At 34.9% G+C, this 66,328-nt stretch overlaps 5 protein-coding genes and 1 pseudogene across 11 annotated transcripts in view; 3 read left to right on the plus strand and 3 right to left on the minus strand.

Annotated features, from left to right (window-relative positions):
* Positions 1-5,543: 5,543 nt before the first annotated feature.
* On the minus strand, positions 5,544-10,525 carry LOC116019839 (zinc finger CCCH domain-containing protein 3). 2 transcript variants are annotated; one of them, XM_031260197.1, is made up of 5 exons: positions 10,383-10,525; positions 10,229-10,293; positions 8,857-8,938; positions 6,075-6,146; positions 5,544-5,967 (listed from the first exon to the last, which is right to left on the minus strand). In XM_031260197.1, exons 1-5 carry the CDS (start codon positions 10,510-10,512, stop codon positions 5,858-5,860), a joined length of 459 nt encoding a protein of 152 aa, XP_031116057.1. In that variant the 5' UTR covers positions 10,513-10,525; the 3' UTR covers positions 5,544-5,857. The 2 variants fall into 2 exon arrangements, with proteins under 2 accessions (XP_031116057.1, XP_031116050.1); XM_031260190.1 differs by having other exon boundaries at positions 10,229-10,296.
* Positions 10,526-27,355: 16,830 nt separating this feature from the next.
* On the plus strand, positions 27,356-32,268 carry LOC116025441 (protein kri1-like). Of its 3 annotated transcripts, none has more exons than XM_031266678.1 (3): positions 27,356-27,557; positions 29,515-31,555; positions 31,895-32,268. In XM_031266678.1, exon 2 carries the CDS (start codon positions 29,625-29,627, stop codon positions 31,524-31,526), a length of 1,902 nt encoding a protein of 633 aa, XP_031122538.1. In that variant the 5' UTR covers positions 27,356-27,557; positions 29,515-29,624; the 3' UTR covers positions 31,527-31,555; positions 31,895-32,268. The 3 variants fall into 3 exon arrangements, with proteins under 3 accessions (XP_031122538.1, XP_031122531.1, XP_031122545.1); XM_031266671.1 differs by lacking the exon at positions 27,356-27,557 and adding an exon at positions 28,173-28,471; XM_031266685.1 differs by lacking the exon at positions 27,356-27,557 and adding an exon at positions 28,173-28,442.
* Positions 32,269-37,021: 4,753 nt separating this feature from the next.
* Positions 37,022-38,712, plus strand: LOC116002200 (annotated as a pseudogene).
* Positions 38,713-39,587: 875 nt separating this feature from the next.
* On the minus strand, positions 39,588-42,776 carry LOC116001926 (endonuclease MutS2-like). 4 transcript variants are annotated; one of them, XM_031241902.1, is made up of 7 exons: positions 42,715-42,776; positions 42,439-42,563; positions 41,882-41,941; positions 41,467-41,603; positions 41,229-41,377; positions 40,030-40,133; positions 39,588-39,766 (listed from the first exon to the last, which is right to left on the minus strand). In XM_031241902.1, exons 2-7 carry the CDS (start codon positions 42,487-42,489, stop codon positions 39,695-39,697), a joined length of 573 nt encoding a protein of 190 aa, XP_031097762.1. In that variant the 5' UTR covers positions 42,490-42,563; positions 42,715-42,776; the 3' UTR covers positions 39,588-39,694. The 4 variants fall into 4 exon arrangements, 3 of the variants coding, with proteins under 3 accessions (XP_031097762.1, XP_031097754.1, XP_031097769.1); XR_004094327.1 differs by lacking the exons at positions 42,439-42,563; positions 42,715-42,776 and adding an exon at positions 42,023-42,129 and having other exon boundaries at positions 41,467-41,595; XM_031241894.1 differs by lacking the exon at positions 39,588-39,766 and having other exon boundaries at positions 39,873-40,133.
* An 11,346-nt stretch (positions 42,777-54,122) lies between these two features.
* LOC116029364 (cell division control protein 2 homolog A-like) lies at positions 54,123-60,429 on the plus strand. Its single transcript, XM_031271344.1, has 9 exons — positions 54,123-54,297; positions 55,142-55,173; positions 55,267-55,451; positions 58,086-58,206; positions 58,499-58,672; positions 58,873-59,036; positions 59,471-59,558; positions 59,670-59,723; positions 60,029-60,429. The coding sequence occupies exons 2-9, from the start codon at positions 55,165-55,167 to the stop codon at positions 60,116-60,118; spliced, it is 885 nt and encodes a 294-aa protein (XP_031127204.1). The 5' UTR covers positions 54,123-54,297; positions 55,142-55,164; the 3' UTR covers positions 60,119-60,429.
* Positions 60,430-65,344: 4,915 nt separating this feature from the next.
* Positions 65,345-66,328, minus strand: part of LOC116023459 — a 13,528-nt gene continuing 12,544 nt past the window's right edge. The window contains exons 7-8 of the mRNA XM_031264461.1: positions 66,142-66,242; positions 65,345-65,922 (exon numbers count right to left, since the gene is read on the minus strand). Of these exons, the coding sequence (XP_031120321.1) occupies positions 65,626-65,922; positions 66,142-66,242 (398 nt within the window). The 3' untranslated portion in view covers positions 65,345-65,625. The remainder of the gene's footprint in view (positions 65,923-66,141; positions 66,243-66,328) is intronic.

Below are 66,328 nucleotides of genomic sequence, written 5' to 3' on the forward strand. Positions count from 1 at the left end.
CAATGACTTAAGAGTTAGATTTGTTACATTACTTTTCAAGATATGCCACCTCTTTGTGGAATTAGCAAATATTGTGTAAACACATTGCACCACTCTAAAGAAATCTCTTGCTTTGCCACAACTATTTGCAATGTCACACAAAGTCAAGTTAAGACTATGACTACCATAAGGAGTATAAAATGCTCTACGATTTACATCAAAGAGTCTTTTTTGTACACCTTGATGTCTCCCTCTCATATTTGACCCATTGGCATAACTTTGTCCCCTTACATTATCTATATCAAGATCAAGTGATATCAACACATTTTGTAATACTTCAAAAAGACCTTGGTCAGTAATGTCATTCACAACCAAGAATTCCAAGAAGAACTCTTCTATTTTAATTAAATATATATGTTGATATATCTACACATATTAAAATCAAAGACATTTGTTCTTGGTGACTTACATCAGGAGTACAATCTAATATCACTGAAAAATATTTGCTTCTTTGATTTTTTTTTTTTTGATGATCTTTGTTTTAACTGTAGTAACAAGCATAAGTATCAATTCGTTTTGAATCCTATGACCAAGATAATGATGATGAATATCATGATTTCTAGCACGTAAAACATGTTCTTGAATGATAGGACCAAACTCTGCCAACATTTCAATTAGACCCAAAAAATTCCCATTGTTATTCTCATACAACTTCTCACTTGTTACACCAAATGTTAAGTTATATTTAGAAAGATACTTCACAGCTGCAATAATCCTAAATAGTACTTTCCTCCAATATTCTCTTTCTTTCAAAAGTTGTTTTTGAGCCACTTTATCAATTGTCTCATGTTTTTGTAATCTAAGACACAACTCCATCCAAGTTGCCATATTAGTCATATGATCTACACTCGTTTCATGCTCTTTAAGTCTAACACCAAGATGTGTCGAGTCCCTAAAACCTTCATTGACCAAAACACATTTTCTTATACCTTTTTTTTAAAAAAAAAAAAAATATTGCAACAATAACAAAACACATTGTCAAGTTCTTTTGAATATACAAGCCAATCTCGATCACACTTCTCTCCATTTGGCAAATGTCTTGTGTAAAATGCTGACAAAATTCTTCTAGAGAATTTATCTTTAGGACCTTTATTTATTGATAAATCTCTTTTAGGACCATCTTTCACAAGAATATCTATTAATTTAGAATCAAGAGTTTCCCAATTTCTTGGATCATATATGTCAAATAAAAGCGAATCATTTGGTTTATCATTGTGAGCAAAATCATCTAAACAACTATCAACATTCTTATTATTTTCATTGTCACAATGATACCTATCCTCGTTGCGCACACTATCATTTAAATTTTTTCCAATCTCACAATCATCTTGATCTTCTAAATGAAGATTAGCATCTAACAATTTTTTCGGGGCATCATCTTTTTGGACATCTATTTGAGTTTCTTTTATAATGAATTTTTCAAGAGCTCCCTTTTGAGATTAAGTTAGTTGGTCAATTCTTCTTTTCTTCTTACGCTTCTCAAACCCAGATGAGAAGTATTGTTCATAGAAATAAACTACTAATTAGTTAACAATCACGAGATTAGATCAGAGTATTCTAACGATTTATTTCATAACTTTCAAAAGGTGAACAAACTATATTTGTGATAGTTTAAATCCACATATTTTTTCAATGTGTAGAACAAAGATTTATTCAAAGCGTTCTCAACTCTCTTTCTCTAATTTCATAAGTACACTTTGAAAATTAATTTTTTATTCACACATTATTTGTTTTTAACATATAAATATATAAAATTCATCTTCTAATATAGGAGAATTCAAATCTAATTTGATCCAACCTAAATCAGTAATTAACATCACTTAAAAAATAAGAATTTATTTAGAAACTCTATGAATAAATAATTAATCAAGAAACAAATTCTTGAATATATTGTTCTAAAATCAAAATTATTAAGTCATGTAAATAAAACAATAAATAAGAATTGTGAAATATTTAATAATTTTAATTACCTGTTAAGAGAATTGAAGAACTTGAGTAATTAAGAAGAAATGAAGAATTATTAGTGCGTCTATGGTCTATCGTCTACTGCGTCAATTACGTATTTGCTTTCATGCTACTGCTTTCGTCGTCTGCTGAGTGATGTTTGCATCAATTAAAAAAGTGCCTAATACCTAATTAGGCTACTTGTAACTTGTGAGATTTGTGTAAATATAAGCTTAGCAATTTTGGTAAGGAAAGGATTTAAACCTACAGTATAAATCGCCAATTAGCGACCATAGGGTTGCCGATTGCGTAATGCATAATGCCTCCAGACTCTAATCCTTTACCTTGTGGTTGGTGTTGGAGCTAGGGGTGTGCATTCGGTTAACCGAACCGAAATTTTAAAACCTTTAACCGTTAACCGAACCGAAGTTTGTGTTACCGAATTAACCGAACCGAAATTTTTTTCGATTAATCAGTCGGTTAACCGATTAACCGAACTTTTTAAACCTAAAATATAAAATTCTAAAAATAACACCTAAAATAATAAATCCAATTAAAATAAAATACAAATCATCCCTAACTTCAAATATTCAAACATCCATAACTTCAAATCTTCAATCCAATTAGTATTTAGTATTTATATTTAATTATATATATATATATATATATATATATATATATATATATATATATATATATTCGGTTAATTCGGTTAACCGACCTTTCGAACCGAATTAACCATTAACCAAAATTTCAAAATTCCTTTAACCATTAACCAAACCGAATTTTTCGATTCGGTTAATGGTTAACCGAAATTTTTCGGTTCGGTCGGTTAACTGAAAAATTTCGGTAAATTGCACACCCCTAATTGGAGCTCGTGTGAATACATTCAGCATTCCCCGTATAGTAAAGAATACCTATTTCTTGAAGGTAATATCAAAAACACTTTTTTTGTCTGTGCAACGGCCCTGGGCAAACATGCCCAGGGTCGGCCTGCCAACTAGAAGAGAAGTATTGTTCATAGAAATAAACTACTAATTAGTTAACAAGCACGAGATGAGATCAGAGTATTCTAACGATTTATTTCATAACTTTCAAAAGGTGAACAAACTATATTTGTGATAGTTTAAATCCACATATTTTTTTTAATGTGTAGAACAAAGGTTTCTTCAAAGCGTTCTCAACTCTCTTTCTCTAATTTCATAAGTACACTTTGAAAATTAATTTTTTATTCACACATTATTCATTTTTAACATATAAATATATAAAATTCATCTTCTAATGGGAGAAGTCAAATCTAATTTGATCCGACCTAAATCAGTAATTAACATCACTTAAAATAACCACTCACATGCGTATTTTATATCATTTTTTAACTATGTTAGTACATTTTTCTCAAAAAGAAAAAAAAAAGAAAAAAAAAAGAAAAAAAGAACACTATGTTAGTACATTTTAAAGTCCAACACTTACTCCTACGCTTTAAAACATAATTTGAAAATTCGAATATATGGCGGGGAAACACAACCTCAAATGGGAACATGATTCTTGAGCTACACGAGGTTAGTCAAAAGTTCAAATGTAATAAAATGTGGAATAACAATTCAAACCCCCATCACAGTGGAAGCAGGAGATATTTATGCAAGCTAATCAAATTTAGGGCAATCAGCATAAATGTAATAATCTCACTTTTAAAAATAATGCATATGTCATATTCTAATTCATGACTATTTTTTATATATTCATACAATTCAAAATTATTTTCAAAAGTAATTCCCACTTTCACATTACCTTAACAAAATTATTTTTTTTCATAAAAAAATATTTTATTTTCATAATATTCTCTTTGATCACTATATAAATTACTTTCAAATATTAAAAATTTAAATAAAAACAAAATTTAAATTACTTAAATATTTTTAAAATAAAAATTTGTATCATGTTAAATATTTGAAGAAAAAAAATTATTGCATAAAAGTTGAAATAAAATGCTTTTTTATTATGTAACAATGATGGAGGGTTTTAGTTTAAAAAAATAAAAATAAAAAAAAATAAAAACAAGTCAATTTTATAATTATTACAAACCCTCCCTCATTGTTACATCCATTTTCTCTTTATTTTTCAACAATTATCGACCGTTGATCTACCCAAATAGATGGATCATAATAGTTTTCACTTTTTACATGGAGTTTAATTTGTTCTCACATGAACTTAATATGTCAAAGCCAAAGCTAGGATAAACTATGTTCTTACTGTGAGCATAAATATAATATGTATATGTGCAGTCCAACTATTAGCTTAGACTTTTAGTTGAGATGTAGTACATGCTTTAATTTGGTATCAAAGTCATGTAAAAGATCACCCATAAAAAAGAGACTTCTACGTGTTGCTCCGCATACGTTGAGGGGGCATGTGAGCATAAATATAATATGTATATGTGCAGTTCAATTATTAGCTTAGGCTTTTAGTTGAGATGAAGCACATGCTTTAATTCTTACAATACAAATTCATATGGGGATAGTTCCTAGAAAAGGAAAAGATTTGACTCTACATATATAATCAAACGGTCGTTGTTAGCAAATTTTCTTATTGGGATGATGTTCAAGCATGGTTCATAGCATTTTTTTTTAAAATAAAATGACAATTTTTCTGCCTTATTTTTCCTATTTTAATGAAGATTTCAAGTATCCAACTCCATTTTGGATTTATCAATGGTGGGGAAATTGGTTTATATAAATAAGTAGTTCCAAAAACTGTCTTAGATGCATATGAATAATTTAGACAATCAAGAATTATGTTAGGAGGTACTTCTTCCTCACCACACTAACTTGTGTTTTGTTACAATTTTCAACTCCCGTGTATTTTCATGATAGAGTATCGTTTTGAACAATTTAGACTTAGACTTCATAATATCGGCATTAATAATTAGGAGACACAAAATTAAATAGTTGTCTAAAACAAATTTAGATAATTGTAATGACAAATCCGTCAGTAAATTCCTATCACAATGAACAAGGCCATCAAAGCAGCTTCCCAAATTGCTCTAGAAATTCAAGAGAAAACAGAAGAATTTCTAGTGAAAAAACAACAATTAATGGCTCAAATGGCATCAACTAAATCTGAAGAGGAGAACAAATAAAAAGATAAACCTTCTTCAAGCAATGCATCTGTCAATATGCCCAATGAAGATAACAATATAATGATGATTTCTACACTCAAGTAGAAAACAAATATAATGTACCAATTCACATGCAAACTTTTGAAGACAATTCTATAATTGAAGACATGCAAGCAAATGCATGCATGAGTTCACATGCAAATTAAGACATGCATCAGACCATTTCAAACTAAAAATAAGTATGCCTAAAATTCATGCAACTTGAGACAGTTATGAATATAAAAGAGATGACGATCAAAAGAACAAAGAGATCAGTGGCACAAGGATGGCGGTGGTAGGAACGCAATACCATAGCATCCATCATGTAATAGAATATTAGCATCAACACCATGGAGCAATGCACTGGGGCCCGCAGTCTGAATAAGATCACATGGATTCAACAAAATGACTCTAACAAGGAACACAAGAATCACCCATTTCCAAGTTAAAACAAAGGTCTGGTGGTAGGTAGCAAATAACAAGAGAGAAATAGTGATGCTGTAATATTATCTTGTTAAATACAAGATTTCATGCATTTATATATAGAGATGAAGCCAAGACTTAATCTACCCTATCTTGCTAAATGTGAACAAGGAATATGGTTTGAACTCACATTTTACACATGCTCCACATGTTCAAAAACTCAACCCATGAAATTATAGTTCACAAAACACCGAAATTTGCAGCACAGTATGGGTGTGAATTACTCTACAACAGCGACTATCCCCACTCAAGAAATGGAAGTGGTGGATATCCACCCTCAGGAGGTGGCATTAAAGAGGGCGGTAGAGTACCCAGAGATGCTCCTGTCTTGTCTCTAAATATATCACCTGCAATGATCAGAAAATCAACGAATCAGATGAAGAGACTTGGGAGAAATGTCAAAGGGAAAAGCATAAAACTATATATTTTAGTCTTGAAGAAAAGAATGGCTAGCCTGGGAAAGAGGTTGCTCCAAAGGCTTGACCATGCAGATTATGCTTCAGTATATCATCATTGAAAGCATTCCCTGATGTAGAATGAAGGAGCACCAAAGAGTTTTTAGTATATGATTAGCTCCAGAGCTAGATAATGTTGGCGCCACAAAAATTAAGTGAGATGGGAAATCTTCCTAAACTAGCTAATTTGGGTCCTCTAAAGTTCAGGTATAAGTGAATGGAACTGGTTGTTTCTACTTTCTAGCATTAATTAATATTCCAAATACAGCATAACTACTACAGGAAGATGATTTATAAACATATGTGCACAACTAGAATTTCGTTTCACTGTTTCTGCATCAAGGGTTTCTAAACTGTTCACAGTATTAGTACAAGCAAGTATAAATTTTTATCCCATGGGCTACACGTCGTAAAAATATTTCCACATGTTTGGACCATATTTTTTTTTAAAAAAAAAGGGCATGGCCCAGACATGAGGGGGCTTGTTGGATGTTGAGAACAAATGTAAAAGGATGGAGTGTAAAGGTGCACTCTCACTAACAGGTTAAAGTTTTAATTGAGATAAGTGTCTATTTCAATATGATATTTGTTAAATGTCTCAAGTGTATATTCTTGGGGTACTTTGAGCTTCAAAACAGGTATAGGTGTGACTTCCCTAAATCCCCATGCTTCTATATATGCAAACGTGAGGCTCTTTGATTACACACCACTCTTATTTCACTATGATTCCTAAGACATCAATATACTTCCTTTCCCACCCTTTCTTGAACCATCCTCACCTCGTGAAAGCTAGTCCACCCTTTTCTCCAACAGTCAATAAACCACAGTTCTGTTTTTTTATCAGCACCACATAGGCATGAGCATCTACTTGGTTGTTTATGTAGATGATTCTATTACCATAGGTGATTATGCAAAGGAAACAAATCAGAGGAAACAGCACTTGTTTAAGCACTTTTAAACTAAATATACGGGCAAGTTGAAGTAGGAATAAGGGTTGCATAGTTGGGACATGGCATTTGTATCTCTCAACAAAAGTGTGCTTGGAATATACTTGAGGAGAAGGGGGATGAAGGGAAGTTGGCCAATTGAAACACCCATGGATCACAATGTCAAGCTTCAAAGGAAACATAGCCTAGGATCTGCTTCTACTAAAATAGGGGGGAGCTGGTGCCTGTGCCCAATACTGGCAGACACAAATTTTTGGCTATATTGATGCAGAGTGGGCCAGATGTCCTTGGGGTTGACAGTAAACTTCAGGATATTGTGTATTAATTGGTGGTAATCTAATATTTTGGAGCAATAAGAAGTAGGATGCGGTAGAATGTTGAAATGTACAAGGTGAGTATAGGTCAATAACACTTGGAGAATGTGAACTAATTTGGTTGAAGTACCTTTCTACCTAACTAAAGTTTTGTGAAAACTTTGACCAACGATGCTCATATGTGATAATTAAACAAACTTGCACACAATATCAAATCCAATCTTTCATGAGAGGGGAAAGCACATAGAAGTCAACTGCCATTTTATATGAGAATAGAATGTCTTAAAAGAAATTGTTACTACATCTGTTAGCTCTACCGAATACTGATCAGGCAGCAGATATCTTTAATAAATCACTTCTAGCGCTTAGAATTGAGTATTTTTGTAACAAGCTTAGAGCATATGATGCACATGCTTCAACTTAAGGGGGAGTGTTAGTATATATAATAATTAAGAATCAATTACAGTGTAGATTTATGAATATTTGATTAGGAACCTCGGTACATATGGTAGTAGGAACAAGAGCCTTGTCATATGAATAGTATAAATATATAGACATATAGTTCTCTAAGATGATTTACTCATCATTTCTCCATCTAAGGTTTCTATACTCTTTAGTTACATACAACAATGTCACATAGGTTATGCATAAAACTAGAACAAGAAGTTCCCCTTGCACAAGGCAAAAGCATAGAAGAGAGCATCCTTTTAGGGTAAAAATATTAAAAGAACATATATCAATGCCAATTTTAAAGGATGCTATTACTAATGGATGAGCATTAATACTAAATCTGTACCCAAAGAGCAACTCAGCAGCTGCCATTCTATTCTTTCTTTCTTTTTTTGACAAATGTTTCATTAAAGCAAAGGAGAAAAGATAACAGTGTGCTGGCCTGCTGGCCTCCAATAGGAGCCAGAATAACAACTCACTGCCATTCTATTCAGGTTTTTCAAAAAAGCACATCATTTGATCAACCAACATTATCATTTCAATTTAACGTGCCAATACAGAAAATAAAAGGTACTCAATAGAGAATTAGATTGGTTATTAAAAGGGAACTACTAAATTAATAATAAATCATGTGTCTCAATTGAAAATTTGAAATACACAACCATCAATAGCATTCCTTGAGGAAACAATTTAGGGAGCATAAAGCAATTATTACTCCTATCCTTAAGAATTATTCCACATTTCCTTTGTCCTATTTTACATGACATGTTTTCTATTTGACAACCCCAAAATTTTTTACATACTCTGTGTGTGTGTGTGAAGTCGCTTATGTGTATCGGGAGTTTTCATATTCAACTTAACTTGAAATTTAAAAACTTTTGCAATGTTCTAGGATAGGTTCAAACCCCAGCCTTATTTTAATATGTTCTTCATCATAATCAGTTACATTTTTTAGCTAAACTTGATTCCCATCCAAAATGATCATCATTTAACATAGATGGAAATAAGAAAATTGCAATAAATAATAGAGGATGCATAATTATAATTTACAAAGACAAAGCTGATCGTACCTCTTATTCGTTCAAGATTCATATTTTGTGTGTTTTGCTTTGGATGATAATATCTACATGACTCCCCATACTGGCATGACCCCTATGAGGAATGAGAAAAAAAAAAAAAAAAAATTCCATCAAGATAGATGCAATTAAACTAAGAAGCAAAAAGTACTCAAATGATCAGGCACATCATCAAACGAATACTCCATACATTGTACTCAAGGAAAAGGCTTTTACAGTAATAGCATACAGCTTCCAGATCATTAAAGTTGAAAGCACTAATTGGCTAGAGATTATTTTATCCCAGTAATGTTCTACAGGATTCATTAACTTGTTGGCCTATTTTAAGGCATTGATACGAAAATTTTGCAAGTTCCCCAAAGCATTAGTGACTTAATGTTCATTAGTCAGAAGCACTAGCTAGTGTTCAGTAATCCAATATACTTCATAAGAATAATAACAATTAACAAATAAGTGAATTCTACCAACTCCAGCATTTAAATGATGGTGGATTTAACCTACAAGAGCTACAAAGGCAATATGTATTCAGATAGGAACCCAAATGCTCTGCTTAAACTTCATGCACACACAAACCTTAGTAAGTAGTAACTTCCAGAAAAAAATTAATTAAATAATTAATTAATTTAACAAATCTTCACCTGACTTCACTATGGAGAAAGAATAGGAAAAAAAAAAATAGATGAGAATGTATTGATTAAGCAGCTATAAAGCACCACTTTTGTTGCAGCAACCAAAAAGAAATAAAAAGCAAAGAGTACTTGTATAATAATGATGATGATGATACGTTGTTTCTTCACAAGTTAGTTCTAAATTCTTTATCATCAACCTTAATAGTATCAAATATGCTATTATTTAGGCCCTGTTTAGTAACATAGTTAGCTTATCTGCCGATTTTGACTTATTTGACCAGTATTAGCTATTTGACTTGGTTAGACAACCAATATGAGTGTTTGTTTAATTAGTTATTTAGTTTTTTGTAACAGCTTAGTGATTCAAAACACTAAAATTCAAATTTTCCATAAACTTTTTGAGAAAATAAATTATACTCATGTAATAAGCTATTAGCTAACAACTAGTTTACAAAACATCTCTCTACAAGCAGCTAATGCTGTCAGATAGTAAAACCCGCTAACATATCGGCTAAGCTAATAGCTATTTGCCAAAGACCCCAGTCAAATTTATAATACCTAAATTAAAAAATAAGAATCAAATTGTTAACTCATAGAAGTTTGCAGTCCCCTTCCTCAACGCAAATTAGAGAAATAACCAGAGATTCAATAATAATAACAACAAAAATAGTTACCTGAAAAATTGGTTGAGGGATAAAATTAGGGTGGAAAGAAGAGTAGATTAGGTAGAGCAGTACCGTTCGAACGAAGCGATTGCAGACTCCTTTGCCAAAAGATTCCGGATCGTTATGTACCAAAGGATCTGCTAAAACACCAGATGAGTAATTACGAATTCGTATACATATGTTTAAAATTGTAAAGTATAAACGGAAGTAGCGTAGTTGTACTGACTGAGTAAGGAGTTATACCAGAGAGCTTTGGCCCTCTGGTGCTGGATGCCCTGAAGGTGGCGCCGCCGAGCCGCGGTAGTGTCCTGGAACTCTTTATCGCAATAATCGCAGTAGTATTTCCCCAACGGCATTTTGAGATTTCAGTTTTGCCAACTCAAAAAATAAATAAATAAATAAATCCCCAAATGAGCTTTATCAAGTAAAAAAAAAAAAAGTAAAAAAAATGGTAAATTTAGTTCGCTCCAGATTAAACCCGGGTTCTCCCAGAATTCCTCCCCACAAAGAGAGCTCACTTGCCACTTTAGCTCAATTTTTTTGTTTTGTCAAACTACACCATAAACTCTCATGAAGATAAATATCAAATTGCCTTCGAAGAAAAGAGAGAATATCATGCATGATAGAAGACTCATTTCTTTTTATTAAAAAACACACACAAGTAATTGGAGTGTATGTTGCACCCCTACCACCAACTTCCCATTTTTCTTTCATCTTTTAAATTTTATTTTAATCTTTCAAATAGCAAGATTTACCAAAGTAATTAACAATTTCCAAGCAAATAGGTTTTAACACATCTAAGTTCAATTGTGCTTTGACTTTAGTTTCTGAGGTTGGCAAGTGACAACTTGATTTTGTGCATTGTTCTTGAGGAACTAAAGGTCGAGGGCATTGTTTCAAATGGATCTAATCAGTGTTGTAGCCTGTAGGTAGGGTTGTCAAAGTGGGTCGAAGCCCGCAGGCTGGCCAGCACCCGCCCTGTAGTGGGACGAGTTAGGGCCACAAGAAAGATGATCCGTGAAATAGCGGGCCTAACGGGCCGGCTTGACCTGCACAATTGTTATACAGTGGACTAGGGTCCACGATGCATTGTGGACCCTGGTCCAAAACGCTGTTATTTCGACAGTTAGTGGGGGGCAGGTGGGACGGACGTCGTTCCGTCTGTCCAATCCCGTTACAGTTTTTTAGTTAATGATTCTATGTATTCTAGCATGTCATTCTGTACATTATTGACTTCCAGTAGTAACCCTCATCTAAAGCTACTGATAATACTTAGGCTTACATTCTGTGTATTCTAGTTAATGATTCTGTGTATTCTAGCATGTCATTCTATACATTATTAGTTTCCAGTAGTAAACCTCATGAAACAACAGTTTAAAGCTATTGATAATACTTAGGCTTATATTCTATGTATTCTAGTTTGATTCTGTGTATTGTAGTTAATGATTCTATGTGATGGTGTAAATGTAAACGGGGGTACGGATTCACACCACGTGTAGTTCGATTGTGTATGATGTAGTGTATGGAGCGTGTATGAATGCAGAGAGAAAAGGGAAAGGAAGTCATGGCTTCCTTCTTGGAGAAGAAGAGCCATGAACTCTATAGTGAACAAGAGAGAGGGGGCCGAGAGGCAAGGGATCCCAATGATTCAGAATGCCATTAACATGAGGGTCAGGTCCTTTATATAGAAATAGGACCTGACCCTTCAGGAATATAATATTACATTTAACCCTTAACAATTTCTAAGGGACACCCGACCTTTTAGGGTACAATAATACACGGACTATACATTATATTTCTACAGTAGTCCTTGGGGGTATTTACCCATCACAAGTCCCCCACTTCTTGAATCTGCGAGAGTCGTCAGGTTCGAGAAGTAAAATGTGCTCCAGGCGGCCAACTTGTTACAAGCAAAGTCTCCCCGATTTGAATGCCTTAATAGACTGTGACGAACCCCTTAAGTCTGAGTTGAGCATGGGGCGTGATTTACACTGGTTGCCTCGTTAAAAACCTTAGACTAAGAAAAACCCAGTGGGAAAAAACCTAGCTAAGGGAAAAAGAGTGCAACCAAAAGCGTAATAATTAAAGACTACAAGGGGTTATGTCTAGTTGTTGATGTAGTTATGTTGCTCCTTGTGCTGCCATTGTCGAGATGCAAAAATATCGAACATCTATAGATGGAGAAGATAATGCCAACCATCGAGCGGTAGGAGAAAATAATATGTTGCCGAGCAGATATAGACCTACCACATTAACGCCAAGACGCGGGATAAATTCATCACTAAAAAGGCGGCCTTGCTGAGAATCGGTATAAGCTCATCGCTGAGAAGCGGGATAGATTCATCGTTGAAAAGCGGTGCTAAAAAGCGGAATACAATCATCGCTAAAAAGCGGTATCGCTAAGAAGCGGGATAAAGTCATCGCTAAAAAGCGGAATAAAGTCATCGCTGAAAAGCGGCAGCGCTAAGAGGCGGGAAAGTCATCGCTGAAAAGCGGCATCGCTAAGAAGCGGGAAAGTCATCGCTGAAAAGCGGGATAAAAACATCGCTGAAAAGCGGCATCGCTAAAAAGCGGGATAAATTCATCACTGAAAAGCGGCATCGCTAAAAAGCGGGATAAAAACATCGCTGAAAAGCGGCATCGCTAAAAATCGGGATAAAATCATCGCTGAAAAGCGGCATCGCTAAGAAGCGGGATAAAGTCATCGCTGAAAAGCGGCATCGCTAAGAAGTGGGATAAAGTCATCGCTGAAAAGCGGCATCGCTAAGAAGCGGGAAAGTCATCGCTGAAAAGCGGCATCGCTCAGAAGCGCGATAAAATTCGCAAGATTTTTTGTGCCAAAGGCATCTTTTTACCGAGCTGGTGCTTTAACGACCACAGGGGTCTCATCGCTGAGAAGCGGGATTTTTATAATTATTTTTTTGCGACCACAATGGCCCTTTTGCGACCGCAATGGTCCTTTTTTCAAGTGCCATGACGAGGCATGGGCACACTCAAACAACAAATCCGTGCAGGTTAATCAAACCCCAAACGGAAGAGCCGGTTTTTTTTTTTTTTTTTTCGAAGGGGTTGGGGGACAAGGTCCCCCACTTTATGAACTACACACAGGGTAGCAGGCTAGCAGCCGTGCTACCCAATAAAAATATATTTATATATATTTTTTTGGTACAATGATCTTATACTACAATTTACATCTTTTGCCTACTTTCAATGTAGACCTATTACAAAAAGCTTGTAGTCTCCAACTCTAAAAGTATTGTAGTTCTAATTCTGGGTAGCGTCTCCAACTTCAGATATAGTCTTTTCATCTTGAACAATTTTTGTTGAAGTCTTCGAGTCTTCAATAGTCTTCGTCTTAAATAATTTTTGTTGGAATATGACGGGGATAAAAAAAACTATTTACAACAATATATATTTTTTCTCCCACTACATTATACAATGTACATTTTTTTTTTTATATAAAAATGCAATGTGGGGGACAAAAGTCCCCCACTTTATGAAAATCACATGGGGTAGCACGGCTACCCCATTCCCATACATTTTTTTTTTAATATATAAATGCAATGTGGGGGACAAAGTCCCCCACTTTAGGAAAATCACATGGGGTAGCACGGCTACCCCATAGGCCCATACTTTTTTTTTCTTTTTTTTTTTAATAGGATAGCCGAAAGTGGCTGTCCTATTTCCCTCCCTTTTTTTTTTTTTTAATATAAAAAATGCAATGTGGGGGACAAAAGTCCCCCACTTTATGAAAATCACATGGGGTAGCACGGCTACCCCATACCCATACATTATTATATATATATATATATATATATATATATTTTTATAATAATAATATTATATGGATTAAGAAGAAGAAAGAAAAAACGAGCTTCATCATCTTCTTCGCTGTCTTCTTTACCGGAGAGAAAGAGACATCACCGGCGACCACATCTCTTTCCGGCGGTTTGTTGGATCGGGTGTTCCTTTGAGTCAACGTATTTTCTGAGCTTGGAGGCGACACTCGCGGCGAATGGTGGTGAAGTCGGCGGTCTTCGCGGCAGTGGCGTCGGCGATGAAAAATCCAAGGTTGAGTTAATGGTAGCTGCGGCGGTGTGCGACGTCGTTCAGGTGGCGATGAGCTTGGCGTTGATGGTTGTTGCGAGGGTGGTTGCTGCGACGTCGTAGGCGGATGTGGTGGTGAAGTCGGCGGTGATGGCCGGTTTTTCTTCTTTCTGGCTGGCGACGAGGAAAAAACGCGGTGTCTTTTTCCTCCCTTATTGTTGTTGACGATGGTGATGAACCGATGGTGATCATGATGGTGAAGATCACAAAGTGGATGGTTTAAAACCCAGCTTGGGTTTGAAATTTTTATATATATATATATTTTTTTTGTTTGACGGTGGTGGAACGCTATACGACCAGATGGTGGCGGAGCGCTGAATTTTCCGGTGAGCCGCGACGGCGGCAGTGAGTTGTGACGGTGATAAGGATGGTGAATACCATTCGGTTGATTAGAGGAACACGGCATTTCGTCGCATTCCCCACAGACGGCGCCAATGATGGTGTAAATGTAAACGGGGGTACGGATTCACACCACGTGTAGTTCGATTGTGTATGATGTAGTGTATGGAGCGTGTATGAATGCAGAGAGAAAAGGGAAAGGAAGTCATGGCTTCCTTCTTGGAGAAGAAGAGCCATGAACTCTATAGTGAACAAGACAGAGGGGGCCGAGAGGCAAGGGATCCCAATGATTCAGAATGCCATTAACATGAGGGTCAGGTCCTTTATATAGAAATAGGACCTGACCCTTACAGTAGTCCTTGGGGGTATTTACCCATCACTATGTATTATAGTTAATGATTCTGTGTATTATAGCTTGTTATCATGTGCATTATTGGTTTGCAGTACTAAACCTCATGAAACAACAGTAATACTAACACTTAAGCTATTGATAATACTTGGGCTTATATTCTGTGTATTCTAGTAACTGATTCTGTATATTCTAGTATTTTATTTTGTACATTATTGATTTCCAATAGCATACCTCATGATAAAATAAAGATAATAATTGAGCTTATGATTTTGTGTTTTCTTGTATATCATTCTGTGTATTGTATTATATTATTTTGTACATTAATGATCTGATTTTTTATACTTACTGTTATTGCAGAAATGTCAAGCTCAACAGAGAGTGACCCCATATTGGCAACGATGAAAATGCCAGGCAACAAAAAGAGAGACCGTGTATCTAGCTCACTACCAGTTCATGTAGACCTTGAACCAAAAAAAATGAGAGACGAACAAAGCGGAGAAATGAAAACATTCAAGAGGCTGCTGAAACATCACAACCACGCCAGTAAAGGAATGACAAGAATCACAGGATGACCAACCAAAAGGAAAGAAAGGAAAGAAATACTTCACCGTCAGAACAACTCCTAAGCAGCTATTCACCCTTATAAGCAGTTTGAGTGAAGAGCAACATCAAGCTGTGAAGGACATTGGATTTGGGTCACTACTAGACCTAAAGATCACCCACTGTGATGGAAAGCTTATCAAACATCTTCTTAAGAAAATGGATATAGCTAGATGCTTGGTGGATATTGTTGAAGGTGAAGATGAATTTTGTTTGGCAGAAGATAATGTCCGGAATACACTTGGACTCCCAAAGCGGAAACTTATTGTGATAGAGGGAACTTCTTCTAATGATATAGAGGACTTCAACCGCTTGGTTAAACAGTGGAGAGAGATGGGAATAGAGAAGGGGACCCCGACAACCACTGAGATGATAAACAAAATTGTTGAGAGGGAGGATTATTGTGACATGTTAAAAAAAAATAGATTTCATCATCATTGTGGTAACCACGCTGATCAGAGGCTACAAAAACACCTTCTGCAACTATAGAATCATGTACTCACTGCAGGATGTTAGCAAAATTAAGGAAATTAATTGGTGTGCGTACACAATAAAGAGTCTTCTCGACATAGCAGAAAAATGGAAGCACACTAGAGACACGTCATACAGTGGACCAGCAACCTTCCTCATGGTACACACTATTAACTTACTCTTATAATTATGTGTATTCTGTCATATAATTCTATACATTGTTGATTAAAATGCCATACCTCATGAAACATCGCTCGATAATACTTACATTAATTCTGTGTATTCTATTAAAAGATTATGTGTATTCTATTAACAGATTATGTGTATTCTAGTCACACATTCTGTGTATTCTAGTTTGTTATCCTGTACATTATTGATTTCCAGTAATAAACCTCATGAAATAACAGTTTTAAGCTATTGATAATACTTAGGCTTATATTCTATGTATTCTAGTTAATGATTCTGTGTATTCTAGCATGTCACTCTGTACATTATTGATTTCCAGTACTAAATATCATGAAACAACAGTAATGCTAATACTTAAGCTACTGATAATACTTATGCTTATATTATGTGTATTCTAGTTAATGATTCTATGTATTCCTGTAAAAGTTTATGTGTATTGCATTTTATAATTCTGCAAATTAGTAATTCCAATAGCATACCTCATGAAACAAACATTATAATATTTAGCCTTCAGATTCTGTGTATTCTTCTAATACTTTATGTGTATTCTTTTATACAATTCTGTACATTTTCAAAGTGTGCATCCTAATCTTCGTTTGTTTTTGTGTTTTTTTTCTTTAAAGCTTTCATACCTAGATCGAGTCTAGGTCAGATGGTTAGTTCTCACACAAATCCCTCCGACAATCAGAGATTGGACAACAAAGAACATCAGAACAACACTAGCACTGCATAGGAAGTCGAGGTAATATGGAAGTGGGAATGTGATTGATAGAAGGCCAATGCAAGAGGAGCAAGTGACTCACAAACCAATCTAGTCAGAAACTGTACAACGAGTCGCTGACTCCCTCAAGAAGATGGCATCAAGCATAGTTGAGTTCGGGGATGTCATGGCAGAGAATGGAACACAAAACTCTGCAGCAGAAATCATTAAGAAGACCTTTGTGAACTTCTCCAACTCTGTCAACCCCACGCCAAGCCTCAATCCAACCCCACCGGAGACTCTACTTAGGGATGATGATGTCTTCAACCAGGCCAGCTTTTTGGAAGCAGTTGCTGAGCTTGAAGCAGCTTTCTACGCCACAATGAGGAGCATCAACAATGAAATCCATGCACCTTCTTTCCAACTGTTAACTCCATCACCACCACCGCTATATTGTGAGGGAGCTACTACCTCAAAAGATCAACCAGCAGCATCACCACCACCCCCGCCACATCATGAAGAGACTGCCTCTAAGTCACCTGTTACAGACTAACAAGTAGCACCAGCAGCAGCAACAAAAACAGCATCACCACCAAGATCACCAGCAAGAACAACAACACTAGCAGCACAAGCACCACAAGGGCACAGTCACCACCAACACCAAAAGGAATACCAACAGCACAAGAAGAACAACAAGAAGCATCACCATCACCCCATCTAGCCCATTGGCAACCGCATTAGAAGCTTTAGTAGAAGATATTTCTAAGGGAGTTGTAGTGCAAGCACAAGTGCGATCTGCTTCAACCACAACACCAACCCCACCAAAACCAGCGGAGATTGAATTTGAGAGGTATACACTTACACTTATAACCCTATGTATTCTACTAATACTTATGCTTATATTCTGTGTATTCAAGCCAATGATTCTGTGTATTCTAGTATGTTATTCTGTACATTAGTGATTCTCAATACCATGCTCCATGCCACATTGGACATAAGAGATAATACTTGGGTTTATATTATGTGTATTCAACTCAATGATTCTGTGTATTCTTGTATGTTAGTTTGTATTTTATTGATTTCCAAAACCATACAACATTAGAAATAAGAGATAATACTTGGGCTTATATTCTATGTATTCTAGTTAGTCATTATGTGTATTCTAGTTAGTCATTTTGTGTATTCTAGTATTCCAATACCATGCAACACGAAACATAATTTTAAGTGTTTATATATATTCTATTATATGATTATGTACACTATGCATGCTAATAAATGGTTTTGTTTATCTACTCAGCATAATTGCAGAATCTGAAGATGATGTTGAAGATGTCCAAGTTAGGAAAAGACCACAGAGAAAATTTAGACAATTGTCATTGGTCTTGAGGTCACTTTACTGGACAGAAAACCAATCCAAGCTGACAACTGTTTTAGCTAGAGAAAAAATCATCTCAGATTATGCGTTCATGAGCTGCACTGATGAATATTCACCAGAGTAAGTAAAATAAATTTCCATATGTCTTACTAAACAAAAATGATATTACTTACCATATTATTTCCTTATTATTGATTTATTTTTTCTTTCTTGCAGTGAAATGCTTTTTTCGGGGAACAATTTGTTGGCATACATGGAAGATTTCAACACATTGGCAAAAGGTTATGTGTCAACAAACATTGTCCAAATCTAGTGCCAAAGGATGACTATGCTTGACATGAGAAGTTCATCAACCAACCAAACAGGGTATTTTTCTCGGAGGTTCTTTTGTAAGTAAACATGTTACCCCTAAACCCTTTTTTTTCTTTATTCATAATAATGAATTATATAACAAAACACAAATTCTTGGTAGATAGCTCTTGAATTACCAGCTGGTAGACCCTGTTTAACCCGCATTTTGGTTGAGCTAGAGAAATTCCAGCCCGGCCCACGGGCTGGCCAACCTGTATTTCCATCCCCCACCAACCTCAAATGTATAGTGTAAATGTGGTATTGTATTAATATTTTAAAATAGGCAAAAAGTGTCAAATAAACCCATGTACTAACATTGATTGTTTATCCAGCACCATGAATTAAAATATGGTCCATCTAGGCTATTATACTCCTAATTATTTTTCATCTACCATTTTTAGCCTATTTCTAACAAGTAACCCATTTAATTTGTTGACATGGAAAAATAAAATAATAAAAAATGATGACATGTTATTTATATGAATGTTTTGGATGATTTTACCTTATTTCATTAATGAAGAAAATGATTTCTTGCAATAAAATAGGGTAGAAATCGAAGTTGCTATTTAATGTTTTAATTACAGTGTACTGCACTACTGTGTATGTATAGTAGGGTATTCAAAGTCATTCGGCAATGAAATTCCATAAAAGTCGATATATGAAAATTAAATTATATTTATAATAACTTAAGATATTGTATTGGGTAAATTTTATTATTTTTTTTAAAAATAATTTAATTTTCATATATCGATTTTCATGGAATCTCATTGTTGAACGACACTGAATACCCCGCTATACATACACAATACACTGTAGTTGAAACTTTATATAGCAAGTTTGATTTCTGCCCTAGCTATTTCATTGGAAGGAATCATCCAAAAATACAATATCCTAAGTTATTCAATTATTCAAAAATCTAAAAATATTAATTTATTTTTAAAGTAAAATAAAAATTACCCAATACAATATCTTAAGTTATTATAAAAATAATTTAATTTTCATATATTGATAGTGAATACCCCGCTATACATATTAAAATTTTAGAGTTAATACCAGCCAAAGTCCCTCGAGTTTGATGGTTTCGCCAGCTATAGTCCTAAACTTTGATTTTGAATTGCATAGTCCTCCGAATTACAATTTTTGACCTTCTGTTGTCCTTCCGTTACAATGAGCTGTTTACACCGTGATTTTCAGGGGTAAAATGGTACTTTCGCTGCTACTGATTTCCACCGTCGATTCCATTTCACTCACTAATTTAGATCTCTCCTTAGACATACTCCGACTCGCCGTTCGCCTCAATCTCACCCTCGACGCCGACATCTCCGTCAAGAGCCCTAATCGGAGGCAATACTATCCCCTACAACCCCAAGCATCGCCATTGGCGACGCACCAAGCTCTGGTTTTGAGGATACTGTTCACTTACTCGATGTCTCGATGTCAAAGCCTTAGAAAGCTTGTTCATTTCCCTGTCATTTTTGTTGAGTTTCAGTACTTGTTTTTTAGTTTTGAGTCATTACTATTGCAATTACAGTGATTAATAACCTGTAAGACTTGAGATATAATATGATGTTTACTTCTTAAAAAAACGAACTATCTAAAATTGTCAATTTTCAAATTCAAGAGTTTCTTATTGCATTTATTTTGTCCTAAACCCAGCAAATTTATTGAAGCAAGAAATCTAATATGCGGTTCAAAAAAATCACATTAAAGATTAATTTTGTTTTTTTTTTCTTCTGGAAATTTGCAGTTTAATTCACATTCTTTACATATACAAGATTTGAAAAATCATAGAGCTGCAGGTGATGATTCAAAACGAGGCATATTTTACATAGAGACGATGCTGTATTTTACACAACCCAGAAAAAAAATAAAAAGAGACGATGAAGATGAAGATGATGATGAGTAGAGAAAGATGGGTGACCGATCTTGAGATAATTTTTAGGTCCAAATCATTGTCCAGATTCTCTCTCCCAGAAAGCTAATAATCCTTCTGACTACGACTTTCTCACTGTCGTATTCCTCCTCCTCTCCGCTACTATCGTCGCCGCCGTTGGCGCGGCGGTGCTCGGCGGATGCATTGGTCTGGCCACCTTTGCTTAAACTCACCTCTGACTTCGTTTTCGCTTCGGTTGGGCTACCGACGGACCCTTTGCTGCCATTTTTGTTGGTCATTCTCGTTCTCTTCTCTCTCTTGTTTTTCTCCATTTTCTTGCTTTGCAACTGCAGGTCATCATCATAAGTGTCAATGATTTAGGGCTAAATCTGGAAGGAAATCAATAGTTTTGGCTGAGTTGGAAATAAAAACACTCTTTTGCCCTTACTTTTCACGGTGTAAACGACAGATTTTAGCGGAAGGACTACAGAAGGTCGAAATTTGAAACTCAGAGGACCACGGTGGTCGATTTGAAAGTTTAGGACTAAACATTGTGAAACCAACAAACTCGGAGGACCTTGGATGGCATTAACTCTAAATTTTTATATAGCAATTTTGATTTCTACCCTATTTCATTGCAAGAAATTATTTTTTTCATTAATGAAATAGGGTAGAAATCATCCAAAACATCCATATAAATAACATGTCATCATTTTTTCTAATTTTATTTTTCCATGTCATCAAATTAGATGGGTTACTTGTTAGAAATAGGCTAAAAATGCTAAATGAAAAATAATTAGGAGTATAATGACCTAGATGAACCATATTTTAATTCATGGTGCTGGATGAACAATCAGTGGTAGTACACGGGCCTATTTGGCCCTTTTGTCTTTAAAATATTGTTGTTAACAAGATTTAAACCCTTGACTTTTCGCATAACTTACCACTATTGAAACTAACTATGCAAATGACACTTATTGAATATTTTTATATACGGGTATATTTATTTAGATTATTCACAAGCATTATATATAATTTATTCATATTAAATTTATTACAAGTATTAATTTATTGATTTATTTATATTAAATTTATTACTAGTATTAATTAATGTAAGTAATTGTATCTTTATATAAATATTAATATAAAATTTATTAATTTATTTATAATAAATTTATTACAAGTACTAATTAATACAATTAATTGTATCTTTATATAAATATTAATATAAATTTTATTTATAAAATTAAAATATAGTTATATATATGTGTGTGTATGTATGTATAGTGTGTGTATAATCTGTATATATATAAATATATATGGTATTTGTTCAAAAGGTTTAATGTGTTTGGTTGGAAATGGTCTTAGCTCTTAACTAAGAGGTTAAGGGTTGTAAGTATAAAATAGCCTTATACAAAATAAACATTTTTAATAATATTCATTCAAGCTTGTAAGTATAAAATATCAGTACCCTAATTATGTAAATTATGTAAATTATTCATTTGAATTGTGTATATAACACAGAATGTTTTATTTTTTGTGATTATTCAAAACAGATCTTCTTTAGTATCTTGCGACGTGCACATTTCTTCTTGGTGTGCTTCAATTTCAACAAATCAAAACTTCAAGTGATCGACAACAGACCCCTTCCTGAAGGACTTACATATAAGAGCAAGTATGATGATTATCCAGAAAAACTAGTAAGAAATCATACATCTATTAATTCAGTTACTAATACTTAAGTTATTGATAATACATAGGCTTATATTATGTGTATTCTAGTCACAGATTCTGTGTATTCTAATATGTTATTCTGTACATTATTGATTTCCAATAGCATACCTCATGAAAAAACAAAAATAATACTTGGGCTTATGATTCTGTGTATTCTTGTATATGATTCTGTGTATTGTATTATATAATTCTGTATATGATTATGTGTTTTGTGTATATAATTCTGTGTATTTTGTATCCATATTCTACAGTTGGCTACCTTTACTAAGTACCTCCAGATAAAGAATAATCCACTTGTCAAGAAGAAGAAACTTATGAAAGTGGAATGCATGAAGATGCCTTGGCAAAGCGAAGAAATTGGAGTAGATTGTGCCATATACTCCATGAGGCATATGGAGACTTATAGAGGGACGCCAATAGAAGAGTGGAATACAGGATTTATAAGAGGCCAAGAAGATGTAAGTACAAAAATATTCATTCAAGTTTTATCCACATTAAAATATTTAACATCTCATTTCTAACTAATTTTGCATTATGCTGTTTGTAGGATGAATTCATCGCATCACTAAGAGCAAAATACGCAGCAAACATAATCATGTGGCCAATGAATTCCTACCTCGCAAAAGTTACCAAGGCAGCAGAGGAAAAATATACAAAAATCAAAATGAAACTTCATCTGGTTGATTTTGTAAACATGTGAATGGTTTGTAAACTGATTTGTATGGGTTGTATTATGGAATTGTTATGGATGTAATACAATGATGTAAAGAGGTGAATGATTTGTACAATGAAATTGAAATAATGATTTGTGGTATGTTTGAATTATGGAATGGTAATTGATGTAGAACAATGATGTAAATACCACTTGTTTAACTAATAAAAAAAATCTTTTTGTCTCATGGTATATTATAGAGTGCCGTGTCTATTAAGTTTTTGTAATTACTTCTGTGCATTATGGGTTATAATTCTGTGTATTAAGTTAAACAATTCTAATTCTGATTATTAGAAATTATATTCTGTGTATTACAGAGTTACCTTTTGTGTACTACACAGTATCATTATTTGTATTGTAAAGTATCATTCTGTGTAGAGAATTGTGGGCAGTACAAAGTTTATTATGTGTATTACATCCTAACATTCTGTGTATTACAACGTAACATTCTGTGTATTATAGAGTATCATTCTATGTATTACATATTATATTTCTATGCATAGTGAAATATATGAGAATAACATCACATGATTCCTATTGCTATGCATACTAGTATTTTCGCCCGTGCGTTGCACGGAATGGATTTGCTATAATATGTTAAGAATATTTAGATCGATATACAATTATGTAAATTATAATATCGAATATTATATAGTGCAATTGAAGAATTGAGTTTGATCGATTATGTTTTTTGATGTTATCACTGCTTAAATTTGAGCAAATAATTGCCCAATTAATAGTCAATGTGTATATATATGCATCCGGTGTTGAAACTTTAGACATTTTATATATCAATGTTTATGATTTGTATTAATTGGGCTAATTATCTCGTTGTCCAGCAACTCAGTTGATATCTACTATTTTATACAATAATTCACCCCTTATTTTAATTGTATTTCCCTTATCCTAGTGAAATTGGAAATTGTTTATGTGTTATATTGTCCAAGTGTTGAATTATCTACAAGGAACTACAAAGGAGGAATTTTGGAGCATTTTGGACAAGTTCTGGAAGAAAAGGGAATTACAAGGAAGAAAGGAAACAATAATACAAACTGGAAAAGAATTGGAAGTTGCCTAATGGGCCAAGACCCATCTATCTCCTATATATTCTACCTATTCTCTACAATTAAAGAGGTTCCCCTTACAGAGTTCTGAACCCTAGCTTTTAGTTTATATTTCCCTAGCATAGTTTAGATTAGTTTCACATTAGATTAGTTAATTTCAAGATTGGAATCAAAGATTGAAGATTGGATTTGTTCTTTATCAGTTAAGTTCTTTTATTCCTTTATTACTTTCTTGCAATGTTTATGGTTATTAATTATTGCTTTGTTTTGTTTACTCCCATCATGCGTGAGTAGTTCGTTTATGGGTTTGGATTAGGGATCCATTGTTAATCTTGATGTTCAATTGGTAATTAATTGCATAAAGGGATTGAACCTTTTACCTAGGGTTTATGTTGATTTGGAGATTTCTTTGCACTAGTTATTGGTTTGTGGCCAGAATTAATTGCTAGTCTAGGAGAGGGATTCATTACAACGACAGTTGGATAGAGACCTCGAGCCTTACCAATTTCAACCTAATTTTCCTGCTATGAAAGTAGAGGTAATTTTGGGGGCTTACAATGCTTAGGTGCTTAAGGTTATGATTGATGCATCACGACAGTGGGGCAATCTTAGCCTAATTCTCTTATTGATTACGAAAGTAGCTGAGTAGAATTCTTTTGTGCATTGCCCATATATCCCTTGGTTAATTATTCTTTCCCTAATCCTGAGCTTGTTAGAACATCAAGGTTACAATCCCCCTAATCTGGCCCATACCTTTTATCATATAGTTTTCACCTTAATTAATTGTTTACTTTTATTCCACATCATTCAGTCTTTGTTACTTGGATTCTATAAATTCATATACTCTAGTGCCTGGTAATTCACACAGTTTCGTGCCATAACACCAATCCTCAGCGGAACGACATTACCCTTTTTACACTCATCATTTGTGCTCATCATCATTTATAGAAATTATTTATACGGATGATATATTTTCTATGTAAATATATAGTAATTTTGTCATCTTTGTATAAAAAGAAAACATAATAGTATATCAATGTAACTGTTTTGAATTACACATTATTGAAAACCTTTTTGTAAATGACATTGATAGTATATTATATATTGTTATTGTAAATTTTTATACTTATTTTAATTTACATCACTAATGAAGTAAATGATCTAGAATTATAGCTTTTTAGTACTTTATTTCAAAATTATGGAGTAAAATATCCCGAACCTTAGTACTTCATGGATTATAAGATATTTCTAAAGCAGGTATGTATAAATTAACTCTGTTTTTTTTTAAGTGTATAAATTAACCTTATTTCATGAATATTTGATTTGTGAGCATGCTTTATTTGTTGTGTGTTTTTGCCTAACAGTTGGGTTGTATAATGTGTTAAGAGCTATAATTCTACCTAACCATGTCAAATTTTGGCTCTTTAAATTATACTTTATTTATCCTTAGGGTTTTATCTGTGTAATTAATTTGGTTAATTTTTTTAACGTGTTATGGTAATCGGATGGAAACTGTATAGCTTGGAATAAATTTAAAAAAAAACTACATTGGATAAGATAATTTATTTATTAACATTTAAAAAAAATACATTTATTTTTTTTAAATTGTAAACATAGAGTTCTAAAATTATGAACATGGACCCGAGTCCATAGCATAATTTACACACCTCTACCATGATCGTTCCCCCCTCTCACTCAACAACTCATGTTTAGCTTAATCTATACTAACATTCATGTATTTATTAACTTAATTAGCATAATAATTATTAGTCAATTATACTAATACCTATGCAATTAATTCCTTAATTACCATAATAATTATCAAATAATTAAATTAATATTACCCAGAAGAATATAAATGATTGTTTATTTTATTTTCTTTCCACCTCTCTCTCTCACACACACATACATATATATAATCAAAAAATTAATTGTTATTATAAAATAACATCCAACACACCCGTTTAATTGTAATTATAGTAATATCTATGAGGTTCTCAACGTGGCTAACCGCAGTACGGATAGCGGCGGTGGTTTTGCGCGATCCGAACCAGGCATCAACCTTGATTGGAGGATGACGACAATTAGGAACTGACATTGATCTTGATTGAAAGCAATTAGGAACTGACATTGATATGGTGCACAGTTCGATACAGAGAATCATCAGATTGCCGCCTCTTGCATCTGCGAATCAATGGTCAACATAACGCAAAAAGGTGACCATGTGGAAAAGCTAAGGTTATTCTAAGATTCCCTACCAAATTCTAGTACCTACCCTGCAACACTACAGTTTAAGAAGCCTCTATTACTTTCACTGTTAAACAATAGTGATTATACTTTGGAACATGGTCCATAATGCATTGTGGACCATGGGTCATAATTAATACTGCTGTTGTGTTAGACTGATACTGCAGTTGTGTTGAAAGGATATTGCAGTTGTGCTGAAAGGAAACTGTAGTTGCGCGGAACAGAGGCCGTGTTATCCATTTGGAACTGCAGTTGTGTTGAACGGATACTGTAGTTATGTTGAAATGATGAACGACCTCTGTTCCGTGCAACTGCAGTTTCCTTTCAACACAACTACAGTATCTTTTCAACACAACTGCAGTATCCGTTCAACACAACTACAGTATCAGCTATGATCATGGTCTACCATGCATTGTGGACCATATAATTTGCAGTTAAACAATTTGTATTCATCATTTATAGTAAACTTCAACAGTTATATGAATTTAACCCGCAAAGAATTACAAGGAAGTAAATTAGTCAAAGTTGTTATAGTTGACAAATTATACAATGAATCAAATTTTATCGTGCATTGTAGGTCTAAAATAACTTAGCTACTGAAATATATTACGCTAACTATCTTATAATGCAATATCTATTCATAACTACTTTCTCAACATACTAAAACACAAAGAGCCAAAGGGTCGAACCCACAACCTCCTATATGTGAGTGTAAGGTCTTGGCAAAACCCGCGGATTAATAGTCAAATCATGAGAAAATTTCAATTATTTCAATGTGGACCCATCACAATTTACATAATGAATATTAAAAATTTAAATTATGAACATTCAGTATTTTGAAAATGTGGACCCGCGTCCATAGAATAATTTGCCTACTAACGTTTTTTTAGCCCAATTAACATTCTATGACAGGCCCAAAATCCGATCTATTCTTCTTCTTGACTTTAACCTTGTAGTGTTGTACTTGTATAATTTGGGCAGCCCAAATGTAGCCAAATCGGCCCAAATATTATTTCTACATTCTTTCTGCAACTCCTTCACAGCTTCAAGTTTCGTCACTCATAAATTTATGATGCATTAGTTTATTGATACCCTAATTCGCTAATTGGTGGCGCTACGGCTATAAGCGATTTTCCGTCACTCAAGTGCTGGACACAGCGGCAATCGCAAATCTCCGGCGTCCGTCCCCATCCGCCACCGCCAGTCCGGTTCGCATCCGCCACCCACAGCCGCCTACCGTCTGCTCTCCGACGTTCGTCCACGGCTCCAGCCTCCACAGCCACCCAGAAGGTAAGTAAGGCAATAAGCCTTCGATTTCCATTTTTTTTAATCAGTTTTTTTTAATATGTAATATGTAATTGTTGAACTGTATTACTGATATACTGCATTATTTACTTACTGTATTACTGAACTAGTATTGAAAATTTAAGTAATTTTATTGTTGATAATATTTTTAAAATGATAAAATCAAATATTAATCATATGAAAACTCATTCTGAAATATATAACTCTTTAGAAATACTAATTTCGTTGTTATATTAAATATCATTGCCGGTGCACGGTATAAACTTTGGTAAAGATTTATTAATTTTTTTTATGAAAACAGTAAAGATTTATTAATGGTAAAGAATAAGCATTGAAATTGGGAATGAAACAAAAGTCAAAAAGATTTGTTAATGGTAAACAATAAACATTCAAATATAATAAAACTACTCTAACATAATACAAATAATTAAATTCAATATTTATTTAAATTTAATAGTAATACAAATAATTAAATTCAATATTTATTTAAATTTAAACTATTAAAGATGGTTTAAAAGATAATTTAAACAAATATTATTTCCAAACAATTATTAATCTTAAAGTAAATGTATAATAATAATCTAAATTAAAACAAATGCTATACACACACCCAAATACAGCATAACCCTACCCATCTTCTCTGCCGCCCACACCCATCGCGTCCCTCTGATTCTCCGCTTCTCACTCGGCGTCTCCGCTTCTCTGCCTCGGCGTCTTCGCCTTTCTGCCTCGGCGGACTCATCTTCTCTCTCTATCTCGCAGCCTCTCCGGTTACGGTTGTCCACCAAGGCGCTTTCGGCTCTCTGCAGTCAGCGCTTTCAAGTTCGAAGCTCCTCTCTCATCACACCTCTGTGGCAATCCATCGAACAGGTGGTGTGTTTGAACCGATTTATTGTAAAGTACGTGTTTCTATACTCCAAACTGCTTGACATTGGTACGACTTAGCAAATTCCTTTACCAATGTCAGAAAATAAGTTTAAATTATATGGCGTCTTTCATCCCTTCTGGTTTTCAATTCTTTGTGTTGGCAGTTTTCATGTTAATCACAGAAAGTATATTAAAAAAATTAATTATAAAATATAGTACTTTGATATTTTATTTATCCCCTTTGTATAAATTTCGTAATAATGTTTGCTTAATTGCTACTCATAATACTGCATACTAATTATTTCCAGGAATCTTGGAATTTCTCAATTTTGTTTGTGTTTGGGTGTCCATATATGACTATGAATATATATAATTTGTAACTCAAATTTTAAAACATTTAATCTGAATAAAAACAAAATATAAAAATAAGGTTGGGTTTATGTTCTCACATTCCAAACTTGAGATGTTTTAAGCTGTTTTGAGCCGAGAATTCTTCAAGCAAAGTAGTTAGCACAAAAAGCAAACGCTAAATGCTTACTGTTTTTTAGCATTATTATTAATCAAATTTATTAAAACGTTTACAATATCCATATATGTGTAGACAACACCATTGTATCTTTCTCTTGCATGGTTATAACAATATCCTTAGGATTTCCATATTTTTTGTCTCATATTCCTCTTGCCTGAAACTGGAATTTGTTATTCATTATTGGACTGATTAAAGAATTGAAACATACCAATGGTTCTTCTACATCTCTGAGCCATTTTTTCTGATGATGAACTCCAACTGGTAGCTATCTTGGGAATTATGAGGGCTTATTTATAGTGTTGTGTAGTATTATAGAAGCTTTATGTATATTTAATGTTAGTCTTGAAAATTGTATAAGCCATTTCAAATTTAAATTTATTTTGTATTGATGTCTTGTAATTATGGTTTTAAGCATACGAAGAGGCAACTTGGATGAGATAGTAAATAAAATCTGATATTCAAATAACCTTTCAAATTTCAAGATATTTAAATCTCAATGTAATTAATGAGAGAGTAAACAAAATCTGATTGCTTTGTTTGTTGCAGTAAATGTGGACACAATCCTCTAAAAATCTATCAAATTGCTTTCACACTTCGGCGGGAAATTGTAGTGGCTGCAGACATTGCCAGTGACCTGAAACCGAAACGATACAGCTATGAAGTTATTTGAAGGCGACAACGATGATGTAGAGAAGCTGAGCAAAATCGAGATAAACAAGGAGTTTGCTCGCCGATTCGAGCACAACAAGAAGAGAGAGGACTTGCAGAGATTCGAGGAGTTGAAGAAGAAGGGTCTTGTCGACGAAGATGACTCCTCAGACGAGTCAGAAGATGATGATGATGACGAAGACTTTGGGAAGCCAATTAGTGAAAAAGACGCAGAGTTCTTTAATGCTCTAATTAAGATCAGAAACAAAGACCCCATTTTGCTAAACAAAGATGCTAAATTATTTGAGTCTGAATCTGAGTCCGAGCCTGATTCTGAGGCTGATGATAAGAAGAAAGAAAAGGCTAAGAAGAAGATGTATTTGAAAGATGTAGCGTCAAAGCATTTGATAGAGGAGGGGCCGGAGTTCAATGATGAAGATGAAGAAGAGGATAAGGATAAGATGAAGGTGAAGACATACTCAGAGGAGCAAGAGGAGCTGAGGAAGGAGTTCCTGGATGCAGCGGAGAAAATGGAGATGGAGAATGAGCGGGATGGAGAGGACTTCTTTAAGGTAAAAGAGAGAGGTGATGAGGATGTGGAGGATGATGACGACGCTGAGGAGTTCTCCAAGAAGTTGGATGAGTATTTTGGGGAGGATGATAAGTTAGATGAGAATGACCGGTTTCTGAAAGATTATTTCAGGAATAAAATGTGGATGAATAGTGATGAGAAGGTTGGCAAGGAAGATGATGTGGGATTTGAATTCTCAGAGGATGAGGAGGAGATTGAGAAGCAGGAGGATTATGAGAGGGATTTCAATTTCAGGTTTGAAGAGAATGCTGGTGATAGGGTATGGGGACACTCAAGGAAAGTTGAGGGTTCGGTAAGGAAGAAAACCAATGCAAGGAAATTGCAGAGGGAGAGGAAGGAAGAGAGGATGGCAAAGGAAGAGGATGAGAGGAAGGAGGAGTTGAAGCGACTGAAGAATTTGAAGAAGAAGGAGATGAGGGAGAAGCTTCAGAAGATTAAGGAGACTGCAGGGATTGGAGATGATGGGGTTTGCTTGTTAGATGAGGATGATTTGGAAGAGGAATTCAATCCAGAGGAGTACGATAAGAAGATGAAAAAGGCATTTGGAGAGGCTTACTATGAGGCAGAAGATGTGAACCCTGACTTTGGGAGTGATGAGGATGCAGATGAAGGTGATCTTGAAAAGCCTGATTTTGACAAGGAGGACGAGTTACTTGGGCTTCCAAAGGGATGGGATGAAATGAATCAGCCACGTGAGGGGTTCTTATCAATTAGGGAAAGAATTTTGAAAAGCCAGGAAAATACAGGCGAAGAGCATGAAACAGTAGATGAAGAAGATGGGGTGTCTGAAGAAGGTAAGCGGAAAAAGAAGCGAAGGAAGGATAGTGTTGTCATGCAGGCAGCTAAGGATCAATTAATGGAGGAATATTATAAGTTAGACTATGAGGATGCGATAGGTGACTTAAAGACTAGGTTTAAGTATAAACCTGTCAATGCTAAAAGATTCGGCTTGAGTACTGAGGAGATGTTAATGTTGGATGACAAGGAGTTGAATCAATATGTACCTCTAAAGACGTTGGCACCATATCGAGACAAGGATTGGAAGGTGCCCCGAGCTAAGAGACACCAGCAAAAGCAGAAAATTAAAGAATTAATTCAGGGGAAGACACTAGACATCAGGAAGAATGAGAAAAAGAGGCCAAGGGATCAGGAAACCACAATAGTGGCAAATTATACAGAAAATGAGAAACCACATTTGGAGGGATCAAATGGCGATACAAGCACTCTATCGAGGAAAAAGAGGAGAAAGATGCGTCTAGCTGAACTTAAGACATCTCACCGGAGGCTTTTGGCATTTGGGTTCAATAAGAAGAAGTAGCATTACGGTGAAACTAATTCATTGTGAAGGTAAGCACTTATTCTCAAAAGTTAATATCCATAGCTTTTAGTCTCTTTAGATGTTTTACTGGCTTTAAACTTAAATCTGCATTACTATAAATTGAACCTTGATGGCTGTTCACTAGGTAATGAAGATTGAACTGGTGTCTCTCTTCTCTTGTAAGGAAATGATTAAAGGATTTAAAGCTATGATCTTGCTGGTCATTGATCTAACCCATTTTTATCTGTATTTGTGAATCTTAAGTTGCTCTTTACTAAACAAGACATCTTTGTTCCATATTTAAATGGAAAGTCTTTTACAATAAACACCATTTTGTTTTCTTAATCTTTTCCCTCGAAATTCTGCAGGGTTTGGTCAACTTTACAAACTAATTGGCTCCTTGTCAAGAATCAAAGCAGACTACAAAGTGATTTCTGCAGAAGCACAACTGAAATTTTCCATTTTTCTCCGTGCTATCAAATTTCATACAGCAACTTGTCCTCTTGAAGTTAGTATTTGCTTGGGGATGCAAAATTTTGTTCTTGAGTAGCTTCTATATCTGAATTGTGGGGATTGTTTGCCCTTTCATAATAGTTGTTTTTTTTGTTGTTGGGATGTTTGTCGTAGATAGACTTTGTACTTTGTAGCAGGCTCTTCAGAACATTAAAAGAATGCTATATTCTCTTCTGTCCTTTTAACATGATTGTACCCTCTATCTTTTATACGTCCGGTTCTGGTTCTATACTTCTGTCAAGAGGATTGGTTCAAATGGTTTGCAATTTTATTTTTATATTAAAGAATTTAAAAGTGTTAGTATTTTCAAAAAAAAAATAAAATAAATAAAAGTGTTAGTGAAAGGTTATTTAATACCGAACCTTTTTCACCAATAAGTCTAAATAAAAATATCAACTATGGAGTATTAAAATGACTCTTTGCTTCTTAATAAAATATAAACTAAAGTAAGAGAAAAAAGTATTCCATTCTTAAATACTCCATCTATCCCATTTTATCAGTACTACTTACTATTCATTGGTCAAATTAACTCTTTAATATTCTTTAATTATTTTTAAATTTAACTTTTTTTTTGTGTGTGTTTAATAGTACTATTAGTGTAGTTTCTAAATGTATAAATTTGTATATTAATATTAAACTTAATATTATGAAAAATTAGATTACAATAAGAATTTTTTTCCAAAATGGTCCCTTGACTATTGCTCATTCTCAATTTTGTATTTCGACTTTCAATTGCACCAAATGTGGTCTCTCGACTTTTAAAAGTTCACCCAATTCGGTCTTCCGTTATATATTCCGTCCAATCAATGTTAAAATGAAGGGCATTTTCGTCCATTTACCTATTGTTAGCCTAATAAACATTGAGAAATAGTTGAAGGACCGTTTTGAGAATAGTCGAGGGACTATTTTGGGAAAAACTCTTTTATTTATTTCATTTTTGTTTATTTTCATTTTTTAGACTATCAAATTAGAATTTCTATACATTTTTTTCTTACAAATATAAATAGTTAAAATTGCGCAATCCAACTTCAAAATTTTTAACTTTCTTTACCGACTTTTTTCACTCTATCTAAACAAACTATTCTTATTAAGTTTTACAATAAGGTCCATAAATTTCTTAAATACTCATATACTTTTATTTTTATCCTTTTATGTTCATAGACAATCAAGCACTATGTATCACATTAAATATTATTTTTATCGTTGAAAATAATATTATTTTTTTTCGAGCTTAGACACCCAAACAGTGCAAAATGTAGGGAAAATGTTGGACTGAAAGGTAAGTCTTTACAGTAAACTTCTCGGGTGAGCCGAAAAGTAAAATCTCGTCAATGTTTCCTGCAATATTTCCTGTATTTGATTCCTAAGTAAATATTAAATTTTATATTAATTTGCATTATTTAAGATATTGTATGACATCTTTTATATGTTTTCCTCTCTTTTTTTTATTAATAATAAACTATTAATTATTAAGGCAAGTATAATTTGTTTTATATTGTGGACACATTATTTTTAATAATTTTGATTTAATTTAATTATACCTTAATTATAAAAATTCTACCTAATAATTTTAGTATACTATAAATAATGTTTAATAATTGTCAATTTGTATTCGACAATAAAATTTATAGTTAATTTTTAAGTCAATTATAAAATCTTTTGTACTGTGGGCACATTATTTTTAATTATTTGGGTTTAATAATATTATATCTTATTTATAAAAAAATTCAAAGTAATATTTTTAGTACTACGGATGTGACTAAGAATTATTTTAATCGGTGCCTAAGCGGAATTTTTGCAACACTGATAATTAATAATTATTATTAATATTATTGCCTAATAAGTATTTATGGTAATTCTCATCACCTTCTTCCGTGTAATTTTTATGATAATCTATATACATATGTTTATACATAGTGATTGATTGTCTATGAACATAAAAAAGATAAAAATAAAAAGTATATGAGTATTTATGAAATTTACGGAACTTATTGTAAAACTTGATATATAGGAATAGTTTTTATGATTCGATGGAGTGAAAAAGTCTGTAAAGAAAGTTAAAAATTTTGAGGTTGGATTGCGCGATTTTAACTATTTATATTTGTAAGAAAGAAATGAATAGAAATTCTAATTTGATAGAGTCTTAAAAAAAAAGAAAATAAACAAAAATAAAATAAATAAAAGAGTTTTTTCCAAAATGGTCCATCGACTATTCTCAAAATGGTTCCTCAACTATTTCTCAATGTTTATTAGGCTAACAATAGGTAAATGAACGAAAATGCCCTTCATTTTAACACTGATTGGACGGAATATGTAACGGGGGACCAAATTGGGTAAATTTTTGAAAGTCGAGGGACCACATTTGGTGCAATTAAAAATCGAAATGCAAAATTGAGAATGAGCAATATTCAAAGGATCATTTTGGGAAAAAACTTTTAAAATAATTTTAATCAATTCTCATCAACCGAATTAGATACGTAAAACGGGACGAATAGAGCAATAAACGTAAACGTGTTGGAAATTGGAATAGTGTGCTTGTTTCAACATTGAACTTGTTGCCAGCGGCCGACTCTCACCCACCCAACTAAGGTAATGGGATCCTTGACTTCTACTCATCAGCAATTCACTACAAATCGTGAATGGTAGCACATGTTATAACCTTTTTACCGTGGGATGCACGGTCTAAATATTTGAAATATTAAAATTATGTTATGTTTAAAATTATTAATGTCATTACATTTCATATATAAAAAGGGAATATGAGATTAATTATTTTATAAATTTTTGTTTTTTAATTATTATGTTGATGTGCTATAATAAAATTAGGATCATTTTTACCCGTGCGAGGCATGACCATATTGTCAGAGTATAAGTACAAAGTACAAAATATGAAATGATATAATAAATAAAAGTAACAATATTTTCTCACATTAAACATAAATAAAGATTACAAATTAAAAATAAAAAATTGTAAATAACATTTTAAGTAGTGTTTAAAAACTCTTTAAGTTCCCCCCAAAATAGAACCTTAAAGCTATCTAGATTTTTTTTTTGAATACTACTAACTCTATTACAATGCAGTATCTGTTCATAACTACCCCCACCACCTCCAGTATAAAGGGAAGGGTTTGATGCCACTGGACCACAAAGCCATCTAGATTTTTTAATAACAATATTTTGCAAAAGTGTTTTAGTAAAGTCCTAAACTAATTCAAAAAATATCTTTATAATTTCTTCATACTCAAGCAGTACACAAACATGACTATATCTATATTTATACATATGGATACATAATTATACCTTCAAATTTAAATTTTTTGAACATTCTCTAGATCTTGAACTTTTAAGAACAGATTCGTTGACATGGCTTATATGAGGGTGTATAAAAATTTCAAGAACAGTATATTGAGTAGATTTAAATTGTAGAATGTGTTTTTATGAAGATTAAGCATACAATATTTGGTTTCAAATATTTAGTATTGGGCTCATATTTAATCCAGATTGTAAATTGAAAACAAGGAGCATGTATTAGACTAATATGATTTTTGTATAGATAAAAGTAATATAAGGCAAATTGTTTTACTAAACTTCGTTTTCCGATGTTAGTTTCCTCTTGTTTTTGTAATATAAGGCAAATAGTTAATATTTAGGTATATCTATATTTATAATCTCTGTGCTTTATTTTTACAGGTTCGAATTATACTCTGAATTTTTGTTTTAGATCTACAAATTTAGATAATCCTGTAGTGAACTACGTTACAACGAATTAAATTGAAAAAAACACTCAAAAATGCATTTATAAGTTAATTGATAACGTTTAATAGTTTCAAATTTAAATAATACGGAGTAATAAAAAGAATTTAAAAAAATGCAATAAAAATACTCTGTTGCATGCATCACTAAGGGTGTGTTTGGAAAGTAGGAAAATGACTTCTGGAAAATGTTTTCTGGAAAATGAGTCATTTTCCGAAAAATGGTTTAATTTTCAGTGTTTGGATGCATTCTGGAAAACTGTATTTGTGTGGTTGGTTCATTTTTCGGAAAATGGATAGAAATATATAATTATATATTTTTAATACTTTACTTAAAATATTAAAATATTTATAATAATATTTATAATTTATAATAATAATTAAAATTAAAAAAAAAAAACACCCCCCCACCCCGGTTTTTGGCGAAAACCAAATCCGCCGGAAACCACTTTGGTTCCCGCAGCGAGGAACCAGAATGCTCTGGTTCCCGGCTAGAAACCAGAGCACTGTGCTCTGGTTTCTCGCCGGAAACCAGAGCACTTGGTTTCCGGCGGAAACCATGATGTGTGTGTGTTGTTGTGGGCGGAAAATGACTTCCGCCCAAATTTGGCGGAAGTCATTTTCCGCCAAATGAAGCTTATTTTCCCCAGTCAACGGATAATGATTTCCGTTGACTGGGTTTTCCAATGCTTGCCAAACACCCAAAGCCCGAGAAATGATTTCCGGAGGTCATTTTTCGGGCTTCCAAACACACCCTAAATTTTAAATTAAAAATACACAAATTATTGCATGGACCATGATCCACATAGCTGTGTGGACTAAAAATAAAAAGTACATTATTTTTATACTGAAGGTACATTATTTTTGTAAATGTACCTTCAATACAAAAATAATGTACCCTAAAATAATGTACCACAGTATAAAAGTAATGTACCTTCAGTACAAAAATAATGTACTTTTTATTTTTGGTCCACACAGCTCTGTGTGAACCATGGTCCATGCAATAATGATTGATACAAAAAATGCTGGGCCTAAAACAATTAGGCCCGTTTACAATATACAATGTAGCCCAACTACAATTCCATAGTTGTAATAAGTAATCAGATTATTTGGGCCCAAAAAATATTAATTTTGTTTCAGTCCAAACACCCCAAAAAAACTAAGCCCAAAATAAAATCCTAACCTACATATAAAAACCGAAATGTTTGGCATTCTCCATTCGGTCATCACTCAAGACCGACTGCTCTCCTCCTTCTCGCTTCTGGCTTCAGCAAATATCCATGGCCGAAATTTCTTCGCCAAACCATTTCTTTAACTTACCTTGTACGGTGGCGATCTTGATTTGTAATCGGTCCTCTAGATCTGTTCGAGATAAGTAACTCCTCTGTAATAATGATTTTTAGATCTTACATATAGTTTATACAGATTTAAATTTAATTTACGATTTGTAGACATTATTTTTATATAGGTTCGGTCTATGTTCTTGAAATTGTTTGTTTTTTTTGAAGATATACAAATTTTAATGTGATTTACTGAATATTGTCTCCTATTATTGTTGAGCATTTAAGTTTCACGATTTTTAAAGTATTATTATGAGTCAGTATAAAGCATAAAAGCAACTCCTTATTTTAAGATTTCAGCTGAAACAAGTTGTGGAAATGCGGAATTCATTAAAGGCTCTGCCGTTTTATTTAACAATCACGAGTTCTAGCTTTACACCGCTATAGTCTCCGGCCTGGAAATTTCCATCTCATCTGATCTGATCTTCCGTATATATAACATTTCCATTTCTTTTTCTTCTGTGTTTGTGTAAGATCGAAGAAAAAGAAGTATGGAAAAACAGGTTCTTGATTACGTGTTAGTCCCGTTGGGGCTTTTAGTTATGGTGTGTTATCACCTATGGCTTCTGTGGCAGATTAGGAATAACCCCAACCGCACCGTCATCGGTGTCAATGCAATCAACCGCGGCTTCTGGGTCCGCGCAATGACGGAGGTACCATTCTTCTCTATTACTTTCTCAACCAATTGAAACACAAAGAAATCCATATTGACTCTATTGAGGCTCGATCTCATGACCTCTCATATAGGCTATCAGGCTCCATTCAATTCATTAGTTTCTTTGATTTAATGATGTGTTATTGTTATATAGGATGTGTCGAAGAATGGGGTTCTAGCAGTTCAGACATTGAGAAACAACATAATGGCGTCAAACGCTTTTAGCGTCGATGGCGATAATGCTGAGCTCCCTCATCGCGGTGTTGATGACGGGCTTTAACAGTAACAGCGACCGGTACCGGTCCATGACGATTGTGTTAGGCGACAACAGGTGCATAAAGTTCTTCTCAATACTGGTTTGTTTCCTGGTGGCTTTTCTGTTCAACCTTCAGTCAATAAGGTACTACAGTCACGCCAGCATCCTCGTTAACGTTCCTTACCGGAAAATAATGGAGGGATGGGAAGCTGATCCGACCAACCAGTACCGTTGTGTGGTGACGTCGGAGTACGTAGGGAGGACAGTGAGTAGAGGGAGCTATTTTTGGTCTCTGGGGCTCAGGGCATTTTACTTTTCTTTTCCCCTCTTTTTGTGGATCTTTGGACCTATTCCTATGTTCTTATGTTGCATTGTCTTGGTTTTCATGCTTTATTTTCTGGACGTTACAGTGGATTTTCGGTTGGTGGCTTCTACACGAAATGGGGAGGAGGATGTGGAGATTGGACAACAACTTGGAACTATAGATTGATTAGTGTAATGCTAAATACCCGGCCTAAACCTGTAACTCACTTTTTAAGTTTTTCAGTAGTGTAGGATTTTATGAAAAACGTCGTACCTTAGCTTGGGATTCAATCTAATTTGAATCCAGTTGGTGTTATTATTTAACTAATCTATGTTATCATAAGATAGGTTTCTTTCGGATTCCCCATAGTTTTACTATTCTAAATTTCTATTTTCTTTTTCGGTAATTTATGTATTACACTATTACCTACACCGCCTCCACCTACACATATATCAAACAAGAAAGAGTTTTACTATATGGGCTCTCAAGGTAAATGTAACATCAAACTTTTATGTGAGAGAATAAAAATATGAAGTATAATTGTGATAAGTTTGTTATGGTCATGGCTTATGTAATATTCATCCTGAGCGTAGTAGTTGACAATTGTGACAATTGTGATATGCCTCTTCTGAACAATGATATGCAGTTCAGTTCAGTCGGTAGGATTCCCACTGAAGAACCGATCAAATACACAAGGTCGGAAGTGTACCTTCTGTTGGGATTATTGTCTAGGGACTTCAGTATGTATATGAAGACTCAGGTGGTTCACGGAGAGGCTTGTCTACATTTAGCAAGACCATCAAAGAAGCCTTAAGGCCCTTTAAGGATCACAACTTCACATTTGTAAAACAGTCTGCGAATCAAATTTTCATTAGCTTAGCTAGGAAAATTGTTTCTATGTCAGATTGTATGAAATGTCTTATAATTTCATTGAACCTTGTTGTAATCGTTTCTAATGCTTATTAATGAAGTTTACCTTTCAAATATATATATATATATATATATATATATAAAGTATAACTTGAGAGTGCATGTGGTATTTTTCGACAAGAAATTGATACTGCATTTAAGGCAGTTGATCGGAATCTTTAAAATTTTGCGTATTGAAACTGCAATTAATGAAGTTGATCGGAAGCGACGAAGTTGATCGGAAGCTTTAAATACTTATGAACGTATCAGGAAGTCGCTAATCTGTCATATGAAAAAAAAAAAAAAAAAAAAAAGGAATACGACGTACAAGTTACAACAACTCAATGGTATATAAAAAGGAAAATGGTTCCTCCCCTAATTCCTTCATCAATCCTTAGGAATTGAAGTACCATCATGACAGCATCATTTATTCCTTACTTCAAGTAATGTTGAGCCTCGTGAATTTGCTCATGAAATTTCTGGTTAAATCTCTCCATATCTCAAGTATAACCTGCGGGCATCCACATTTCAGAAATGCACACATATGAACTAGTAGAGTGTAGTCTCTTTATCCTAAAAACTGGGCAATTGATCAACAAACTCACAATACAAACTAATTGACCCAAGCAACACATGATAAACAAAAACAACCTGTGCACAATCTGGCAACTAATTGTGTACAAATATTCATCTTCATAACTAAAAATCCAATCTAGACATATACTCTCTTCCACTTGTCACTAGTCCCAAATATATGCTATTGTATGCAATTACCTCATTAATTTCTGCATTTGCTACTCCATAAAGTTCACGAGCATTATCCAGAATCACCTCTGCAATTCCAAGCCTTTGACCAATATTGATTGCATTTGAACGTCCTGCACTCAGATATGCTTCATTAGTTTTTGCTACATGACAGTATTTAGATGGCATAACTACTTCAACAACATTATAATAAATTCCATGCATCACATGGGTAAATTACTAGTTATGGAGTACAAAAGACGAAAGGTCCAGTGGCATATATATAGTAGCAGAAGCAACGAGCTAAAAAGATAACTACCTTACCTTCGAAGGTCACTAAGTGAGACATTGAAAGAGATAATATACAAGATCCACTGACTATAAAACATAGGGGATATGAATAATTGAACAGAAGAATTCAGGGTCTATCATTACAAAAATAACCTGGAACTCCCCAAAGAGGCAATATCTAATGCTGAAACAAAACAGAGAAACATCTAGCATTTATAATTTTCGTGTGTACTCTGCCTGTTGATACTATTCCTCAATAAAAGAATCAGCTTATCTGTAAGGACTTAACCCCTAACTCTGAAAAGCTAGATGGGGAACTAAAACTAATCGCTATTCATACATATGCTTCTTTTGTATGAAACATGCGATTTCAAACAGAGTCATTTAACTTGGAGACACATGCATAGGTACATGCAAGCATACATCAAGATAACCCCACCTTTGAAACACTTTGGTAGTTTTCCTGGATCAGAATCCTATATGATGAATTAGAACACATTTCTGTTACCTTATATCTGTCAAGAAAAAAATTCACATCATTTTGATTGAGTAGTTTGATATGTTTTATCAAGAAGGTATACTGTATAAAATTATTAAAACGCAAAATTTTAAAAAATTGCACTGCTAATGTTTTATATTTTTCATTTGCTATAGAAAAATTCTACCATGACCAACAATATAAGAGATAATAGCCAAAGCAAAAAGTCCTTCATGTGTTTTTATTCTCCTCCAAAAATTCTTCATCCAAAGCAAACAACAGAATGACCAAAATTATAGGTCCTTTAATTCTAACTTGTATCTATGACAAGGTTTCAACACTTAATAGCATATTGTAATGTATTTCATCCAACAACCATGTCAAGATCTCAAAGAAACTGTCTTGAATTTCCCTTGTTTACTTAGTAAATAAAGCAAAAGAATACAAAATTTTTCCTTACCCGACTTTGCCATCACAGCAGCCAACCCAACAGTCTTCAAGCAAATGGTTTTTCCTCCAATATTGGGGCCAGTAATGACCAGAACTTTAGTATTTTGGGCTATAAATATGTCAACAGGAATAGGGGGGAGCTTGTTTAACTTTAGCAACCTGCATAAACAGGAATAAGCTACACCATTTATATTTCTAAGAAACTTATACATGAAAAGTAGAATCAATTCTTAAGGCTAAGCAGCCACCTCCATCTCCAAGGATGATATGTCCAAATTTGATTCTTCACGAGTAACAGAGGTGCCCTTGTCTTGTGGCAAAAATAAATCAGGATATGCACCTCCAAGTGACAGGCTATACTGTGCTCGAGCATTAATCTATCTATCTATCTATATATATATATATATATATATATATATATAGTCAAAATGAATATTAGTGGTATCCTTAACTAATCACTGGAATAACATAAAACTAAATTTAAAAAATGTGCTGCATGCAAACTGGAAAGGCAGAGACAGGTTATCAGAAGCCCAAAAACAATGAAGCTTCAAGGTCAATTAGGTCATACAATTTTAGTACAGATCAATATGTTAGTGGGGAAACATGGAGGAAACAACTAATTGCATGCAAAAGTTTGGCGCTTTTATATGGGATACCTACAGCATCTATTCCAACTATGATACTGAAAACATTTTCGATGTCATGAAGATCTTCTTGCATCTACAGTCCACAAGAAAATAAATAGAAAGAGAATTGGTCAGAAACCCATTACAAAATATGACAATGCAAGATAGGGGGAACCTTCTTTGTTATCTTAAAGAGAACATCAGCCTCAGCCTTAGTTTTAATGCAACAGCTGGGAGAGGTTCGATAATACTTCCCATACCTGAACCGCTACAATAAACTACCAGTCTCAACCAACATTATGCATAAATAATTATGTCATTGTAAACTAAAAGAGGAACAATTGTCTCACAAACCACATAAGAAAATAGTGTATTCCTTCTTATCGTTGCATTTGAAACTAAAAATCCCATTCATATTATTGGAAACATACTATGCTAGTATTATGTTCCTTGATCTTGAAATCACATACTTTTGCTCTGATCTGAATTGTTTCAAGCTTCAAATGCAGGAATAAAAGGTAAGAAAGGTACATGAGTAAAGAATTATTTACATGGGCAAAAAAAAAAAGATAACTGAAATAGTTCAAATACCTTGACAACAGAAGCCCCTTTCGCTGAGCAGATCCTGATCGTATGCACCATCTGCCATCAACTGTACTCACTTCCTCAGCCAATATTTGTAGAAGAGGCTATTAAGAATTTGAAAGAAGATACATCTGATTGCAAGTGCGAAACTGTCAAATTTGAGGATTCTTTTTCATTTATCATCCAGGAGCCCAAATTTTCATAGTAATCATTGAAATTTTGAAGTGCTTTAGTGTGGGAGAAATACAGAGTTAGCACATCATGAAAAAAGCAACGTATTACCAAAGAGGATGATTCCCTTGTTTCATTCCTAATCAAGGCCTCCATCAACTGGTACAACTGAATGGAGAAGATGATTAAACAGATACTCCTTAGTCCATTTATGGGTCTGGTTCGGACACTCGTGGGAAGTTATTTTTAATTTAATTTTTAATAATATTAAGTTTAGTATTAACATACGAAATCTATATATTTAGAAACTACAATAAAAATACTATTAAACCCAAAAAGAAAATTAAAAATGACTAAAAAATACTAAACAAAAATAAACAAAAGAGAAAGAGTTAATTTGACGAATAGTAAGTATGACAGATAAAATGGGACAGAGGGAGTATTAGATAGTATAGTAAACACAGGAAATGTGGAGCAGGCCTCCAAAATAATAGTCAATTTTTATTACAACATTGCTACAGAGCACATATAAACGAAATCCAGCATTCATAGGATGGCAACGGGGCGGGGGCGGGAAGTATACTCCCCGTCCCCGTCCCCGCCCCCGACGGGGAATTGAAATATTCCCCATCCCCGTTCCCGCGGGGAATTAGGCGGGGACGGGATTCTCCGTTCCCCGTCAACTCCTAGTCAAAATATTAAATAAATGTAAATTTTAATAATAATTTTTTTTAAAAATATAAGTCCTAGCTTCAAAATTTAAAATATGTATATATGTAATTCATATGGCAGTATGGGAGTATACTATGTAATATGTATATATGTAATTCATATGGCAGTATACTATGTAATATGTATATATATGTAATTCATATGTGTAATGATGTAATATCTATATATGTAATTCATATGGCAGTATAGTATGTAATATGTATATGTGTAATGCAGTATGTGTAATACAGCTGCTATGCTATATATATATATATATATTCGGACGAGGCGGGGAGGGGAGGGGTATCCCCGTCCCCGTCCCTGTCCCCGACGGGGAATTTGTGAAATTTTCTGTCCCCGTCCCCGATCCCCAAAAATTTTCCCCATCCCCGTCCCCGTCCCCGTCTCTAACGGGGACGGGAATCCCCACCGAGAACGGAGCACATTGCCATCCCTATCCAGCAATGAAGAATCATTGCATAAAAAATATCATCCAGACTCATGAGAAATATTATGGGCCCATCTAGCCAAATAGAAAAGTTAGAAATATTATATCATCAAATCAAATATATTGTGATAATAAATAAGAAAAGAAAAGAATATCAAACGAGTTATATAGATTAGCGATCCAATCAGAATAAGGGTAGAAGAATATTAATAAATCATTTTATGAAATAAATATTTTTACATTTTTTAAAAGAATATTAATTTATTCAAAAAAAAAAAAGAATATTAATTTGTACCTTTACCAATCTTTTCAACTTTTTCCTACTACAATTTCAATGCAAATTTAAAAGAATATTACAAATCTAAATATGTAATATACTTAAGGACTATATTAGTCTATACAAATTTAAACTTTTAATTCTTTTAATTTGGAAATGCAATTTCCTTAATTATAAATAATAAAATATAAAATATAATTTACAGATATGAAATATGTAATTATAATATACTTAAGGACTAGATTAATCTTGTAAATTTGCTTAAATACATACATATACTTATGGACTATATTAATTATACAACATTAAAATACTAATTTTGCTAATTTCTAAATGTAATTATTTTAATTATAAATCTAGCAATATAGATTATAATTAGGGAAATTATATAATAAAATTTGCCTAATCATGAGTATTTCAAGAAAAAAAATTATAGAATTTGCCTAAATACATATTAATAAATATTATGTGTATATACAATGTATTATACAATCATATAACAAACTGCGTCATATTAGAGTTTAAATTTAATAATACAAAATTTAAAATTTACATCTTTTTTTTTCTAAATATAATTCTTTTAGTTTTCATATTGTTGGAATTGTAATATATATGATATACAATTAGTAATAAAGCAATTTAATTATGTAAATTTTCTCTATAAATTTATCTAAATATGTACATAATTAGGGATTATATTAACCTTACAAACGTTTATTTTTAATTTTGTATACTATGAAAATATATATTTGACCAGATATATACAAATTTAATTATATTATTATATTGTACATTTTAACATATTTTTATTTTTTAATTATTATTTAAATTCATAATAACATAAATTCTTTTGTGCATTGCACATGTAAAGCACTAGTTTTAAATTTTAAAATACAAGATTTAGAATACAATATTAACATATGAGTACTAGAATATGATAGTCCCTTTTTTCAAAAAAAAAAAAAGAAAAAAAAAGAAAAAAAAGAATATGATAGTCCTTATGAACTAATATTAGGGAATGATTTTTTAAGTATGATAAATTATTGATGGTTTTATCGGGACCGGGTCCATTATAAATCGGGTATAATAATAATATAGGACAAAATAGGAAATGATAATGTTATTGATTAGGGCGTGAGACCCAGCAGAATATGTACAAAGTCCAAAGGTACCGGCCCAAGAAATGGCGGTCCAAATAATAAATAAATAATAGGGGGACTAGTAAATAAATAAAGAACTTAGAGACTGACTTATAAATAAATAAATAAATAATACCCAACCATGCTGCCACTAAGACTTGAATCTAGGTGCAACAACCAAGGGAGAAAGACCTAACCACTGGGCTATTGAGTGGATCATGATATGAGGGATGCCTGGTATGGACCAAACCCTCCCTTTTATACTGTTGATAGTGATTGGCACCCTCCACGTGTACGGCATCAAGATGGTGCTAACCCCCCACCAAACACGCGTCCCACATATTCCCGTCATGATAGCTCCCACCATCCACGTGCACTGGGCCTATATCTCATAACCCCATCATAAGTCTCCCACTTCTTGTAGTTATTAGATAATGACTATGAGAAGTATTAATAGGTCCTGCCAGACTCCTCAGACTCTCACATCCATTAGGTACCTCCTCTTCCGATTCAACAACCACCCTACTCGGCTAAGCTCGCTTATTCCTCCATCTTCAAGTCAGCCCCCTGGTATGATCGTTTGTTCCTCCTTTCCATTTTCTTCCTCGGTAGTTGGCCATGTAGGCTATAGCATTCCATAAGTGTGGCTAGGAGATATTCAAAGAGTACGCCCAAGCAGAGTAGGCACATCAAGACCTAGAGAGCGAGCTTCGCCCTGACCATGAAAATGTACAAGAAGAACGAATCTTGCATGAGTTCCAATCGCTCCCTCCTTCTTTCTTTCTGTACCCTACATAAATTTTCTTTTAGTGCATGCTGGGTTGCGTACCTTTCTTGGCATGCCCATGTGCGTTTGGGGTATTCGCCGAGTTCTTTAGGGATCACGCCCACTAACCCAGGAATAACACCTTTTGAGGGCTGTGGGCTGCCTGCTGCTTCATGCTAGCACCACTCACCTTTTTTTTCTTTTTTTTTTTGAGTGCACGCTGGGTTGCGTACCTTTCCCAGCATGCCCAAGTGCGTTTGGGGTATTCGCCGAGTTCTTTAGGGATCACGCCCCCTGATCCCAGGAATACCGCCTTTTGAGAGCTGTGGGCTGCCTGATGCTTCATGCTAGCGCCACACACCTTTTTTTCTTGTTTTAGTGCACGCTGGGTTGTGTACCTTTCCCGGCATACCCATGTGCGTTTGGGGTATTCGCCGAGTTCTTTAGGGATCACGCCCATTGACCTGGGAACACCGCCTTTTGAGGTTTGTGGGCTGCCTACTGCCTCATGCTAGCGCCACACACCTTGTTCTTTTCTTTTCTCCTTTTTTTTTTAATTTTTTTTTTGTGGAGGTTTTGGCTTGATGCCAGGTTAGTAGTAAGAAAGCTATAGTTGCGAAAGCAACTATGAGCTTTTATTGAATAAAATAAAGAGAACATATATACAAGTCGTATATAAATATCTCGAAAGCTTATTCTTGTGAAGCCTCTGTCGCTTGTTCTAGGTTTATTTCAGAGGTTTATTCTTGCGATGTCTTTCTCACTTGCTCCAAGTTTACCTGACCTTTATGCCGAGCGTGTTTGGCTCCCGGCCGTTCCTTTTTTGTTCCATACCGGTAGTTGTTATTCCTTATTCTCTAGCAGGCTTTTTGGTAAAGTTCACGAGCCATTTGTTGGTCTCCTCGCACCATTCTAATCCTCGTGGGAGTGGGGAATTTCAAACATAGGTGCTCCATTTTCAAAATCCCGCCTACCTCTACTAGCCCTAGCCTTCCCAAGATGATATTATGGCGCACGTAATCCGAACAACGACAAAGTCCATCTCGATTTTCTGGACGTTCGGAGGGATCCCCAATTCCACCGATAACCGTATGGACCCCTCAATTTCAATGGTGTCCCAAGTGAACCCCGCAAGGGGAGTCTTAACCGGGGGGAGTTGATCTTGGGTGAAGCCTAACTTTGTGAACACATCGAGATACATCATGTTGGCACTGCTTCCTGTGTCTACCAGCACTCGTTTCACCACTGTCCCGTTTATTCCCATCGATATGACTAAGGCATCTCGGGGTGCGGCCCCTTTACTCGGGAAGTCGTTGTCTGAGAATGTTATGCTTTCCCTCCGCTGCTTCTTAAGAATGGGGGGCTCCTCCACTGATCCCACATAGTCTTCTTCGGAACCCGCTGGGGTCCATCCTCCAAATATTACATTTATGACTAGGCGCTTGCCCTTATCGGTAGATTTATCTTCGAGCGGAGTAGGGTAGCGAGGGAGCTCGACCGGCTCCCTTTTCTATACATTCCCATGGTGCATTCTATTCCAATCAATGTAGTTTCCTAGTTGGCCCGATTGGACGAGTGCTTCTATCTCCTTTCTCCAAGGGGGCCCACGGGGGTGGCACCCTTTGAACTCCTACGGGGTTCTGGGGGACACTGCTAGACACACCCTTCCCTTTATTCGAGGGCTTATTTTCTACCGGCGGGCTTGTCCCTTGCTTCTTGACGGGTTCCTCCACCCGGGGTTTATTCGTGAAGTTTTCTTCCCTGCGTCCTTTGAGTCGGTTCGCCTCCTCGGCCTCTGCATATTTGTCTGCCTTTGCCATGAGGGTGGCATATGTACACGGGGTCTTATGCCGCAAACTCTTATAGAGTTCTCCTGCCTTTAGAGCGTCTATACACATAACAATAGTGGATTTATCGTCTAGGTTATCCACGTCTGTCTCCTCCGTCCGCTAGCGGACTAGGAATTCTGTTAGAGATTCTTCTGCCCCTTGCTTCACGAAATGGGTTATGAATTTCACCGCCAAGTCGTGGAAAGAGTCAATAGAGTTGCCCTTTATATTGGTGAACCACTGTTAAGCCTGCCCCGCTAGGGTGGAGAAAAAAACCATGCACATCGCCGCTTCGGAAGATCCTACTAGCATCATGGTGGCCTGATAAGCCATGACATGCTCTTGATGGTCTTCCGAACCGTCGAAATGTTTGATGCCCGGGGGCTTGAAGTTAGTTGGGAAGGGCTCTCTCATTATCCTCTGGGTGAACGGTGGGGTTACCTTGATCTTAGGTACTTCCGGGATGTCACCATGTTCCTTCCACTAGAGTAATTCAGAAATCTTGACGTCTATCTTCTTCGCCCAGCCCTCGGGTGGGTCCATTTTCTTCTGGGAAGTGCTCACGAACACCATCCACCAACGGGGTACGATACGTGCTTTCTCCTTCTGACTCCTGGGCAGATTGGGGGACCTTCTTGGGAACCTCATTTCCCCACTCATATTCTGGTTGAGGGAGGCCCGTAGGCTTCTCCTCGCGTAGGGCTGTAGGGATCCGCCTCGGAAACCTGTTCACGGTGTTAGCGAACTCGCGACGTGTGGGGGCAGCCTCCACCTTCGGTGAGGTGGAGTAGGCTCTCTTGGTTTTTCTTCTGGCTCCTGCCATTTTGACGAGAGCATCTCCGCCTCCTGCCATTTTGACGGGAGCATCTCCGCCTCTAAAGGGAGGCGAAGCTTGCCTAGCAGCGTCTCGCATTTCTCTATTCACCCCACGTGGCGAATTAATGCTTTGCGACTCGGTTATTTTGGCGTACTTGGGTTTGTACAAGAACTGGTAGAGACTAGGAACGTGTACTTTTTGTAGCGTTCCCCACAGACGGCGCCAATGATGGTTTTATCGGGATCGGGTCCACCATAAATCGGGTATAATAATAATATGGGACAAAATAGGAAATGATACTATTATTGATTAGGGTGTGAGCCCCAGTAGAATATGTACAAAGTCCAAAGGTACCGGCCCAAGAAATGGCGGCCCATATAATAAATAAATAAATAATAGGGAGACTATTAAATAAATAAGGAACTTAGGGACTAACTAATAAATAAATAAAGAATACCCAACCATACTGCCACTAAGACTTGAACACAGGCGCACCAATCAGGGGAGGAAGATGTTAGGAATAAAATTGTAATAGTTTTGATGAGCCAATTTGTAATTTTAGAAATCCCCTATTTTATTTTTAGAGTGTAGAGTTTGGACCCGAAAGGCAAGTCATGACAATAGTTTGGTTCGAATTATTGTCTTATAGAGTTCAATTTGCAATGACTCTGGTAAGTCATTTGCTTCCACTATACATATGAGTATATATGATCCAATGGACAAGGCCAAATTATCGTTGCTAGAAGACTCAAGTTCAAATTCTATTGAGAACATTTTGAGCTTTGGAGAGTAAGGAATGGAGCTAGTAGTATCACGGCTCAAAGTCAATATTTTGGTCAATGGAGCAAGTATAGTCAAATGGAGGAAGTTTAAGTCAAATGGTTAAAGCCGAGAAGAAGTTCAAGATCCACTATCTCTACACCTTACGCTATACAATGCTAAGAAGGATCAAATATATTTATTTGATGGATATGATTGAATGAGCTGAAATGGAGAAATGGTTAAAGACTTGAGCATATTTCTAATGGTCTAGCGTTTGAATCCTACTTACTACATTTTATTACTAAGGAAGAAGCTTGGGAGCAAGTTACAGGGCCAAAGTCTTTGGAGCTAATTTTTGGTCAATGGAGGAAGTCAAAGTCAACATGGAGTAACTTTGCATGGATTATATACGCGTGAACACTACATCATTTCTACACGCGTGAAGGCTAATTTAAAGCACTATGGAGCAACTAAGAGTGTAGGCTAATTTAAAGCACTATGGAGCATGCTATGGAGCAACTAAGAGTGTGACTTACACTTAGTCATTTTTGCATGTCTCAAATATTTTAGGTTCAGTACGTAATATCCTGAATCAGAAGAAATTTGAAGGTGGTGATTTTCTGAAGATCATTGTTTATACTCAAGCAAGAGCCACCCGGAAAAATATTTTGAAAGATCAACTCGCCCAAGATCAAAATCAAGAATACAACAAAGTCAAGAATATCAAGCTCTGAAGGATACAAAGTCTGCAATATCAAGCTGAGAAGGCAACAAAGTCAAAAATTGGAGGCTACAAGTTTCAAGGATCAATCAAGCCGTAAAAGAAGACTTTGTGAGCAATTTACAGAGGTGATTTGTCAAAAGTTACCAGCGACATTAAATGTGCAGATCAAATTGGAGATTTTATCAGATCAAATTGGCAAGTTATCAGATCAACGGTATGGTCATTAAATGAGAAGGTATGGCCATCAAGATCAGATTGGAATGACCAATCAGATCAAGTGAACGTTCAAAATTTGAATGTTCATAACGGGCAAATAATTCTTTGAATTATAAAAAGCCCACGAAGACTTGAAGAACAGCACGAGAACGAGATACACGGTAGAGAAGAAAGTGGTATTGAGCGGTGAATGCAATCAAAATACAAAGTGCTGAGATATTGAGCTATACACGAGAGGAATTCAAGTCTTAGAAAAGAAATCTTTATTTCTTTGAATAACAGTTGTATCTCTACCGAGGGTAGAAAGGAGTGTAGCTGGGTGCGTAACACTCGGGTGAACTAAGTGCAGCTTTGTGCGTAACACTTGGTTGGAACGTAGCTTTGTGCGTAGCGTTCGGGAACGTAGCTTTGTGCGTAGCGTTCGTGGAGCGTAGCTTTGTGCGTAGCGCTCGGGAGCTTAGCTTTGTGCGAAGAGCTCGTGGTTGAGTGTAGCTTTGTGCGTAGCACTCGGGAGTTTCACTATTGTATCTGGGTGATTGAAGATAGTGGAAACCTTCCTTGGAGCAAGGAAGAAGTGGAGTAGGAGAATTACACCATCTCCGAACCACTATAAATCTCTGCCTCTCATTTACCTTACTGCACTTTACATATTTGCATGTTTTAACATACTAACCCTTTACGTACTGTGTTGATCATATCATCTGGGTTTGTGTGTTCCCACGTTCGCATGTGGCTCAAACTTTGCATACATGTTCTTTGAGCTATTCTAAGTATTTCCAACGTATTGCATGTCAAGTATCTCTTCAGTTTTACGCAGTTTTGTTTTATAGCACTTTACCGTACGATATTTCACTACACATTTCAAGTTGAATTTATTCACTTGAAATCTCTCTGGTTGAAGTGTTATAAAGTTTTTAATTGTTTGAGAAGTCTATTCACCCCCCCCCCTCTAGACTTCTCCCACCCTATCGGGACCAACAGAAGACCTGACAACTGAGCTATTGAGTGGATGGTGATATGAGGAATGCTTGGTATGGACCAGGCCCTCCCCTTTTATATTGTTGATGGGTGCCTGGCACCCTCCACGTGTACGGCATCAAGATGGCGCCAACCCCCCACCAAACACGCGTCCCACATCTTTCCGTCATGATAGCTCCTACCATCCACGTGCACTTGGTCTTCGATCAAAGCTCGAAAGAAAGAGGCGTGAAGGACACGACAACACCCCGCAGACATGCGCGGATACGCACGCCAAGCGCCCGGGGTGGTAGCGCGCCCTGCAGCCACCCCCGCACGAGGGGCACGAATGTCGCGCCCGACGGCGGCACAAACAGCCGCCACCAGGCGCGCCGGCCAGGCGTCGTGGGGCATGACCGGCGCGCTAGGGGCGCCACGGCCTCGGGCGGTGGTTGCCTCCCACAACATCTTGCATGCATGCACCATTCCTCCTTCCATGTCCATACCCCTAGTGGTCACGTTACTCCTCTTACTCACTCCATAGTCCTCGCGTCACACCTCCTACCCACTCCACAATCATCGCGCCACTCCTCTTACCCACTCCACAACCGTCACTTAGCTCCTCCTACCCACTTCATGTCCGTCACTCCCTCACTCACTTCATGACACTCTTCTTACCCACTCCATAACTGTCACATCACTCCTCATACCCACTCCATAACCGTCACGTCACTCCCCCCACTCACTCCATGTCACTCCTCCTACCCACTCCATAACCGTCATGTCACTCCCCCACTCACTCCATGTCACTCTTCTTATCCACTCCATAACCGTCACGTCACTCCCCCACTCACTCCATGTCACTCCTCTTATCCACTCCATAACCGTCACGTCACTCCCTCCACTCACTCCATGTCACTCCTCCTACCCACTCCATAGTCGTCGCGTCACCCCCCACCCATCCACCCACTCACTCCATGTCACTCCTCATACCACTCACTTCATGGGCTTGTCATGCGCCACCCTTATTCTTGTGATCTTGTCTCACACCTCTCATTCTTTGGGCTTGGCCCCAACAAAAGTTGGGCCTATATCCCATAACCCCATCAACTATAAAATAACAAATGAATGAATTGAAATAAATGATCAAGGAAAAACTAGATTTATAAATAAGAAATGAATATATCAAAAGAAATAAAAAAGACAGAAAAAGAATTAAGACAAATAAGAATATGATAGAAGATAGTTTAATAGTAACATAATTAAAATATATAGAATATACATTAAAACAAGAAGAAGTAGAAAATGAAATAAAAGTACTGAAGGAAAAAATAAATGAACCAAGAAAAGAATGGATAATACTTGAAGGTGGATGAAGAAAATGAGTATATAAAATTGAATAAAATGCATTTGAATAAAAGAATAGATAAAATATAGAATGAAACAGTAATGAAAGAATAACTTGGAAATATAATAAAAGAGTTAATTTCACCAGAGGTCCCTTATCTTTGGTGGCAATTTCAAATTTAGTCCCAAACTATTATTTTTGTCATTTAACATCTCAGAATATTATTTTTTGTAGACTTTTAGTCTTCCTCATGATTTTTTTCTATTTTTTGTAAGGGAATTTTTGTCTCTTCACATTTTTCTTTTGTTATTCTTTCGGTTTCAACATGTTTAATTGCTTTAGGACTTTACTAAAAATCAATTGAAAAATATGGTTACTAAAAATCAGAGGTTACCTAAAGTCCCAAACAATTAAACCGGTTGAACAGCAAAAAAAAAATATGAAAAGACAAAAATGCCCTTACTAAAAATAGGAAAAGTCATGAGAATGACTAAAAGTCTTTAAAAAATAATAGTCTGGGATGTTAAATGACAAAAACAATAGTTTGATACTAAATTTGGAATTGCCATAAAAAACAATGGACCTTTTGAGGAATTAACTCTATAATAAAAATATTAAGTAAAACTAAAGATAGACCAAATTCATATACAAGAATAAAAAATACAAGAAATTGTAAAAGTAGAATTGACTAAATTACAATGTTGAAAAATATGCTAGGCGCCCCCAGGTGTCGAGGGGCGCCTAGGGCCTAGGCGCCCGATTTTTATTTTTATTTTTATTTTTAAAATTTTTTTAACTTAAAATCCTAATATGTAATTACCTAAAACACATCTATAAGATTATAATTGATTAATTTAATTGTTAATTGTATAATGGAAATGAAAATGAAAATTTATATTTTACAATCTACTTTCCACAACTACAACTCACAAGTCCACAAGTCCAAATGTCGAATTGAATTAAAGATTTAAAAGAAAAAAAAAAAGAGCAAAAACTAAAAACTAAAAACCAAAACAAATAAAAAAAATACCTTACCTGAGGGTTGAGGCTACGACCGGTGAGCGGTGGAGGAGGCGACCTGCTAAGGCACTGGCGGAGTGGCAGGTGTGGGTGATGGAGGGTGGAGGCAGATGCGACGTCTCACGTCTAGGGCGGTCTGGTCGTCACTTATTCCGATTTTAACATATTAAGGGTTATTCGCCAAAACTGCACCGTTTTGGCGAATAACCCTTAAAAAAATTGGAGTTGAGACGATTCGGCCTGCTCGACAGTCTAGGCGCTCGGCCGCGAAGGAGGCCGATTACGGCCTTTTTCGATGCGACCGGGCATCACCTAGCGCCTAGGCGCAATTTTTGCAACATTGCTAAATTATTGAAAGTATCAACTTTTAAAATGATTTTAAAAATTAAATTTATTAAAAAATTAAAAAACAAAAAAAATAGAAACAGAAAAAAAAAAATTAGAAAACTCAGAGTAAGAAGAAAAACTAGAGATAGTACCTAACTACCTATAGATGCTTGGACAAGCCCATAGGCCATAGTACGCTTGTAAAAGGACAAACCCTAAATCCTAACAGTGTCTGTCTAAATCTTCTCTCGCTAAGGTCTCCCACTTATCATTCTCAGAAACACCCGCCTGATGATGAGCCCATTTGCCTCAACATCCTAGGGAATTAGCTCTAAGACTTTCCATATTTGAAGGTATAAAGTCTCTTTTACATATATGCGTTAATTCATGATTTTGTTTTTGCACAATTGACTTAAATTTTGACGTTTTACAATTGGTGCTGATGATCTTGGAGTCTGTAAATTTCTTTGAATTGGTTTCATTATTCATCATTCAGTAGTTCAAGTCTTTATTTGTTGTTTGTCAATATTGTTTGAGATTTGAGATTTGAGATTTTGAATTATGTGGGTTGTATAGAGTTACACAACAAGCAGACAAAATCCTGGAGATTTTGAGTGCATAATCATATTGCTAAGTATTTCACTCTTTCACCACCCATTTGAGTTTTTGGTGAGATTTTGGGATAATTGTGTTCTGTATCCAAAGTACTCCTAGCTGAATAAGTAGAGAAATCCGGGAGATTTTGAGGGTATTATAATATAGCAAGTATTTCAATATTCATTTGACTTTCTGGTGAAATTTGGGGGTAAGTTTGCTTCACATTTCAAACTATAGGTCTCTAGTATGTACTTAAATGCATAATTACCCAACCATACCAATATTGTTATTCAAGTGTAGAGATAAGCAATCTCTCAATGCTAGAAAAATGGATTGAAATTTTTCTGCAATTTGTTGTACGATACAAGTGTTAGAAGTATTTTTGCATCTTTCTTTTGAGTGTGTTTCGGAACAAGTGGATGATGCAATGGGCTTAATATACCATGTGTGATATTACTATTCTTAGGAGACCTTAGTTTTTTTTTTTTTTTCCTTTCTTTTTTAATTGCTTTACCATACTACTGCTACCACAGCTTATTCCATTTCATCAGTCCCAATTATGTGTTGGTAAAATTTTTTGTTGTTTTCTTTTAATTTCAGTTAAACTGTTCTTTGTGACCAAGATGGAGCAGGTAACATAGTTCCACATATACACCTTTATAGTTGTTTTATATTTTATTTTATTTTATGCTTGTTTTGGACCTTGAAATTCATGGAAATTGCAGTATGAAAAAGTTGAAAAGATTGGTGAAGGCACGTATGGTGTAGTATACAAGGCCCGTGATCGTGTAACTAATGAAACTATCGCACTTAAGAAGATCCGGCTGGAACAGGAGGATGAGGGAGTTCCAAGCACGGCTATTAGAGAGATCTCTCTCTTAAAGGAGATGCAGCATGGAAACATTGTCAGGTATTTAAATGTGGCATTTCTTTTTTATTTTTATTTTTCTAAAGAGTGAAGTATATGAGTGTAATGTATACTTAGGTTCTTTAAGATCACCTTGAATGGATTTCCAGATATCAAATTTATCGAACTTATAATCAAAGTTTATTATATATCACATCACCTTTCATAAATTTGCATTGATTGATGCAGATCAAATTTGAGGGATGTATAACGTTAGGGTGGGGGTGGGTGCTTTGAAGCAAATACTGATTTGATATGAATTTGTCCTTCAGGCTATTGTGGTTAGTGTTGTAAAACCTGGCCTAGGCTCTCCTAGGCTGATTCGATTTTAGCTATAATCGGCATTTTATTCGGCTATCTGACAACCATCTCGGCCGCTTATTATTATTATTTTTTAAATAGGGTTGTTTTGCTCAAGATGATGTAGTTTTGAGCAAAACAATCCTTAAAAAAGGGAAAAGTGAAAAATGAGGACTCGAAGGGAAGAAGAATAAATGAAGATGGAGAAGCAAAAAATAAAGACTTGAAGAGCAGACAGTAGACACAACTCAAAAGCAAAAAGGAGTAAATCAAATACTCCAGTTCTATCAACCCGCTGCTTGTTGCTCGCCACCACAGTCCGCCATTGCTTGGCAACACTCGTTGACTCGCACTTTGTCTTGAAGGTTGGACTCGATGTCGCCTTTGCTGCTTGTTGCTCCCATTGCTAGACTGAGGTGACCAGCAGAGACGAGTCTGGCTTTTCCTTTTCCATTCGGCAGAGAAGAGCAGCAACTAAGACCAAGGCCACTAGTGTTTTGTTTTTCTTTGGTATTAGCCTTGAAGTAAATGAAAGGCAAACACAATACATACATATATATATATATATATATTCGTATTTATATTCTACTATAGGGAAAACACATTCTTCTGAGTCATTATGAGAGAGTGCTAGGTAAAACACTGATCTAATTGTTTTCTTACATGGTAACTGTTGTGAAGTGTGGGTTATGACCAGATGGAGGTATGTATAGGTAGACTCTTGTTGCTTGAATCATGTATGGATCATCATTGAAGTTCCCTTTCAGCTTTGAGGAAACTCCTTTTGCACTTCATTTGTTTTTTGATCATTTTACCACTACTTTTCTACCAAATGTGTTTAAGAATTTTCAGATGCTTGACCGTTTGCATTTCTCTGTTATTATGTCTATTCATTCTTTGTATCAACTTGAAATATCATTGGTAAAATTGAAAGAGTTTATTACCGAAATGGTCCCTCGACTATTGCGAAATTACCAATTTGGTCCTCGACAATTTTTCTTGCCCAATTAAGTCCTTGACTTTGAAAATTTTAACCAATTTGGTCCTCCGTTTATTTTGGTGTTAAACAACAGTTAAATCGGGACCAAATTGGTAATTTTGCTTTATTCAATGGACCATTTCGGTAATTAATTTTTGACTGAAATGATCCCTTGACTATAATGAAATTACTAATTTGGTCCCGATTTAACGGATATCAAACTGTAAAATAAACGGAGGACCAAAATGGTTAAATTTTTTAAAGTCGAGAACTTAATTGGGCAAGAAAAATTGTCGAGGACCAAATTGGTAATTTTGCAATAGTCGAGGGACCATTTCGGTAATAAACTCAAATTGAAATATGGAGAGATTCTAGAGCTGGAGAAACCCAGAGAATTTATCTTGATATAATAGGCCTAGATGGCCCAAAAAATCGAACAGTGTCATGGGCTCAGCCTAGTGTGCAAGGATCCCGGATAGGGGCAATCAAGCAGCATCCTATCTGGTCACAAGGAGGTATTGAATGAGCAATGTGTAGAAGTGATCCAACCAACTAGCCAAGCGCTTTGCTTGGATCCAAATGCTTAGTTGGACCATCCACCATAAATAGGGAGGAAATGCTGTGGACCAGGACAAGCTCACTTGCATGCTTACACTCTTAGCAACCAGCATCCTAGCTACTGTGTGTCTTGTAATTGCTCTTTGTGTACTCAAAAGTCTCTGTGCGAACTGAATTAATACCAATTCATTGTCATACTTTCTTATATTCTTTCCTTTTTCATACCAGTAGATGTTCTAACTTTTGAAACATTCTGCTAGTTTTGCATTTGACTTTTGTACATGTTAAAACTGTTGTGTTCTATGCTTCAGTCAAATTGCTAGCAAAACTCGTAAATAATGCCTTCAAAGAATCCTTGGCAAACTGGCATGCGCAGCTGATGCAGTGTACTATTTTATTATTTGTTTGAAAACTTCACATAGTAGTTCAACCTTTGCTGTGTATGGTCTGGCATATTTATATTTATATTTATATTTATGAAGTATATATAAGTAAGAAGACATCAAATTCTACCTCCATTTATTTATATGCCTATCTCTGTATTTTGTATGCACTAGTTGCTTGAAACCATGATGAATTCCTAAAATCCCTATGGATGAAATCTGCACTCTGCATATTGTAGGCTATAATGGGAATAATAGAATGTTTGCCGAGAACATATGGTAGCTGATATCTCTACTTTACATTGCCTAGTTACTCATCTTATTTAATATCTGGAAACAAGTATCAGAAGATTTACATTTCCCACTATGTATGTAGTTCAATTCCCAAGATGATTTTACTGAGATTTATAATGACAGGCTGCAGGATGTAGTCCACAGTGAGAAACGATTATATCTGGTATTTGAATATCTTGACTTGGACTTGAAAAAGCATATGGATTCTTGCCCAGAGTTCTCCAAGGATTCACACCTGATAAAAGTGAGTGAGCTCTTTGTGCTACTTGGAGGTTGGTGCACAATGTGTTTTAAACTTGAATGCATTCTAATGCGCTTTATAGGCAGTCAGTTCAGGTGTTCCTATTTCTGCAAAATGAGGATGCTGCCTTCAGGTTAAAGAGGCATTGTAAAGTCATGCATTTTGAGGAATTACCTACTCCATTGTGCATTTTTAAGTCTGGCTTTCCAGCATTGGCATAGATAAAAGAGTTTAAGTTGCATCATTTCATTCTTGGGCTGTCTTTTCATTGTTGTCAATTCACTGTACATTGCAGATGTTTTTGTATCAAATACTCTGTGGAATTTCTTATTGTCATTCCCATAGAGTTCTCCATCGAGATCTGAAGCCTCAAAACTTGTTAATAGATCGTCGTTCCAACTCACTAAAACTTGCAGACTTTGGTTTGGCTAGAGCATTTGGCATTCCTGTCAGGACTTTTACTCATGAGGTAGGTGGTTATCTTATATACTGGCGTGCCATGTTCCTTCCCTTTTAAGATCAACATCAAAGTTGTTTGTGATGCTATCATACAAAACTAGTGTATTGTCTAACTGTCTAAGTTATGGAATGTGCTGCATCATAATTTCAATGTCAGTTTCTCTGTAGTTATATTTCTAAATGCATCAATTGTTTTTTTTCTTGTATCAGGTGGTGACACTATGGTATAGGGCGCCAGAGATACTGCTTGGATCACGCCATTACTCTACTCCAGTTGATGTGTGGTCAGTTGGTTGTATATTTGCTGAGATGGTGAACCAGCGGCCATTGTTCCCTGGGGACTCAGAGATTGATGAACTCTTCAAGATTTTCAGGTGGTCACCATGGCCCACATCTTTGCCATTATTTTCCCATGTTCAAAGTCAAAGGCCGCCCTTAATCCTCATCTAAAAGAAAACTGACATATTGTGTTATTTGATGAGCTATGCTAATGTTTCATTGTGACAAAGTTACTGGCTTTAATGTATCATTGGCTTCTATAATGAAAATTTATAAGAATGTCCAATATTGGCTAGTAGCTTTCCTTGTTTATGTGCTGACTTGATGTAATTTTTTCGAACCCCCTTGACCATGGTATGTGTATGTGGAGTACTAGTACTTGAAACCATTATTTCTTGCTATATTGGAAGGATTTCAGCTACTAGTATTGATTTCCAATAGTGAACTTCCTTAACTTTTATCTTTATGCTGTGTCTTAGTGGCGTCCTTAGAGGCTTAGATGTTGATTCTCCGATTTTCTTTTGTGAAGAGTAATGGGTACTCCAAATGAGGATACATGGCCTGGAGTGACTTCTCTGCCTGATTTCAAAAGTGCCTTTCCAAAATGGCCTCCTAAGGTGACTGCTGGTCCTTTTAAATTTGTTTTATATAACTTATTTCGGTCTTTGTGTAAATCATTTGAATCAGATTCTATGAATTGTATAACTTTAATTGATTTTTAATTCCAGGATCTAGCTACTATGGTGCCAAATCTGGATGCAGCTGGCCTTGATCTCCTTTGCGTAAGTTTAACAGTTATTGAATTAAAAATGGAGTTTTAAGCCTGGAAGCTCAATGCCGAAATAAGTTCAGTAGCTTTCTACATTTTTGAACATGGTTCCGTGGAGCCATGGCAAATACATTCATGTTGCAGACTACTGGATGCATTTTTTTTCTTCCTGTAGAACGAAATAGAATCCTAGAGGTCTTTTGGTTGAATTAGTAGTCTCAAAAGTAGAAAATATCATCATAATAGTAGATTCATTTTTCCTTTGGTTTTTTGTTTTCCAAATGCTAATTTTTAACGCTGTATGTATAATGTTTTCAGAAAATGCTGTGCCTGGACCCCAGCAAAAGAATCACTGCGAGGAGTGCCCTTGAGCACGAGTACTTCAAGGATATTGAGTTTGTGTCTTGATTCTTTGTGTCCATATCTTGAATACAGTATATATTGTTATGCCATCTGCAGGGTTCCATTCTGTTAGATGTGTGTGCTTGTCGAGAGGTTTTTTATTTTTTATTTTTGGATGTTTTATTTCCCTCGGAATGTGATTCGATTTATGATGTGTTATTGTCACGGTTTTAGATGTAGTATTTGGCTTGTTTTTATTTTCCAGTTCACCATCCTTGTAACTGTATGTTTGCTCCGACACATTGGAATGTTGTTTTCATCTTAAATAGATTGATTGATTGATAAGGTTTGTTTGCCACAAGCCTTGCCCATTACAATTCTACTTGGTGCCGTTTAATATAAATAGGAGAAAAAAGTGGTAAAATAGTAAACTTGCAATTGAATCCTGAGTTTGAGGATTCAATTACAACTTTTTAAAATTTTATTGGTGTCTTGCATGCTTTTTGATGGCTTAATTATAAGTATTTTGTTAGCTTTGGTTATTAAGATTAAATAGCTATTCAATCGTAATTTTGGTACCAAAATCATCATAATGCGGGAGGAAGAGAAGTATAATGTTAAAGACTCATTGATAGTTTATGATCAATATAAGGGGGGTTTGGTTGAGGAAAATTGGACTTTGTTTGGTTCATGGAAAATGGAAAATGTTTTTCTCAAGAATGAGAAAAACTTCTTCCTTAGTTCATTTTTAGTATTTTGTTTTTCGTGAAAAATTAGTAAGACAATTTTATCCTAACCAAACTTTATTAATTACCCTTATTATTATTATTATTATTATTTAAGGGTATCTTTGTCTTTATACTCATTATTTTTTACAATTCCAAACCCAATCAATAAAATTAATATTTTTATTTTCCACCAATCAAACAATTGTTGGAATAGATTTGTGCTCGTTGGTCATTAGCTCCTAATCGATGAACAAGGTAAAGAGAAAAGAGATAGAGAGACAACAAGGGAAAAATAGGGAGAAGAGTGTTTTATTCCATCAGCCATGTGTGTGTGTGTGTGTATATATATATAATACAAACAATAATGGAAATACATAAATACAGAAATAGTTACAACCATTATATACTTTATAATAATGTCCACTACTTAATACTCCCTCCGTCCCATTTTACCTGTCTTACTTTCCTTTTTAATCCGTCCCAAAATATTGTCCACTTTCCTAAAATAAACACTACTACCTTTCTATTTTTCCCAAAATACCCTTGAATTTGAAAGTTTTAATACTCCACAATTCTAGAGAAATGTGCCTAGTCAAATCAACCATACCCATTTCTACAAAGCAAACCCAAACATTCAGAATTATTTCTCCTTACTTTTCTAGAGAAATGTGCAGAAGTACAATCCCTTTCTTATTTTTAGTAAAGAAAATGTACTCCGTATAAAGATATTGAAAGTCAATTCACATGGCACATGGATAAGTTGAGGGTAAAATGTGAAAACATGCATTCTCCTACTCATTTCCTAAAACTCCGTGCAAAACCAAAGTATGCCACATAAATCGGGACTGAGGGAGTATTATTTATAACATTCTCCCTTGGACATTATTTGACCACGATCTTACCTCGTTAAAAACATGCTAGGAAAACCCTGTGGGAAAAATCTAGATAATAAAAGAGTACAAGTTACATGAATGGTGTATTGGTGTACTCGAATATTTTCATGCCTCGTTAAAAACTTCACTAGGAAAACCTTGTGGGAAAAACCTAGTTGAAGAAAAGAGTACATGACTCATATATACTCTTGGTTGCCTCATTAAAAACCTTACACTAAGAAAACTCAGTGAGAAAAAACTTAATTAAGGGAAAAAGAGTACAACCATAACTTTTCTACAATTAATCTTCAGGATTTGCAAGAGTTGGTGGTCTGCTGGACCAATAATTTATGTGTATGTTGTTGCTCCCCCTGAAGACAACAACTTTCCTAATTGCCTTAAAAACCTTAACTTAAGAAAATCCGATGGGAAAAACTTAGTTAAGGGAAAAAGAGTACAATCATAAGCCTTCAGGGCATAATCTTCAGGATTTTGGGGTTTGTCTATTTAAGTATTTATTTGCAACTTTCTCCTGTTTATTATATCATACTTATGCCTCGTTAAAAATCACACTAGAAAAACCCAATGGAAAAAAATCTAGTGAGGAAAAAAGTACATGGTATATATGTATGCATATGTTGCTAAAGTACAACTTGTTAGTCTTTTAAGATTCAATCTTCAGGATTGATTTAAGTAAATGTAGTTTTCATCTCCCCCTGAAGATAACAATCTTCAAGTTCTACATTGCTTAAAGTAGAATAATCGTGTCAAAAGGAGCGTAGAGGATATGATATGGCAATCTTCATGATTGTCACTATAAATTAACATTTTATACAATGATTCTCGTGACTCTTCTGGAGCTTATATGGGTTGATTATAGCCAATATTCCTTAACCATACCCACTTAAAAACACACTTTTTATTGTCCTCTCATTAGTCAGTGGAGATAAAACACACATAACTTAGTATAATGGAGATCAAAAGGAGTCAATACCAAGTGATCTATGAGAAACACACATTGGTTTATCGCATAACTTTACTAGAGGATATTTGGAACACTAGGGGTTATAAGTGATTTCATTGTAAGGACAATGTCAGTCCTAATACGATCACGGAACTTCTGATTCTTCCATAGTGTTCTAATAATATTATAATAATGAAGTAATGGACGTCAAGTCCCAAAATGTCCCCAGTATCATTTTTGAGTCCAAACGGTTCCTTATCTTCTTCAGGAGATATAACCGTTAATGTGATAAGTCAATCATACTTATCCATATGAAATGCGTTAAGAACATCTTTCTAAAAATATACTGATTATAATTTTTCAAGGAAATACTCGATCTGCAGGTCGAGATAATATTTGGTTTTTCCAAGTCCTTTTATTTCTAAATTTGTTTTTAGAGCTAATACCATTAAGCTCTTTACGATGTATAATACCAACATAGGTTGTGGTAACGATTAGTAGCCCTTAATAAGTACTAATGGTATATATTGATTTTGACATTTTTCTGTTTCAGGAGGAAATTACTTAGTTAATTGCTTGACTATTTAAGTAAAAGTTTTTGTACTTCAACAACAAACATGTTGTAATGTTTATTTTGAGAATTATAGATCCATCAAGAATTTCTCAAATAAACATATCGTATTTAGTAATTATATGCTCATTTACAATTCAATAAAGAACACTTATGGTACATATTACAATTCAGCTTATGCCTCCTTGGGACTATAAGAACCTGAGCAGGGGCATCATTTGCCAGCTTTGAAAGTAACATTATGATCCCACAACACATACAACCCCAAACCTTCTCATTCCTTGCATACCATAACTTCCCACCAAATCATAATCATTAAGCAAGTATATTAGTTCCTTGTCAAGCTAGGAAATGATTTCCAGCAATTCTCCAACACTCCTTAGCAGCCTTGCCTTGTAGTTCACCATTACATGATGAAGAATTGATTCATCAACCAACAAACAGACTTGACGGACTCTATCTGGTGCACTCAACTTTCTTTATAATCAATTTATCTGCAGTTTGCAGTATGAAGATAGGAATTACAAGCTTGCCACAAAAATATCTTCACTTTCTGAGGACTAAGGTTGTAACGCACTGTGGCCGGTTCGTGAAGAACACAGAAGAACACATACACACGATGAAAGAGTAGGGAGAGAAAAGAGAAGAGTTGTGAGAAGGAAAGGAGTTCTTTGATTGAAAAATCTAACATAACAGTACAAAGTACACTCCAAGAGTATTTAAATAATCAGTATGATAAATAAATATATTTGACAAACTACTCCCTCCGTCCCATTTTATGTGTTTGGTTCATTTTTTCATAATATTAAGTTTAGTATTAATATACAAAATTTATAGAAACTACAATGAAAATACTATTAAACACAAAAAATCAAATTTTAAAATAAAAAAAGTTATAAAGAAAATAAACAAAGAAGAAAGAGTTAATTTGACCAATGAATAGTAAGTAAGACAGATAAAATAGGACAGAGGGAGTATTTGCTAAACTTTACAAATTGATTATCTTTGGAACTTCTAGTTCAGTCTAACTAGTGCGTGGTTTTAAATAATGAAAATCTCTCTATTCCATGAAATTTCTCGACATTCATTTGGGTTCATATTTCCTCATAATGTCGTGAATCGATCTCCATAAAGTATGCAATCAACGCACCATATTATTTAGTGATCCCCTATCATTAGGGCTAGATATTTAGATAAGAGACAGCGGTTTAATTTATAACAAAATATATACCTAGTTTTATTAAATAGTCTCTAGAGGTATACGCAGATGGAGAAATGTTCAATTTTGAACTATGTACTAATTGTATGGAGGAATAATTATGACATGCAGCGAGTCAAATTTAGATTAAAAATAATAGTATGTCAAATTGGATGTCCCTAACAAAAATAACGTAATTTTGAAATTTCTTTGACTATTGTTTGGCATGTATATAATGTTCAATCAAGATTAGTAAAAATCTGACTCATTATATTTTATCCATGATAACTCAATTGCTCATGTCATAATTTAAAAATATTTGGGTCATTAAATCTTGAAATATATTACAAAATATGGAGATTTGAGCAAATGATAAGCAATGATATGAAGCACATAATTGATCAACTAGGCACAGATAAACGTAACTCTAATATCACAAGTTCAATATAAAAAAATCTACGTAAACTTACACCTGCAAACATGTAAAGCTAACTTTTTAACAAAACCCACATTTTCACGATGTCTCGTGACACAAGTCAATACCATTATAGATATTATCCACTGCAGAAAACTGATGTTTCAGATCAGAAAAATGCATAAAACTGATGTTCAGAACATAAAAATCAATATGAAAGACACATGTTCAGAACTGAATGAAAAGTTTCTGATCTATACAAGATATTTCTTCTCTCTATTATTTCAGTTATACACACTAATATATATACACACAAGAGACATACTAAAACTACACTGCTCTAGGTAGACACTACACTGCACTGCTCAAAAAGTCTGCCCAAGAAGTCAAAGATGTGGACTGCCCAAGGCAGATATATTTAATATTTCAACACTCCCCCATTCACCAAAGATATAAAGCACCAACGTGTTGTGAAACTGGATGTATCCTCATAATTGTATGGTTTCGATTGCAGTAAAGTAATTAGATAAAGAGAAATACAGAATACGGAGAGAACAATAGATACTCTTATTAATCATCATTCAATTCAATGTATACAAAATATACAAAGTTCTAATAGGACTTTAAGACTAATAAAGATGAAGAGGCATTATCATAGTATAATTCCTCCATCTAATAATTTACAACATGGATGGTATTATATTTATTATTGTTGATGAGTACATTCTTTTTTCCTAATCATATTGAGAAACAAATAACAGACTTTAAAGATAGAAAGAATACCCGGGCGTATGTGTGGTGTCTGAAAAATGTAATGCAATGTAATTAAAGAGGATCCACATCCACCCGTGTAAAGGGGATGGTATTTTTGTTGTGAACCCAGTAAGCAACAAATATTGAGACGCCCAAGGCGAGGAGTGATATGAGGAAAGCGAAGGCACTAGAAACATCCCAGTAGCTATCTGAAGAAGCTGAAGAGCCATGTTGTGGGTAGGCAACATCTAAACCTACCCAATCACAACTAATTGTATAATGTCCTGATCCATGCCATGCATTTCCATCCACTGGATACCAAAATGCAGCAGAGAACTTGCTCGATTGCCCGATTCTGAACTGCACATCCTACACTCCACAAACCCCCCGACATTTCATATTAACACACAGATTCGTCGAATGCATAATAATGATTTATCAACTTTGTAATGAACAGCCAAGACTGACAACTCTCTTGATGGGATTAAATATATCCAATTACCCTAATGGAACATAAGAACGATATATGCTTTCACTAACTCAAACTTGGATAATACTTAATAGTGAGTAATAGAATAGACATTCAACCTGTTGAAGACGATCCATTGTTCTCAGAGGCCTTGCAAATTCAAAATAGTACCTGCCCTTCTTACCGGATGATCCATATGGGCTGTCTCCCACAGAAAACCCTGAAATCAATAATATTAAGAAATCAGAAAAAAAAAAAAAAAAAAAAAAAAAAAAAAAAAAAAAAAAAAAAAAAAAAAAAAAAAAA

Source organism: Ipomoea triloba, chromosome 1 (assembly GCF_003576645.1).
Source record: "Ipomoea triloba cultivar NCNSP0323 chromosome 1, ASM357664v1".
NCBI lineage: Eukaryota > Viridiplantae > Streptophyta > Magnoliopsida > Solanales > Convolvulaceae > Ipomoea > Ipomoea triloba.

Coding starts and splice junctions, on each gene's coding strand:
- LOC116019839 (XM_031260190.1), bottom strand. CDS start 10,512: ATGCCGTTGGGGAAATACTACTGCGATTATTGCGATAAAGAGTTCCAG. Junction 10,297..10,382: donor CTGGTATAACTCCTTACTCA/GTCAGTACAACT, acceptor CTGGTGTTTTAG/CAGATCCTTTGGTACATAAC. Junction 8,939..10,228: donor GCAATCGCTTCGTTCGAACG/GTACTGCTCTAC, acceptor CATTCCTCATAG/GGGTCATGCCAGTATGGGGA.
- LOC116025441 (XM_031266678.1), top strand. CDS start 29,625: ATGAAGTTATTTGAAGGCGACAACGATGATGTAGAGAAGCTGAGCAAA.
- LOC116001926 (XM_031241894.1), bottom strand. CDS start 42,489: ATGGTGCATACGATCAGGATCTGCTCAGCGAAAGGGGCTTCTGTTGTC. Junction 41,378..41,466: donor TATCATCCTTGGAGATGGAG/GTGGCTGCTTAG, acceptor CTGTTTATGCAG/GTTGCTAAAGTTAAACAAGC. Junction 40,134..41,228: donor TGCTGTGATGGCAAAGTCGG/GTAAGGAAAAAT, acceptor ATCTGAGTGCAG/GACGTTCAAATGCAATCAAT.
- LOC116029364 (XM_031271344.1), top strand. Junction 59,037..59,470: donor GAACTCTTCAAGATTTTCAG/GTGGTCACCATG, acceptor TCTTTTGTGAAG/AGTAATGGGTACTCCAAATG. Junction 59,559..59,669: donor TTCCAAAATGGCCTCCTAAG/GTGACTGCTGGT, acceptor TTTTAATTCCAG/GATCTAGCTACTATGGTGCC.